Source organism: Hyalella azteca, unplaced genomic scaffold, assembly GCF_000764305.2.
Source record: "Hyalella azteca isolate HAZT.00-mixed unplaced genomic scaffold, Hazt_2.0.2 contig6341, whole genome shotgun sequence".
Taxonomy (NCBI): Eukaryota; Metazoa; Arthropoda; class Malacostraca; order Amphipoda; family Hyalellidae; genus Hyalella; species Hyalella azteca.
This window is the reverse complement of record NW_025936504.1, coordinates 82501-154589: the sequence shown is the minus strand read 5'-3', so window position 1 is coordinate 154589 and position 72089 is coordinate 82501. Positions and strand designations below refer to the sequence as shown.

The window sequence follows — 72089 nt, the reverse complement described above, 5'->3', positions numbered from 1 at the left end:
AGTTTAAAGAGGTCACTTTTGCGTATGGAAAAAATACACGGACTTTATCAAACTGATTCAGTAATTAGTATATTGTTAAAAATTCTCTTATCTATGCAATAAGTCCGCTAATAAGATCGCTTAGCAAAATTTCTTGACAAAATTTTACTTGTTCTTTATTTACGGCTACAACTGTTCCTACTAACTTATTTCGAATCCTGCACTGGATTCATGTTGAGAAAATTTGGAACTCTTTTTACACCGCAAGATATCTCACACAGAGCAGGGATTACAGAAATAGACAATGATTGGATTAATAACACATGAACTAGCAACAACTTTACCACCTACAAAAACACCCACCTGCAGCTACAAGTTCCCTAAATTGAAACGCTTTAGCATCAACATGAAAGCTTTACGGCACGCAGTGTTTCCCGTTAAATGGCCAGGAAATATTCGAGAGAACTTGTTTTACTTCTGCTCCAAGTAGTCCGTTACGGGAATATTTGAACACAAATGAAGCAATCTTGGCAGCAAAAAAAGTTCATTAAAGTAAGGGTTTCTCCCGCTGGCGCAGTCAACTTTACTGTGAGAGCTGCAGTTTTTGTGAATGTTAGCGCGGCGCATGGAGAACCTAGCAGAAAATACATCACAGAATAAATGTTGCATAGTTTGCTTCTTGGCTGTCATGACTGAAGCACAAACGTAAGCTCCTGAAAATCTGTAAATATGTATTGGGCGTGTTGATTACGTGTAACTGTCTTTCGTGTCTCACAACACAGACTCAGTATCAAGAACTAAATTAGTATCACAACATTCTTAAAAAGTGAGCAACATCTATCGATAAAATTTATAATAATTTTGATGCAATAAAAAATTTTAATAAAATTTAATAATTTACAACAATAATAAATAATAACTATAACAATTTCAGTATCTATACTTAAATTTGTTGTTAATATTTGATTTATGAAAAAAAGTAATTCGTTTCAGCTTTATTTAGAGTTTGTAGAGGAGTCAAGATTCACTTCGTATCGATGAATTTAAAGTGTAGCACTAGTACAACCCATAAATGATGGCATTAAAAAATGGCGGTTTTTTGTTGCGAATTTGGGAAATCAAAATCGTTATTTATCTTAAATAAAAATAATGATTAAACGCTATTTATCTTAAAGAACGATAAAACTTAAATATAATTAAAGGTGAATATCGCAAAAAATTTAAAGTAAACTTGAAAAAAACCTTAACATTTATCATACTCCAGAAGATAAATTACTTCCTCAGCTCAATTAAACAACGATATACCGTGGAAAATTATCAGTTAAAGCTTAATTGCCAATGTAAAATCCACTCTAGTTAATTACACGAACAAAGCCTTAAGTCACGAGCATCGCTCGACAGAATAACCATCTTCATCGTACATCGTCCGCCCGGACGTCGGAGTGACTACGAGCGCAATGATTGTATGCCTACTATAAATTAGCACGCGTGACGAGGTCTTTGATCCTGCCGCACATAACTTCCTCCACTTCGCTAGACCGAGCGAAGTGGAGGTTTACTTCCATGAATCACACTCCGAAATATGATAGGTTGTATTGTCCAAGTAGTGACACATTTTCTGCACGTATAAATGATACACCCGTTAGCCAGGGGCATTTTGGGTAGGGGTGACCCACTCGAGATGGAAAGTGCGTCGTTATTCGGACCAAGTCGCGTTCATTTCACCGGGACCTGTGAGATCTGCGGATAGTAAGCACGGCTATTAAAACATCGCAGCAACATTTCCGGTGGACATTCTAATAAAGGTGGATAAAATTTTATTATAAATAAGATGTGTAATCCTAATGTTTTAAATGCGTAATCCTAATACTGATGTCTTGATAATCAGAAAATATGACAAAAGGAGTATTTATTAGACGCACACTACTAAGGAAAAACTTCTCCTTTATTTTTCGAATATAAATAAAAGTATTAAGTTGATAAGTTTTATAATTGACCAGGATCGTCAGTGATTAACATGGATTCAAGGGATTGGCTCTGAGCTCCGCAGTTTAGTTCCAATGACAGTAAATAATCAATTAGTGTTTTAACGCTTTGTTATAATGCTTGGCCGGTATTACAATGGATTGAAACCATTTTATAGTTCATCCTAAAAGACAATGTTATGAGGAGCTAAATTTTTTATTCATTTAATAATGATTTAAGAGGTTCTGATTCGGTAACGATGAATCAACGAATCAGTGAAATTATTCATTAAACTTGCTGAGCTATAGGACGTTGAATAATATTATGCAAAAAACTTTGAAGTTGAAATTAGAAGTGAAAGTAAAATGAAATTGAATTCACTCAAATATACAGTACCTAGATAATTCCAGCCCCCATAGGATTATCACTCATCTTGTTAACAACTGCGCGCCAAATATGGATGAAATCAAGACGCAAATGTTAGGGACGATGCATGTAGCCTCATTCGCGCTGTGAAAATAGCAGATATTTGTCTTCGTGCAAAACATGGAGCTACTTAAAAGACAAAATAAATTTATCTGAATCTTGATATTTAACACCACGCTCAGTTATTGAAGCATACAATCTGCTCGTAATTCGCTACGATAATTTTTTTTTATTTAAAAGCGGCTGCGGAGGAAGATTCGTTCAGTTCCACGAACATTACAACAACGGCTTTAAGAAAAATTTAGCTTAAAAATTTAGACTTATTGAATAATGCAGAAACTGACATACCAGTACAGATAATAGTTCAACTATACCTTATATCTTCAATAATATTGCCACATCAGTAATATTGCGGTTGCAAACAGGAGGTAGTGGAACGATTGGAGCTTACTTCTCTGCATGCCTCATCAGAGCGTGCGCTTCTAAACCGAATTATCCAAAAGAATCAGAGCCTCCATTTACGAGCTCCCGTTGCATGCCCTCTGCGTCCGAGAAAAACAAGGAACCTTAATCGCGTCCGACCGATTAACCGGAAAATGTCTACCACTTTCACGGTCCGGAATGGCAAGTTGGTCCCGAGGTTTTTACGAACACCTCGTGGGGCATGAGAATAGCGAGGATAAGGAGGGGAACTTTACGAGGGTGCATTTGGTAGACTTGTTCGGTTCAGAGGATCTTTCAACTTTATTGAAATGTTTGAAATTACCATGGCTTCTATATGTAGTGTTTTCTTGTTAAAACAAATGCTGCACAGATTTAATGAACTTGTCTTTAGTGAATCAGCTTCATGACATGTTTTCTTACGGTTGAAAGCATTTCGAGTCGAGCCGCGTGATTAATCTAATGTACATGGTGCATAACTTTTATGCCATGCCATTAAATAATTCTCTTTTTAAATTATGTTCATGATAATTTGAGCGTCATGAGTTAAATAGTTCTTAATTGTCACGCAACTTATTGCTCACGCCCGCATTTTAAGCTTTCCATGAAATCCTCGGAAACGCATCCAAACTGCCAGGCAGCATAGCGACAGGAACTGTTTGCCCATGAACCGAATTATGCGTGAAAATTTCTTAGTTAACTTAGAATTTTTAATTCCATTGCGAACGACGACAGTTTCTAACAAAATGGCCCGTTTTTGACTAGAAATGAATAGTTAAATAATATCAATGCAGATGTATCCATATCCGTGCAGAAAAATAAATTAATTCAAATTCTTAAATAAACTAAGAATATTTCACATAGCATAGTATAGATACAAAAACATATAAACTACTTTCGTTAAAATAACTATGTAGCTATAAAGTATTAAAACTATAAAGATAAAATCGAAAATTTTTCAATTATAATATCAATGCAGATGTATCCATATCAGTCCAGATAAATAAATTAATTCAAATTCTTAAATAAACTAGGAATATTTCATATATGATATAGCATAGTATAGATACAAAAACATATAAACTACTTTCGCTAAAATAACTATGTAGCTATAAAATATCAAAACTAAAAAGGTAAAATCGAAAAATTTTCAATTAAACCACTCCCAAAAATATGCCAGCCGGCTAGAGAAAAAAATCTGCTAAACTCCGAAATCAAATTTGAAACTTTGATTCCTCCAATGTCATTGCAAAAACTTCTTGTCATCAGCGTTGCTTCAACTCGAGTGCCTTTTCTTTAGTTAGATTTAGTCTCTTGAACCAGACTTGGTCGAGTGGTGCCTTTCGCGGCTCTAGCGACGCAATATTTCGGAATCGGAATCAGGAAGCGGACCTCAAAGTCCCAACAGGATTTTGTGTCCAGGCATGCCGCGCTTGCTGCTCCAGAGTCGTCTTAGATGCAAATGACGTAATATGTTTGGCATGCGTGAAATTTCACTGTTGGGATTTACGTCTGGCACGTCAAATGGACCTGGAATAGAATAGCGTTGGGACCAGAGCCAGCTCAGCTTCCCTGAGAGCGTAATGACTCGAGATGCGCTATGGACTTCAACTGACATCTTCTGGGGACTTTCTGCAGCTCACAGGCTTGCATCTAAATTGCTCCAGTACAACTCAAGACCAAATGCTTGCGGCGAAAACATGAAAATATTATGGACGGGAGCTAGGGACATCTTGTATTGATAATAGCCAAGCACGGGAATCGAGGGCTCTTGAGCCATATAAATCGAAGCGCGTGCAAATAATTTTAATACACATTCGCCCCCCTAAAATTATTTCTTACACAAATTCAGTAGGTATACAAATATGCGCGATAAAATTTAATGCCAATTTAACAATGGAATTAGGATTTTAAATGTTGCGTTATACAAACTATGTATTTATTTTCAACATTCTATCCGTACTGTATAGGGGAAGATTGCCTATATTCTCTAATCATGACAATTATATTCTTGGTTCTTTATTTTCCAAAAGAAATCCTGCATGAAATCGAATTTGAAAAGTGACAAATTTCCGGAACCTGCTCTAAGCCTCAATATTTTCTTTCTAAGCTCCTGCTTGATCCTCATTTCAAGCCTTGGATCACACGAACTCGTATCCTCCTGGTCAGCGGAGGATGCTTTTAAGCTTAATAGTTCTGAAAGCTCCTCGCGTGGTCCACTTTGGTGACTCCAAGAGGCCTTCAAAAACATCAAAACAAGGCACCCAAGTGCATCTTTAACTAAGCGCCTTAACCCCGCATGAAAGTTGGGGGACCTACAAAGAATCTTCAACCTAATGGGAAAAAAGCTTCTAAGTTTGTCACTTAAGCCGGAGATAAATTGGCTGCTGTTTTGCCTTCTAAATAACTTCAATTTTGTGTCGCCAAAACGCAATGTCGATATATTTTCACGCGCATTAAGAAGCCTAAGTTTTATACTTATGTTAGAAAGACTTTATACGCTAAAAAAAGCAATACTCACTTTATATGAGTATCGTTATGGTAAATCAGGCACTGAACAGAAATTATATGACACCATAGTGAATGATTCAATATTAAAAACATGAAAAACGGAGTGATTTTTCATTGCATTAAAAAGATACGTGCATTAATTTGAAATTTAAAATTAATTACTGAGAGAATGACGCTAAATACTTTAACTGTCGGAACAAATCTCATTTTGAGCAAAGAAATTTTCACAAATGCTGAAGTATTCACTACTCGTTCACGCTACAATTCCCATTTTCCTAATCACAAAATACCAAATGCTAAAAGCACCTTTACGAGTGAATATATGAGCTCTGCACCCTGTCCCTTAGGAAAGCTTTATTAGCTCTGTGTTATTGTGCACTAGCAAACATCTACCTTAGAAAATAGCACCTTAATTAAAGTGATACCACACAAACCTCAATGTTCCCTATATAGACACGGTGAAAGCTGGCCGTTAAGCAGAATTGTATCGCTCATTGTACTTAATTTCACCAAGTTGAAAGCGGTTTCGTGATGGAAACTTTCCCTAAATTATAATTAATGTGCGTCGTCTCGCCCGCGAAGAAGTTTTTGCGACTCATCCTAGCAGCAAAAGTGCTCGTCACGCAACGTAACTAAATGGCGCCGTCAATTTCAAGTCGAAAGTCTTATCCTGGCCAGGCCTAATGTTTCTTGAGACAATTTTATCTTTTGTTTGGCCACATTTTTCAAGCTGGTGCTCAGCGATGAATATCTTCATAAAGTTCAAACTTTTGCTAATAAAAAAAGTTACAATGAAGGAACTTTGAAGCTATCAGTCGCGCAGTTTTTTCGTCTTGTCCAGACTCCTATGCTGCCGTTTTTTCAGCTTTGAGGAAAAAAAACTGTAAAGCACTTTGAAAAGCCGTTCAGGGATAAATGCATTCATGCATCTGGTGACTTACAGGCATCAGCTCGCAGCATTTTTGCATCATTTACTGCCAGAAATTCATCGGTTAACGACACAAAGCCCGCACACCATACACGTAAGGAAGCATAATAGGTTTCAAATATGATTACGAGGAGAATACACGCTGTTTTTCCGATTGACCGCAGCGTTAAAAAGAATTTTCCTGAACATATAAAATTCAATTCTATTTTCTAAACCTTCTTGGGACATGTAGTTAGCTTTTGAGCAGGAGTCATTTTTCAAGTGACCCTTGCCACCGGGACCACTTTGAGGTTTTCCAACACCATTTCTTGGGTCTCCCACCAAATACTTGCCGCGCTCTCAAGTCTCTGACACATTCCCCTCGTTTCAACACAGGCCAAATTCTCAAATAAAGGAAGCTGGATAGCGAGCCACGAACATTTATTTCTTGAACGTTACGATATTGACATTCCGTCCGCTCGAGAGACTGGACTGAACGCTTTGTATTCGCCAGAGACAGACGCGGCTGCAAAACACGGCGCCTCGGCAAAACACTCACCACTTCCGACATGACAGGCTAGCTCCTTACCCGACCAAAACGCCGAATGCCTCCACCGTCGAGGAACGAAAAAACATCACGATTTAATTCCTGGCGATTTTCTGGATGGTGTGGCTGCAAATGTGCAGTATGAAAGCTGGAAGAGTTAGAACTTTGCCTGGAGCTTGGGTTGTAATTTAGCTGATGATTCATTGCAGGATGGTTCTAGAAGGAGTTGCTGAGGGGCTGCAAAATTTTGAAATCCTTAAATTTGAAATAATCATAACGTTTATTGATTGATTTGTAATGCTATCGAATTAATACAAAGGTTCCAAAAGTTTAGCAATGTTCATACTGCAATGAGTTCAACTATAAGTCGCAGTATTAGTAAAACTTTCGGTGGATTTGTATAATATACAATTTTTTCCTCTATTTTCATGACTCGTTTACATTGCGTTTCAAAAGAATTTTACGTATCGTGAGTAGCCATTAGCAAGTTTTGTAAGCATTTTGATAAATACTTCTCACCATTTGTTATTATTTCTATTTAGTAAACTAAATTAGATTAATGAGAATTAATTATCACTGAAACATCACAATATTCAGATTTTGTTATTCTATGCCATGCACGTTATCGCTCCGGGTGCTTCCAGTAACTAATTATTTATTCACTTAATCAATTATTTCGGAGACAACTTTAATGTCTCCGTGTAGTGTAGCAGCATTTTTAATGTCAGCAGCATTTTTGAAGAATGAATTGGTAAAATACTCACGTAAAATTTTAAAAGCATATCAAATAGAATTTATTTCCCCAAAATTAGTCTTTTGATTCGACAAATGACATTCAAAAACATTCAAAATAATTTAGTTCTAGCAGTTAACAAGGACATTTGTTCATTAGCGATACTTTTCACGATATAACAAATAAAATTCTTATCGCCAAGTATGGTTAATGTGCAAAGTAAATTCGGTTAAATGATGAAAATATTATAAATAATCCCATTTTATGCTAGTTAGCTAATTATTTCACACATAATTGGATTTTGCTACCCCTTTTATTGATGGTTTATTGATAATACTTCCTAATGAGGGTACCGTTACCTGATCCATCATTAATTAAGTAAAGGACGTCCAATATTCAAAATAAAATTAACATTTCAGCCAATTTCGAGACTGTTAAATGAATAAACCTCGAATGTTTCTGTGAAGAGTCGGAGTGTAACAGAAAATCGTGAATTGTTTATTCATTTTTGCAGCGGCGCTCGAATAAAGGTAAAATATTTTTTGTAGATGATGGAAAAAAATTTTCAAACGTTATTTATTTATGATACAAAAGTTATCAATTTTTGAAAATTTCAATGTCGCTTCTAGTCTTTGCAGCCAAACTTATGCAGCGTTGAAGCACGTAATTTAATTTATATTCAATATGCCGCCAACAAAAAATTAATTGTTGATCTCATTCTAGAACGACTTCCATTGAATCATTTCTAATTTCACTTTCAGGAAAAAATAAACTCTTAGCTCCTACCGTCCCATTGTATGCCATTTCTAATATCTTTCGACCCATAAATTGAACAATGGGGCCTGTTTAGAATGTCATAGTCCATGTAATTTCGGCCTCTCTTAAGAACAAAAACGAAGTCTAGCTATGCAGCTTCATTCGGAGCTGCCTCCATCACCAATTCAGCTTCACATGGACAAAGAAGGAAAGTTTCGGTCATGCAGCCAAGTTCCGACGAGCTGACGCATCATCGGTCATAAGGCGTAATACAGCGAGCCTCGCAGCGAGCGGACATGAATAATATTATGTATGATATAACGCAATAAGGTTAAAGACAGGAAATATTCAGGCGCAAACAGTAAATAAATTGCAAAATAATTTATTACTACGGTGCGTCATGAATAATATTATTAAAGAAATTAAAGACATGAATAATATTATGTATAATATAACGCAATAAGGTAAAGACAGGAAATATTCAGGCACAAACAGTGAATAAATTGCAAAATAATTTATTACTAAGGCGTGTCTAATTAAAAGTTAAAAGCGCATAGAGGTCGATTATATATATTTAAAAAAATAGTAAGTTAAAATAGACACATATTCAAGCGGAGTAAAAATATCAGATATGAAATATTTACAGGAAAATTCATAATCTAGGTTTATTTTAGTAAATATCATCATTTAATTCAATAGTCGCCGTACCGAGTTACTTCAGAATAATAATTTTGTGCATATTTATATTGCATTATGCGATTGACGATATATAGATGAGCGCATGTTAGATAACATATTTCTACAACTTTACCACAAGGTGTCAATAAACTCGATCGACAAGCTCATATTAGTTGTTAAAATAATGATTACAATTAATTATTCTTATGCAACAATTTTTCATAAAACTTTGTATTAAACGTGTTCCGCTTCTGAATAATTTTGCAAGCAATTTCTATTAGATTTGCTCGAACTAAGACTTTCGCAAGCAATCATGTACTCATTCATTTGAGTTTTTAATACGAGATCCAGATGGCAGGACGGACAAATCATAAAATTAATTTGCATGGGCGGATATTAATTCTATAAATAAAACACCTGCAAATTCTCAAACAACATCCCTCATTTTATTCGTTTAAAACATTTTTATCATAATTTTTGTAAAGGTTACACTTGGACCGCAGCAGTGCAGATGTATAAGATTATTCGCATTGCTACAGCCCAGCAGCGCCAGTGCTATTTTTGGTCATTGTCAAGGGGAATCTTCAATTTCAGTGTAACGGCAAGAATTTACTCACCTCTAAACGTAGGTGTCATGACAGACGTACGACTGCAGTTACGCAGTTGCATCGCCAGTGTCCTATAATACCTCAGGTAAAGGCACGTATGTTCCCGCTTCAACCTGAAGTACGACTGTAGTGTCGCAGTATCGTCGTAAGTGTCCTATAATGCCGCATGTAAGGGCACGTGTGTTCTCGCTTCGAAACCAAGTAGCGGGCATGTGATTTATTGCCATAATAACCAAGTATTTGATCGACTCCGGGCCTAGCGACCGAGAGCTCGAAGCAGGTACGGAGCGACGGCTAGCTCGTTTTGCCCTAAATCTGTCGTAACACGGGTTATTTTACCCTAAATCTGGGCGATAGGAACACAGAGCGGCGATTTATGCTGTGGACGTCGACGCAGTGTAAAGACCCTCCAAATTGCCTCACGACAGACTTACGACTTTTATTTACACCCAAACGAGGCTTGTGAACGAAGGCTTTCTCGGGAGAATTCTTCAAAAACTATGCAGTTTCGCCCACCTCGATCAGCTTTATTTAGTGTTCAAACAAATTACATCTTCATCGTATTTTAAAAAAAATGTTAAGCCTTTGCATGGCTTATGAACTATAGAATAGATTTCCATAAATATTCAATCACCCTCACTAAAATTATGAATTTACGGGATATGTTTTCATATTTAATGCTGATCAATTTAATAAAATCGAATATGGAGCATGCAATCCTGATTGTACTAAAATATACAGAAATTCATTGCATCTTGCTCATCGAGTTCTTACTCTTCAATGATGATCTAAGCGTTTGATAGCATTATATTTCATAATATTTCCACCATAAATGGATTAAAACTCTGAAGAAAACAAAGCCTCGATATCAAAAGATTTCTCAGCGTTCTAGTTCCTCCAGCTCTGCGATAAACTTTTATATAAAGTAACACTTTAACTGAAATTTTTATACAAATTCTGAGAAATCTGTGGTATATGTATTGTGTAAAATCAGGGATATCAGAAACTAACACAATAACTTTTTAGCTGGAAATCCTTTAGTCTTTCCACTCAGCCGTTGTCCCACAGTGTCGCCGAAGTTAAATTAAGACAATGAAGTTTGGGCTTGTCGAACTGAGCTCAAACTTAGAGCTCAGATTCACACTAAAAAACGATGCTCACTTTCAATTAAAATGCATTTTACGTTGCCCAACCTTTACCTTAATACAAGCAAATATATAAATGACAGGCAAGTAATTGATAGACTAATACCGAAGGATGTCATGGTATAAAATTTCATTTAATATAATTATTTTATTACTTAGGCGTTCATTTCATATTGAAACTGGAGGTGTGTAATCCGGGTTGATCTTTGATAGCTCGATGAAATAAGAATATATACATATATCTTATTTATAACATATATAAGAAGCTTGTGTACATGTTGACTGAGTCTTCTAATCTCATATTATTTACTCGTGTGCTCTTTCCCTGACGGCAGCCATAGTTCATGTTCGACCTAAATCAACTGGATTACTGCTGGCTATTTACTCTATTTACTATGTACTTATCCGGAGCCGACTTAGCCGACTTTACTTAGTCATTATATTGACAGTGTAGTCGAGAAATTATTTATGACCATAACAATCCCGTGTAAAGTTTGACCTCTTCTAAAAGTGAAAATAACTCCTTTAATAAAAAATCAGCAGATGAGGTATGACATTAAGTTAAATTCAATTAACTTTTATTCTCGAAAATAAAAAGGAAAAAAACAATTCTGAATGTAATGATACTGAGAATAAGCAAATGAGCCAGCAAATATCACATGGTACTTAAACAATTTTGTGATATTGCATGACATTTCCCTGAACAATCAACCTTCTACAGAATTAATTGTTATCGCTCAGCCGACCCGAACGGCAGAAAAGAAAATCAAACGTTCTAATCTAACGGAATACTCGTGATCCACCGTCGTGAATGCCGTAGCACGGCCGCAAATCCTGCATACTGACGTCAACAGCGTTTCTTACACGCATAAATTGTCTCTGTGTGTTCCAACCGGAGTTCCATTAGACTCAATCCCGAGAGCGCACGTCTTTAATATACAGTAAAATAATGAAGCTTATGACATTCTTGACGCACGACGCCTGGTGGCTGCTTCATGACAACAAATTTAATCAATTCAGATCTCTAGATTAACTTGCATAATGAAGAGCTTAGACGCTGCATAACCAACAGCCGCTTCGTTTAATTATTTGAGGCCAGGGGATACCGTTCAATTTGAATCACATTGTGATAGAACAATATATTTGTTCGGTATTGTTCGACAACAACGCCAATATTAATTGTTTGATATGTTGCATGGGGCCGATACACGCAGCCATTTCTCATTGCTGACTTGACCTGAAACGACAACAAATGAAGTGGCAATATTTGGATTGAAAAAAATCCAACTCCTGAATCCTAAAACAAATGAAGGTCTTAGTTGTCAATTAATAATTGACAGGCATGGACTGCCATAAAAATCATAAAGGTCGCCGAGCTGATGAGATTGAGATTTAAATGGAAAAGTTACAGAATTAAAATCGAAAAGATACAGAAGTGAATGATGAAAGTATTGGGAAAATAATCAGTCAGCAATAAAATGAGAATGGTTCAGAGTTATTGCTTCAATATTTAATAAGTAAAAAAGAGACCACAGGCTGACTTAGGAGAAGCTAAGTTTAAAGCGATTCGACATTAATCGATCTCCGATTTAGCACTGAATACAAAAATTCTCGGTTGTTGCGAAAAAGTTTTTTTAATTGTGGAGCGCTGATTATTCAGTATTGACCAAAGAAAAATCTTTTGGATTCTCTTTAAAGAAGACATGTACAACAATGAATGAGATTCAGAATTCTACAAGGAAAGACTCAGCAGTAAATATATAGAAGTTCACGATTGACGTTAAAATTGTTTGCAAAATATAACTCAGTATTAAATACTAAAGCTTCGGTACTGAATTAAAAGATTTAGAGCTTAAGCTTACATTTTTTTGAATTAAGTTGGTATAAATAAGAGCGCAATAAATTTCCATTAGAATGCTCATGATGATTATTATAAATCGATGACAAGAAAACACGGATGCTAAAAGAAAAACTTGTTCCCAAATTTTTACAAAGTTGTTGCTAAAGTCTGACAAACTTGATAACGAATTTAGACAAAGTTTATGTTGAAGTCGCACAACTTTGAGGCCAAATTTGATGATACAAATAAAGCAACCATATAACCCTGAAACCCCGTTTAATATTTTACAAACGTAATATTTAACGTTAATAAATGAAAATTCGTATAAGCTGGGTCAGCTCAAGGTTCAGTGAAAAAACGTTCGGGCTATATTTCGGCAATGCTTTTAAATATATACTACACTATATATACTATAGCAGCTATATGACAATTTAAGCTCAAATCTAAATAACCCCCTTTTTAAATAATGTTATTCTTATCGTCGCAATGGAAATGCATTTTAGCTTTAAGGAAAATATTCGGCATCAATGCGTGAAAGTATATAATTCTTATCCCTACGTTTTTTTATATGTTTCTTGGAGAGTTCAACACGGAGTGAACAACACTCCACATGTCAGGATCCCTATATCCAAGAGCGCTCCTATTAATAATATTTTCATCATCATTTCATCATAATGGGAACGTCTAGATTCTTAATTTCATCTCACAATTACCCATTACGCGTCCTCAACTGGCCCTCATCACCAGTAAGCCACCTTATCATCTCTCCATCAGCACATTTTCATCATTACCCTCACTATCTCTCACTGACAGGGTCCGAAAACTCAGGCTTCTTGCAACCCTGATTTACCAGGGAGGTAAAAACAACGCAATTTTGTTCATCAGAAAAGCTACCGCGGTCATTAATTCACGCGCCATAAAACGAACACTTTATGAATGCCCGCTTCTGCACCAGTAACGCTGTTTTTCTAGAATTGAATCCTAGCCAGAACGACTCAGCTCCAAGGAACAGCAGTAACGAACATCATTAATGGCCATCCTCTGGCAGTAACACATTTAAGGAAGAAACAAGTAATCAAGCGAAATTCTGTATACATTCATGCAGTTGTATTCTTCATGACAAAGTTCTGTTTAACTTCGTAGAAGCTGGCATTATAATCTGTAATATTTATTATTGTCTGAATATCTGCATTTTCTCTGGCTGGCTTGATTCATCTTGCTTTTTCATTCAAGCAGTAATTCGACTAATTTTGCAATGTTCACAGAAATCAATATGTTCGACAAGTTTGCACCGCTCTTTATCGATTTCGTTTCCCATTCGGCAGCGGCTGTTGACATCATCGAAGTTCAATAATGTCTCCGGGCATATTAGAACCAATATACAAAGCCAATAATACCTAAATAACAAATTAACTGGGTCTCCAAGGGAAGTCAGACGACCATTCATTAAGATAATTTACACATGAAATCTAATTCAGGTCCTGGCTTAATTTCCAATCGTGAGAGGCCATTCTAATTCAGCCGGTACGTTCGTATCAGGCAACGCTGAGATAGAAAATGTCCTCGCTGGGAAAAATGTTCTCCGGAAAAGCAGCAATGTCGTGTTAGCAATAACAGCAGCAGTCTCGTGTTGGCAATAACAGCAGCAGTGTCGTGTTGGCAATAACAGCAGCAGTGTCGTATTAGCAATAACAGCAGCAGTGTCGTGTTACCAATAACAGCAGCAGTATTAACAATAACAGCAGCAGTGCCGTATTAGCAATAACAGCAGCAGTGCCGTATTAGCAATAACAGCAGCAGTGCCGTATTAACAATAACAGCAGCAGTGTCGTATTAACAATAACAGCAGCAGTGCCGTATTAACAATAACAGCAGCAGTATTAGCAATAACAGCAGCAGTGTCGTGATATGGACTCATTTTAGCGTAGCACTTGAAGTGACTCTCACGCTGCTAGAGCGCCGCGGTTATGGTCGGCATAATGAACAGGAATATTAGGCGTCGTTTGCACGTACTCTTCCAGTGCGGCATGCAGCCCCCGTCCCGTAACGGGCACAACGCCCCCCTTGAAGCACCAGCAATTCATGCTTGAATAGCATGCACTTTGTGGAGGTTACCCGCTGGTATTAGAGCTTTATTTACCTCGCCTGCCATGACTGAACTTTCGTGTGCTGAGTTCAGTGCCCACTTGGATGTCATGTAGAATGGATAGAGTATGAAACCAGCATTTAAGTAAATTTATTGATAGCAAGGCTATTGTTTAATTGCGGTAAAAGCTAAAAGATGATGTATAATTTGAAGTCAATCAAATTGTTGATCACCCGTAATTAGAAGATTATTCTTTATTGTCGCTATCATTCATATTTGGTATATATTGCAATTCGACTTAAAATCGGTTTAACGATATTTCCTTTGTTGATATGCCACTGACGCATGGCTAAACTTTACTATCCAGAGCCAACGAGAGTTCTAAAACTATGAGGGAAGTTTTAAGAACCTCACTGGGTTGAATGCGTTCCATCACGGCCTGCTTGGTCGATCTTGGTTCCTGCCTTTTTAGCGCATTTTCTCATTTATGAAAAAAATGCACTATTGTGCTCGCCATGTCCGTCTGTCCGTCTGTCTGTCTGTCTGTCCGTCCATAACTTCATCTTTTCGTCGACGAGAAAATGCGCTCTCTGTCACTCACTGCAGTGAGTATTCAGTTATATTTTTAAAGGTTTTTGCTATAACATTACCATTGTCTATTGTCACTTCAATATTGCTCCTTTGTTGATATTGGTAATACTAAATTCTCATTTCAACTAAATACTTCTACCTTGTAATTGCAAGTACAAAATTATGCTGCATAAAAGCTTACATTTTTGGCGCATTTTCTCATTTATGGAAAAATGCCCTACTGTGCTCGTCATGTCCGTCCGTCCATCTGTCTGTCCGTCCGTGACTTCACGTTTTCGTTGACGAGCAAATGCGCTCTCTGTCACTCACTACAGTGAGTACTGAGTTACATTTTTTCTTTATATCTACAGGCTTTGTATGTAACATTACCTGTGCCATTAGCCTGTGCAATATTGCCTCTATGGTGAGGTTGTGATATCAAATTATATTTTCCATCGAATACTACTACCTCGTAATTTTATATCAAGAAACTTGCAATTTTGATGCATAAATTGCTATTTCTTGTGTACATGCTATAATTCGTGACCCACTAACTTACAATTCGAGCAGTGTAGACACAGTAAAACAATTTACATTTGAAACCTCTGTTAGAGCGACACAAATTTTCCAGTTTGTACACATTCATCCGAACCGTCATCTTCCTTCAAGTTTTCGTTGGCATCTTCCTTCTGATCGTTGTCACAAGTTTACGAAGATTTACCTCGAAAATAGCAGGTCAGTTGACGCTTGTGAGGTTTTAATTTTCATCTGAAGATCGAGCCAAGTACACAACTTCCAAGAGCAAGAACTTCATAATTCGACGATGCAACTTAGGATCCTGGGACCATACTTACAAAAACTAGATAAGCGAACGTAAGTACTTATACGCTCTATTTTCTTGTCTATGATTGGTGGATTTTGCATGAAAGGCCGTCAATGATTGGCTGATGAACTTACGATCTCTTAACTTTTTTTAAAGTATAGGACTATAGGTCCTACTGCAATCTAATCATGCATAGGAAACACGCTCATGGCCACGACAAACCAGACTTTGTTGACGGGATCAACGGGCGTGGCGGCAGAAGACACCGAGCGATGCGACGCTGATCTTAAAATGCTGTTTGCATCCGGCACGGCAGTTCCAGCAAATCGAATAGAAATTGAATTTAGCAGCGAAATGACGTAGTTCCGTCGCATGCATCTGCTGGAGCATCCATGGCCGAGGGTTGGCGCTTCTCTTGTCAGCGCGGCGCATGAGTCTCTTTATGTTGAGAAGGTAAGAGGGTAAGGGTGTGAGGGTAAGAGAGTAAGAGTGAGAGGGTAAACGTGAGAGGGTATGGGTGAGAAGGTAAGGGTAAGAGGGTATAAGTGAGAGGATAAAGGTGAGAGGGGAAGGGTGAGAGGATATAAGTGACTGAGTAAGGGTGATAGAGGGTGAGAGAGTAAGGGTGAGAGGGTAAGGGCAAAAGAGTAAATGTTAGAGGATAAGGGCAAGAGGGTTAGGGTAAGAGGATGAGGTTAAGAGGGTAATGATAGGAGGGTAAGGGCAAGAAGGAAAATGTGAAAGGGTAAGGATAAGGGTGATAGGGTAAAAGGGTAAGGAAGAGATGGTAAGGGTAAGAGGGTAACGCAATACATGTCACTCGCAATAATGCGCGCGTGTCATTATAGAAGAGTATCTATTACGCGGTGTTATTCATGCATCTTAAAAATATAGCACGTAACTTGATACCTGTTATCAACTCGCACTCATTTTGAAAAAATATAACTCAGTAGTACTCACTGCAGTGAGTGACAGAGAGCGCATTTTCTCGTCGATGAAAACGTGAAGTCACGGACGGACAGACAGACAGACGGACGGACGTACTTGACGAGCACAATAGCACATTTTTTCCATAAATGAGAAAATGCGCTAAAAACAGGAGTCTGCTAGTAGAAATTATTAATTCTTTGACTAAATTAGCCGCACACAATAGTGTGAGTGAGCTCCACTACGTATCTTCCCATGCTTTTTTCAATCACAGATCGTAAATTTCAAAACTTGCTAACCTGTTACATAAAAAATATAACTCAGTACTCACTGCAGTGAGTGACAGAGAGCGCACTTTCTCGTCGACGAAAACTTGAGGTCACGGACAGACGGATGGACAGACAGACAGACAGACGGACGGACGGACATGACGAGCACAATAGTGCATTTTTTCCATAAATGAGAAAATGCGCTAAAAATAATGTACTAAAAACTGCAATACTAAAACTCACCAACCTGCAGCAAAATTAAACTATCAGAAACTTTAAAACTCACAAATCTGTTGCTTAAATAACTATTTGTCATAAGCGGTAAAACTCATCAAGCAAATACTTAAATAACTTCCTGTCCTAAACTGCAAAACCCAACAATCTGTTACTCAAAAAACTGCCGATCATAAACTTCAAAGCTCACAAATCTATCTGTTATTTTCACAGTCCGGGATCTCCCAGTAAACACTTACCGATCGATTCCGAGCAATCAAAGCGAGAAGTCAACAGGAATTCAGCGCCATTGAAATATGCTTTAGCAAACAAAATTTAGAGCGAGTTTGTCCGGCATTGGAAGTCGAAACTTCGCTACACTCAGGAATGATGAATCAGTACTTTTCAGTCTTATTATAACACTTCTCTTTAACTTCACTTCTTGTTGTTTGTCTGCTACAAATCTTATAACTGATATTTAACACATTTCTATTTAACACATTCCATCTACCTGTCCAATTGATTAGAAATTTTGCACACTTGCGCAAAGTCGGAGATAATGCTTGAATCAATTGACAGAATAATTAATTTTATAAATGTAAAACATAATTTTATTATTAACAAATTTTTTTTAAATATATTTTTTTAATATTTAAAATAAAATAAGAAATTCATTGTAAGTGTGTAACATCGGAGACACTAGCCTCTTTAGAAGTATTGTCTTTAAAAAGTTATTTTTAAACGCATATTATTTTACAATCACTATGAAAAAAATCACGCAGCGAGTTACGTCATGAGAAACGTTTCGTTTGACTAATTTTTTTTAGCGTCCACAAATCGTAAGACAATTTTCTGTTTACAGTATAAGCTAGAACTTCTGTTTGCATTTCACGAAAAATCTTTTTATTCTTGCTGGACCTTCAGAGCTACGGAAACATAGAGATCTTCGAGAAATCTCGAGGAAAGCTAACACTTTAAATTCATGAAACATCAAATCCCACTAGAAACTTGGGTCGATCCCTGCTATGGCCAACCTAAGCTTGTTATAACAAACGCTCGATGCACTCACAAAGTAACTTTGTGTACAAACATGAACTTTGTACGCCTCAACAACTAAAACCTTGGTCTGCTCTGGCAATGTGGAGGGAGGGGTTCGGTGAACCGAGGATAGCTTTATCTTCATGCAGAAGCTAACGTGGCAGGGAGCTGCCACTGCCATAGATAAAACCTGCTGAAGTGCTCGATGTCTATCATATTACGAACACGTGGGTGAAGAAAGTTTATACTTGGATGGACAAAAAAAATTCTTTACAGAAGTTTTATCGAACGGAGATCGTCCTTGGGCGTCAAAGAAACTATATTGATGTTTTTTAGCACCGACGAATATATTGCAGTAAAAGACAAATTATAAATTTCAGAAGTATTATAATTAAATCATTTCTCGGTCCAGTATTTGGACAATTGATAAAACTAGTACGCGTTTATTTGGTCCGTATTTTCACAGCTTATACAGTGTACAGCACCCAAACGCTTCTTCACGGATTGTATTAATTTTGGCAAAATTGTAGAATGATTCAATTTCATTTTCTTGTGAAAACTGTGCTTATGCACGATTTAAAGTTACCATATTTGGAAAATTAGATATGTTAAAACCTGCTTAGTTTTCCAAAGCATGTCAACTCAACAATGCTAGTGAATTGCGCTAGAATTTTTTGGATTGCATTAGAATGTTGTAATGGGTTACGGTCACGTTGAAATACCATTCATTAATTAATAACTTTTTCTGAACCATCTAAACTCTTTATTAAAATCATTCTTCTAGAATAATAATTTTCAAGTGTTAAAAAAACAATTGGGGATGTACTCTATATTGAAAATAAATTTTCGTCATATGTTTCAATATATATTGCACAAATATAAGCAAACAAAATAATTCTGTACCTCTGATTATAATCTGTAATATGCATAAACCAATTATTGCGTGTAATATGCCATGTTCATTTCATGTGCACTTTTGCAATACTGAGAAAACTAATTGTGGCTCAATCCACATACTATTGTTCAATAAGCAATATACACGTTTTAATTTGAACCTACCTTTTTTCATGGTGTACGGTTGCTTATGAATAGCCAATTTCCCTAAAAAATATTTTTAATACTGAAGCAATTTTCGAGAGTTGAACCATATTTCTTGTGTATTTTCGTGACTCCAAACAAGTTGAATTATTTCCATTAAAGAATGCATGACATCTCTCGTTCCGCATTTTTGCTTCTCGTGTAATATTTGATGAGACAAGGCGGCGATCCATCGGGCCTGGGACTGCTACGTCCTAAACATATACTAAGGATACTCAGCATATGAAGGATACTAAAGACACTAAGGATAGTAAGGATACTAAGGATACTAAGGATACTAAGGATACTAAGGATACTAAGGATACTAAGGATACTAAGGATACTAAGGATACTAAGGATACTAAGGATACTAAGGGTACTAAGGATACTAAGGAGACGAAAGATACTAAAGACACTAAGGATAGTAAGTACATTATTGTATTTTGGACGCGGTAGTCTGCAAGTCGCGCCTGTCAGTCACATGTCGCGACAGATGCCAATGCAGTTAATTTCACGGTCAATACAATATATTTATTGCCGCATCCCTTATCAGTTATGACGTGCAGCTCGGCTTATCAAGAGTACCTGATAAATAAACTGTATGGAAAAAGAATCTATTAAATACGAAGCGACCGCAACTGCATGTGAGTTAAATCTTGAAGCCAACTCTGCATACGTATAAATACGAACAAATTGAAACATGGATGTTGAACTTACAAGTTATAATAAAGACGTTCTCAAAGTAAAGTTTTAGGATTTTCGCTCGCGTATGTTACCGATTTTAGATAATTCATTCATATTTAATTTATTAAATTCATAAGAACCAGTTTACCGCAATTAAGATTCGGACACCAACCTTCAAATCGTTAAGGAAATAAGTCAACTCTGACCTCCTGCTAGCTAATAAGCAAAGAAAATAAGTCAACTGTGATTGCCTGCTGTCTAGCGAGTCATAAAAATAAGCCAACTCTGATCTCCTGCTAGCTAATAGGTCAAGAAAACAGGTCAACTCCGATAGTCTGCTGTCTAATAAGTCAAGAAATAAAATCAACTTTCGTCGTATGATGTCTATTATGTCAATAAAATAAGGCAACTTAGATCGCCTAGCTGCTGTCTAATAAGTCAAGAAATAAAGTCAACTTTCGTCGTATGATGTCTATTATGTCAATAAAATAAGTCAACTTTGATCGCCTAGCTGCTGTCTAATAAGTCAAGAAAATAAGTCTACTCTCCACCAGAGTTGACTGACCGCAGTGTTGTTGACAGGCCGGGTTGATGAGCGAGTATTGCGGATGCATAATGGATCAAAACATGCGACAGGCTCAAGTTTAAGGGCTCCTGAATAGGTAATTCAGGGAAGTTGCTGATGACAGGTCACGTCTGGGACGAACCGCGAGTCTTGGCTGCGTTCAGGGCTGAAACTTGCTCAACTTCTATCAAAGTTTGACAGCTCGCGCTGGTCAAATTTGAATCGATGTTAGATTGAGCTTGTGTCATACTGCTTGCAGTGTATTCAGTAGTGAACCGGCACTTTGCTTCAGTGAATAACACCTTCATACAAAACTTCTTTCTAACAAGTCAGTAAAAAATTTTCACGATATTCATTGTTGAAAGCATTCACACTGATGAATGTTTTTGAGATAGTTTCAGTCATCAAATTAGAATTAGAACCTTGTTATAATATTAGAAAAGTTCTTCGCACAAACAAGTTACGAAAGATAACGGAAATCTAGACTGTAATTAATATCCAAACAGGATATATGAGCTATGCATGCAAAACTGATCGTCGATGTATGTAGAATTACAAAAAAAAAACCTTCAAAGTGGCTTTGCACCGATACTTCTTGGGTATCGGAATTCGAATACACAGCAAGCAATTGAGCTTTTGGACATGCTGGTTTCTTTCCCAACAACATTCAGTGTGGAGAGTCATGCATTTTTCATTTATAAATTGCAAGGTCTACGACCAAAAGGAAAACTTGGGAAGCGGCACACGGCCTTACCCTTCTGACTAAACCGTTTACTAACTTACCGTTTGAAATAGTTTACCAACTTTCCGTTTACGCAAGTTTACCAACTTACCGTCAGGAAAGTTTGTGCCGAGTGTCACTCGATTTGGATCCAGTTTTTCTTACTGAATCCATCGATCGAGGAACGGACCAGTTTATTGTAAATTTAGGCAACAGCACACAATCTACAGGAATTAATAAATTTTAGTTACATTCTATGCATTGCACGCCAGTTGTGCATTCAAACAATTTCGCTTCTGTAGCTGAGCTGCACGAGATTATCTGTGAAAAAAATTCTATACATTAGATAATAATTTAATTATAACTCAAAACTTGCCAGTTCCACCAACTTCAAAAATAATGTGAAATCTGCCAAAGATGAAATGGATTTTCTTTTGCGTTTGCAAGCAAAAAACATGTTGGTGCTATCTTGTCAGCACTTTTTTAAAACCTTCAAAATCGCTCGTGAGGCGCTATTTCATTTATTTCCAATTCAATTTCCAAAATTTGCAACTGAAATATATCACATCAAAACATATGTTTCCACGAAAACATGAGCAGTTTATTCGGTGGAATGGTTGACATTAATTTTCGTGCATTTCATGCATTTTTATCATCCACATTCCGTTTTGCTGCGCCAGAGTTGACGAACATTATATGCGTGCGCTACTGACATATCACTGATGACGGGTTGATAAAATATATCGCTATTAGCCAGAATTTCTACCTTTAATTGGTGCATTCCTTGCTAGTTTTGAAAACAGGAAGTTAATATATAAATAAACCAAATCGCACTCATTTCCTTGCTGAAATTGAGCAATTTATTACATTTTAATTGTAAACCATCAAATAATTCGCGAAATATATGCTTTTATACTGGTTAATTTTACTGCAAAAAATGGAATAGGATTTTCCGCGGAATAAAAACTTGCTCTGAAGATGGCCAAGTGGAACGTGACGGAGTCGTGTCGTAGCTTCCAAGCCCTCGTTCATTTTCTGTAGCAGAGTAAAAGTCGTAAAAATCGTCGTAAGGTCGTGAAACGGCTTCAAGAGACCAAACTTGATACACAAGATCCATGGCATTTCGTTACCCAGCCAATTCGGGGGCCTTAGAAGGAATTGCAGCTTTTCTTCTTTTATGGCATTTTGAGAGGAAGTTTTGCAGGGAACTTAGCGAATATTGCATTGCAAATATTCCACAGTAGTTGAAATGACTTTGCGGCAATACAAACCACGGCAGTTTTCCCACAACTATGCACCTGCTACGCACTGAAAAGCTCCAAGACTTTACGTATGAGATTAAATTCGCTTCGTGAATAAAAATGTCGTAGATACTCGTGAGTATTAAGCTATGTACTTTTGAACTAGTATAACATGGGTTCTCAATACACTACGGGAACGTCAGTTCCACATTACGATGCTGAAATGGGTTTGAGCGACCCCATTATCACTCGAAAAGTATTTTTATCGCTTTCTAATATTCGTTAAAATAAGTTCGCGTTGGTCAGACCAAAAAGGCTGACCGTTCATTCTTACCTTTTAGTCGATGAACATAGCGCTCATAATTCCGTACCTCCGACAACGATATAATTAATATACTTATGAAATCATTGTATTCTTATTTGGCACGGTGTGCGTATTAACTTATACATTTAAGAAATCCTAGCAATTTTATAAGGCTTCTTAAGAGTTTTAACTTATATGCTCAAAAAATTATATCAGTTTTATTAGGCTCGAAGTGCGTCATGACATGGTTTTATGTAGACATTACTGGGAGACTACGTCTCTCTCTGACTAGAGTTCTCCAAATCACTTGTGCAGGTTCAGTTCATAGAGACGCCGTGTATTTTTACAAAAAAATTTACAAAAATTTGCGTTTTGCCGTGCAGTAGTCCTTACCGGCAAATCTCTAAAACATGAATAACTAAAATCACGAAAGTAAACAAAACCTAAATTGCAGAACGGAAAATTCTAAATAAAAGTAAAATAATTGTTGCTTAGAAAAATGAATAAATTGAAACTATTACCTAAAAACATAACAATTTGCCAGGTACATGAACTAATACAACGATGAATTTATATATGCGTGGCTCGGTATGCTTGTCGTGGCCATGTAATCAGAAAGTGAACGCCACGACCGCATACAAGCTTTGTTGAACACTGACAATTGAGGTTTGCTGAAAAAAACACATGGTTCTGTTCCTGCCAATACGATTATTCGTCGACGAGATTTTTAGAAAAACAAATTTGTGGGCCTATTTCAACTTTGTAAATTTATTACATTTTTTCCTAATTTGGAGCTATAAAATTAGGTAATGCTGAGTTTCCTGTTTTTTTCCTGAATTCCTGTTTTTTAATTAGAATTGGTGCATTAATCACTAATTAACGGACTGTTAATTAAGCACTCTAACAAGAAGTTAGAAAAATGACTCATTTAGACAATTGTGTTTTATTCCACAATCTAACAAATGAAATAAATATTTATTAAACTAACTTGTATTAAATATCACAAACTAATCAGATCAATTTAACTTTCAGATCTCGGAAAACAAGTAGAAACCCGGTCGAAATTAAACATTTTTAAACCATCAACGCAAAAAAAATGAGCTCTAAATGTTGAGGTTTCGTATATGTTGAGTCGAACGTTATTAAAGAAAATTACTCAAATCAATGATCATTACAATTCAGACTTAGCTAAGTGAAACTAATCGTCCTGCCCCGTATCAATCTGCGGATAATTTTGAATTTATGCTGCATTTTTAGATGTTGCCCGCGTAGTTTATGAACAGAGCACCAGGATCGGAGAAGTGAGCCTCGGGTTCAATCCCAGCTAGCTGTAAATATCTATCGCCGAGCCTGAAGTTCTTGAATCGGCGGCAGACCATGCAGGTATGGCCAAACCATCGCCGACACCAATATTACAATTACTCATACTATTACTATTACTATTACTCTCACTATTACTGTTACTATTAATGTTACTATTACTGTTACTATTGCCATTACTATTACTATTACTATTACTATTACTATTACTATTACTATTACTATTACTATTACTATTACTCTTACTATTACTACTACTGTTACTATTAATGTTACTATTACTATTACTATTACTATTACTATTACTATTACTATTACTATTACTATTACTATTACTATTACTATTACTATTACTTTTGCTGTGTCAAGTGGCTGCATATAAAATGTAACCAAAATCAGAGCATTACCATTACCTTGCCCTTCACTATGAATGGCAAGCGTCAAAGTCACAACATCGATAAAACAACGCTCGTTTTCATGTAAAATTTACATCTCTATCAAACGTAGGAAGAAAATATCACTCCTGAACTTTATTCGAGATGATATGGAACAAAGAACGTCTAAATTCTCTCACAGAAAACACTTTAGGGTTGCTATCGATTCTCGGTCAAGACGACAATTTTCTCAGGTATTCGCGTATTTATTTATTTTAAAGGAGCAAAAACCTCGTTCAGTCCCATGGCGAGAATTTGCCGACACGATGTGACTTATGGTATCCTTCAAGGACTGATTTATATAGAATTTATAATATTTAATTTTTTAATATTTTTGAAAAGTTTGCCTGGGTTCAGCTTCATTTTCATATTTTGTCTCATCGGGAGTAATCGCGAAATTGTTCTTCATAACAACGTTATTTCTGAATTACATATATTAAATTTTATTTCATTTGCAGTAAAAGAAAATCCCGCAAGATTATAGCGCCATAGAATAGTGGATCGACAAATGCAAATGAAATTCACGTATAATATTAACATCCACTCTAAAGTCCATAGAATAAGAATGCTCTATAAATGTAAATGTACTCGATCCTGCCGAGTTGTACGAAAAAAGTACTAGAAGACCATAACCACTTAGCTTGAAATATTTCATAGCTTTTAGCTCCGGCATTTTAAGAGTTTATTTTTATGGATGCAGCCGTGCAGCCTCCCACGTCACAGAAGTTCTGAGTCTGAATTATTTTAATGGCAGTGCGACAGTTTTTAGCGCAGACTCGCTTCTAAGCATTAAACTGCTCTGCTCAGCATTACCCTGCTCAGTACCCTGCTGAGTAATGTTCAGCATTACCCTGCTCAGTACGATACTGAGTAGAATGCTCAGTATTACTCTGCTCAGTATTCTACTCAGTACCCTTCTGAGCAATGCTCAGCATTAATTTGCTCAGTAACCTGCTGAGTACGCTGGTGAGTAATACTCAGCATTAATCTGATGAGTACTACTCAGCATTACCCTGCTCTACTTACTCTGCTGAGTACTGCTCAGCATTACCCTGCTCGCGCTGATACATTTTCATGCGGCGGAACAGTATATATGTTTAACAGATGCCCGGCCACTGCATAGTCCCTGACTGGCCTTATGGACATGAATCAGTGACAGCTTTATAATATGATGGTTCATATATCATATAGGATCAATATAAATGGTCCATTGCTAATATATACAGTGAGCGATGCCACGGTGCGCCAGATTCCTTAATGTAAAAGTTTAAATATATATAAATAGTTGAATTATGATAAAAAATAAGAATTACATATAATTTCCTATAAAATATGATGATATAAATATTACCAGCAAATCAGAGGCCTGTCGTCAATATCTCCTGGCCTTTACTCTCTAATTCAGGGTTCACTAAGCTGCTGTTCTAATTAATCAGCAACGACAACAAAATAAACTTTTATAGTTTATATGCATTCTTCTCAGGTATTTTTGGACATTAGCGAAGGAAAATTAGTATTTATATTTATTCAATGATTTTATCATATGATAATTTTTTTACTAATATTTTTTCCTCTCGGAAAAGCGAACGTTCGTACAGACAACCGTAAGAAAAATTTGCAGAAAACAACGTACGACATATTCTTAGATTCAACGGTTGTTCGTATTTGCGTAATGAATGCGTCTTGGAGGCAGCATGCAAAGCTCTACTTTTTCAGCGTAATCAACTCTGTGACTTGCAAATGTCCAGCCTGCGGAGTTAAAGCGCCCGTTGCAAAGAACACGCATTCGTCCTGAGAACGTAACTCGACTTACAGTACAACTGCACCGGAGCTGCCTCTGGTAATTCATTGCTACGAGATCTACGTGCAACTCGGCAGTTTATTCCAATTAACTGTGGTCGTCTTAGCTCACTTCTTGTGGCTTTGTACTCGCACTTCAGGGCGACCTGAATAATTCTTCCATTCAATTACAAGGTACTGGAATACGTATGAAGCCTAAATTCCATTCATTCCTATCACTAAAAATTCTGGAATGTCGTCTTGAATGACGTGAGTTGAGTCATTGATCGTCTCACTTATGATCTCACGGCAGCCACGGCGTTTAGGTACACACGGTCACGGTAATGTTAGTCATATACCATAAATAATGACATGCTGCATTGTTTAAATTATAATAAATATCACAATCTCTTCCTACAATATTTTCATTCGGACTAATTTTTTTATTCAGATATTTTCAGAAGTCTTTGACGGGAATTAGAGAGGTTTATCATTAGAATCAATCATATTTTTTCATTATTGCTAAATAAGGAAGATCATTTGATTGATCCAAAAGACCTCAGCCTCCCCAAATCATGCAAATCTTATCAGTTGCCAGCGGCTGGCCGGTGATAAGCCGTTTTTTATCTCCAATCAGAGGACCGCAGTACGACCCTTGCTGCGCGTCTTCCATTAGACGGCTGGCACAAGGTTAAGGCTGCCGCCAGTCGAAGGCTGCCGCCAGTCGATGGCTGCCGCCAGTCGAAGGCTGCCGCCAGTCGATGGCTGCCGCCAGTCGTAGGCTGCCGCCAGTCGAAGGCTGCCACCAGCCAAAGGCTGCCACCAGTCGATGGCTGCCGCCAGTCGAAGGCTGCCACCAGCCAAAGGCTGCCACCAGTCGATGACTGCCGCCAGTCGAAGGCTGCCGCCAGTCGAAGGCTACCGCCAGTCGAAGGCTGCCGCCGGTCGAAGGCTGCCGCCAGTCGAAGGCTACCACCAGTCGATGGCTGCCGCCAGTCGAAGGCTGCCACCAGCCAAAGGCTGCCACCAGTCGATGGCTGCTGCCAGTCGAAGGCTGCCACCAGCCAAAGGCTGCCACCAGCCAAAGGCTGCCACCAGTCGATGGCTGCGGCCAGTCGAAGGCTGCCACCAGCCAAAGGCTGCCACCAGTCGATGACTGCCACCAGTCGAAGGCTATTTGCCAGTCGAAGGCTGCCGCCAGTCGAAGGCTACCGCCAGTCGAAGGCTATCGCCAGTCGAAGGCTTCCGCCAGTCGAAGGCTGCCGCCAGTCGGAGGCTGCCGCCAGTCGAAGGCTGCCTCCAAGAGGCAAGGCGCTGCCGCCCATAATAAACCTGATGCTGAATTTTAGCGCAGATTCTGAAGGCATTGATCGGTGTTGATGGATGGCCGCCTCCACTAGGGCTTCTTATCCATCACGGCCACGCACGGCGCGGCTTGTGGGGCTTTTGCTTCCGATAGCCCAAGGAATTAATGCTCAATTTTCACTCGTATATTTCGCTTGCGTGAGGAAAAGAATTTTAAATATTTTCAACGTCAAGATACATGAGTTATAGTCCCCGGTGCATGGGAGGTAGGGGTATTTCGACAACATTATCGAAGTCAAGAAAATTTTTAAAATTTGGCATGATTTTAAAAACATACCATGCTCAAGTGGCTTTTTAATTTCAACGGCACTTACCGTGCCTGACATCTGATGGCGCAGTTTCAGTTAATTAAGGGAAGGGTTTACCCTATAACAAAAAAAACTTTCTTATAAACTGACCGATCTTCCGAAGCGCCAGACATTAATGCAAGCACATTTTCTACATATGAATTTTTCGAGAAAATTTGGGAAAACGTGAAATGTAAAGAAATCTGGGAAAAAAGAGGGACGAATCGAATGTTGTCTCTCGATGTCGTAGCTCGTGAATCAAAAGACGAGATAACGTAAAATGGAAATTTCAATTATTCACGAGAGGTAAATAAATGAAAAGAAAGTCAATAAAGAAGTGAAATAAATAAATAAATAAAGTCAATAAAGAGGTAAAAGATAAAAAAATTGGTACTTTAACTCTGGTTTTTCTATCGCCTATTACTCACTCGTATTGAAGGTGCCAACACGCCCAGCACGACTTATTATTGTCCAGTTTAACGCCAATAATAATGTATAAATACAATTTTTTCGAAGAAATCTTTGTACAGATTGTGAGGAAATGTCATTTTTTACAAGTTAGAAATCGTCTCAGGGCAAACAGAAACACACATACATAAGTTTTGCTGCGTTATTCACGTCTTTTTCACATCTAAAAAATGAAATCAGAAAACAAAAGAACAAGTTTTTCATTTTTTGTGTAGGCCCCACCAGCTTAATTTCTAAATTTGTTACAAGTTTATTGACCAAATTCAAGCAGGAAAAGTTTATAGACCAATTTCAATTTATACGAGTTGAAAAAAGGCATCTAGCTGACATTATGTTTCTCAGAAAGGCTGTGGAACTAAAGTGCAGCATTATCATCAGAGTTTCTGTCCGTTGTTGTCTTTAATACTGCAAACCCTTCGTCATTTCACTCTTAAATTCAGGGTAGCGCTTGCTGTCCGACGTCCACTTCCACTTTTCCCTTCACGACATGTCACAACAAAAGTTAATAATAAGACAAGACGCTGGAACAGAACATGCATTATTGTCCTTTAGACTACGAGCTTCTAAGCACTTTGATATCTCGGAGGACATAACACGTAGTAGGAGACGTGAACTTGAGAACTCGGGGCGGTCTTATTTCAATTTAATGCCTCAGTTGGTTTAGGTAACGAGAATCCATACCATTGTGAGGCTGAGAAAATAACTGTTGTTACTTACTGGACACATTATGTCAGACTTAATTTGATATTAGGCTCAGTTCTTACGAGCTATACGACACACTAACTTGAAAATTCCTGGCTGAGAAGACCGATCTAAACATTATGAGTGTTGGCAACATGACAGTTGACGTTGGAGCCGACAGTTAATAAGCATGCAAGATAAATGAGTTGGCAAACTGCGCTCATAATGTACAAATAATAATATACTTAACTCCGAAAACACTTGCGTCACTTATTCTAAATTGAAGCTAGAATTATTAATTATTCCTAACACGGTCAAAATTAGCATCATGACAGCCTTTATTTTAATTGCATAAATTAGAATGTTATGAAAATTTTTTGCCTTTGTACGTAAAACCGGCGCAAAATTATTTCAAAATACTCACAACTAGAATTCACAAGCGAGTACAATATTTTATTCATAATAATCTTGTGAACGAAAAATGGAGCACATGTACCTCGGTGATATGTTTAGATGACAGTTGCTTTATTCTAGCAACTAAAGCCCCCTGCTCTATAATTCAATGCACAGGACATTGAAACGGAAGGCTTGTGTCCGACAAGAATAAGTGAACGTATGCAGCTCCGGTAAATTAATCTTCATTGCAAATAAGAAGTTCACGCAAGTCCTCACTAGGAACCCGCTGAGTAAATTGCTGAGGTCAACGACAATTGTTATTTCGATTGGAAAATTAACTAAGCTGAAATTGTAACTGCGTACGAAGAATATATATGTCGGTAAGATGGAGAGGTGGACATTCCATTAACTGAAATAATTCATCGTTGCTGAAGTGAAGGCATTGCATCATTTATCATTATTTAGTACAGCTAAAACGCTGAACCTTGTTCCGCTGCTAATCATCTTGTGGTGGATTGCAATGGTAAAAATGAGCCTAAAATCAGTACAATTATAACATCGCAAAATTGTGCAGTCTTACAAGAGTTAAAAGGCTCAATGAGAGCTGATGCAATGGTTTAGTTAACCATATTTAATAAGATTATTCATTACGAGCAGTTCGGTTGAAATCTTGCAGAGACTAATAGGACTTTCCTAGGCGCACATAACGAACTGAGGTAGCACCCCAGTCGGTCGCAAAAAAAGTCATCTTTGGTGCCAAACTAGAGTGGCCGACTATGAAGCCTGCTACTGAATGATACTCACCTTCTCCTAGAAGCTGCAGCCTCAAGTAAAGTTCTCTAACTGAGGGCTCTTTAGGAGACCAGTGCTCCCGAGTTTTGCTGCCGACTGCCCCAGAAATCGTTTCAAGCCGCTCACAAGCCTTCCAATTACAGCAAAGTAAAATGAAAACTCGCGAAAGGAAAGATTAGTCTGGGACCAGACGACACTACTCGCTCGCCTTCACTCTTCCGTCGGAGGAAGGCTGTTTCCTTGCTCCGGGCTATATCAAAATTGAAAATTATTTTCCTAGAACCTTTTGGAAGAGACAACTAAGACTCGGTCGCCAAGATTGACGCAACTTTCGCTGCCAACTCATCTACGATTACATTGGAGCTCTCGACAGTTAACGTGTGAATTTTTTTGGGCCTTAATACCATTTATCATGATTTGAAATATTTAATTAATTCATGCACGATAGCTCCCGAGTTTAGACGAGTTGACTTTCTTGGCCTCGATCTAATTTTTCCTAAATTCAAAGAATAAATTGATTGCATGGGATCTCTCGACAGAAGGCGAGTTTTTTGGACCTGAGATTAATTTCTCTTGAATTGAGATGCCATATTGACTGCAGTCCCATTAGGCTTGCTAAATAAGCGGTGAAGTTGGTTGTAGTATAGAAAAAGCTTGAATGAATAAGTAGAGGAGCGAAGCTTTTCAGTTTAAAAGGAAACTCCTAGTAGTTTTACTTGTGCGTCCACTTGCAAAGCGGAAATTTTTTACGTCACAAAATATCTTTTTTTATTAGCAAAAGGTAATCTGCAACGATTCACAACTGCTGCTACTCGTCATCTCCTGGCCCAGCACTTATATATCTCCCCCAACTCAATAAATTCAAACAGTGAACTGAATTTTGAGTAGTAGCAGTATTTGATTGAATAATTACTGAGTCAAGTAAAATAAAATGATATTTATGCTAAGGATTATGAGCTAATATCTAGTATTAGTGGTAAGCGGTGTCTGTACAAAACCTTTCGGTGGTACTCGATCACAACATTTTTGGGATACACACAAGTTGAAAAATAATACCAATTTGCAGTAGATTAACTCCTCCACTTTTTGCTTCACCCTGTCAGAACTTTCCTAAACTTACGCAGTCAAGACCATTCACTCCAATAGACCATTCGAAAGTTCACTTCCCTGAACTTGGGCGCAAAGTTAGGTGTCCCAGCGGGAGTCACTGAACTCAACCTGCGCACCTAATCGTCGTCTGCATATGGCGTCTGTGCCGTCCAAAATATGGCTGCGACAAGACCTGTAGTTCAAGAATCACTCAGCTTCTTAACACGAAACTCCACGCGCCAGTAGACAAGGAGGTCTTAAATACTTAATGTTTTGGAATGGGTGTTGAAAGGCCTATAATTATGTGTATTCTTGAGAACGAAAGTGATAGAAAACTCGTGTTTCGAGGAGGAGGGTTTAAAATTATGCCGTACGGAGCCTGGTGTTTCAAGCTCAATGTGCACTCGTCTTCAGCAGTATCAAGTCCAAACGCCTACATTGTCTTTGGTAAGGCCTTTGCAAGTAATTAAGGTAGCTTTGCGCTTAGCAATCACCTTAGTTCGTAGGCACAAGTCTCATATTCAAGAATTTTCACGACATTTTTCGCATCTTCTCTGCTTGAACTCTAATTAATAAATGGCCTAAGCTGGTAAGTCTGTTTGTGCTGCACTCTACGTTAGAGCTAAGGATGCTCCAGAAACTTCTATGGCGACAGTTAAATTATTTTTAATCTGGGATTTGTACGGTTGTACCTATGGACAATAGTATTGAAGAGCCTTGGCACAAAAATGCGACAGATTTGCTGCTAATTTTTAAGCGTTTTTCCAACAAATGACATGAATAACATTACTTGCACCATGTGGCACTATAAATGCAAGCTGAATTCTCAGCAAACATTTATAAAATTAAACCTGCACGGTTCTTAAATTTAAAGCAAACTTACGCTTATATCAGGTCTCTAAAAAATTTGCTTAACTGTTCTGAGAGAAATTAAGTGCTCATTCCAATTATCGCCTGTAGTGGAGTTCTTACATTTAGTGAGAGTGAAACAGACTTTATAATACACAGATGAATTTAAATAGTTCTGAATGATCCTGCAGGGCGCCCGCTGCTCTGCGTGTCTACGCAGCAGAACAATTAAGGGAGTTCGATAAGAAAACTTACTTTCAAAGCTAACTTACCTAAATATGCAATTTTCGCAGGACTAATGCCAAATTTTTTGTTCAACGAGTCCTACAAATCGTAATCACTGTTTATTGCAGTTAAGACTGACAGATTACGAAGAATAGATATTCTGTAACACCATGGAATGGTTGCTGACATATACATAGTTAGTAAATAATACTCACAAGCTTATATAATTGTTATGCATTGGGAAATTGTTTACCTTTCGTCTCGTCAAGTGTAGAAGCAAGCTCTGAGATCCGCGTTTTGGACAGCAATAAGGAACAATGAACGTCGATCATCGTGTATGTCGAACCTCCAATACAGTAGATTATTAAAACTCCGTCTTGTTTATCAGGAACCATCATTATTCCTCACCACCGCATGTATAGAAAATCGTAAACTATTTTTTGCAGCGCAAAGCCTATAATATGAAATCGATCGCGTGACAGTTTTATAATTGACTGGTGGTCCACCTGTATATTTTCACTCGGTATCGTCAAGGGATATGACGTGAAAAATCAATATGCAGGTGAAGAAACAATTTTAATCACTATTCTAAATATGCTAAATTTTACAAAACATGCGTGGATATTGTTCTGATTACAAGACTATGGAATGGGCGGAGAGACAGGATGTTTCACTTTAAAAAAGTTTTGTGCGGAAAGTGAGGCGGAATGTCCGCAAGCACAGGTCCCGCAGATCAGGTTCGGTGTAAATAACCCTTGAAAACCAAGGAACAGGCGACTTCGACCAGCCTACCCAATATCGAAGGACTTCGATGGGCCACTACGGAGAATGCCCCTTCGAAATATCGCCCATAGATGCATCGTTCTATCGCACCAGCCTTGATGAGAATACCACCGGGTTCTCAAATAAATGTTAGTTTCGTCACTTTTAAATTTAACGGAGTTTTAAGGCTTTCAACAGAGGGCTCAATGCTCAAACTTTTGCGAACTAAACCGTTCCCGGTCATTTTAGTTTGTAGCAGAAAATTTGATATCATCATTTGTTCAGCGAACGAAAAAAAGTTTGAGATCGTTCAGAACGATCACAATATGGGCAGTTTACCGACTTCTACTGACACTTCAGCCACGAAGGTAAAGCTCGACACATTTTGACTAGGATTTATGTATATTCGTTTATAACTATGTATTGAATTATTCAATTACTAGAGAATAATTTAATTATTAAATATAAACTCATGTGTATTGAATTATTAAATATTAAGACCGAAGTACTGAGGTATTTTCACGTTCATAGTTTGCATGCTGTGACACGTGGAAAAATTTTTTTACCAACACACTGGACGGTGTCTAATTTATCCAAGCGCATGAGAATTTATCAAAAAAACGTGCAGAAACCCTTTCAGCTGCTTGAAAAGTGAAGGCTTCTCGCACTTGAAATGATTTTTTTTTTACCTAAAAATTTTTTTTTTTTCTCGCCCGGCTATTGCTGAAGATCTTAGGACTTTTTTTTTAACCCAAGAAGAGTTTCTTTGCCAGCGCTAAGTCGCCCTTGCAAAAATCATAAGAATGTGGCAAGTTCAGACGCTCGGTTGTTCCACAAGCTACGTGTAATTTCATTTCCATAGGAATTCTGTGACTCAAGGATAAACTTGAGGCGAAGTTTTAATCGCCCAGATGGTCAGTTGGACACATCCGCTTAGCCTGACGTTATTGCTCAAGTAAGGTTTTGCTGTTCAGAAACATGCAGACAATGAGATTACTTACCAATAAAGATCATAAGTACTTATATCATTAGATTCAAGTTCACCAATAATTTAGAAGCTACCAATAAGCCAAATAAATTCACCGTGTCGTCATTGAAAACGTTTAGGAAAAACGTCAAGTGCACGCTGACCTTCTGAACGTTTTCAGTGACAACAGGTGAATTTACTTGGCAATTTCTTGGCTTTTAAATTATTGGCTCACAATTTTTCTTGGTTTGACTTCGAAATAATAATTGCATAAACTGCTAGCTAGAAAAACTATAATCCCAAGACTGGTAAGATGTAAACCAATTTGAGGCGGGACTGGTGCAGGAGCTTCATTTTATATTGCCAGTGTAATTTAAAAGGGCTCTAATGGTTGTTGCTGGGATATACTAATTTATTTTCCTATGTGATATCATTGCTGACCTTCTCTCCAGATTTTTATTATTAATTATAATTCACTTGATACTTTTATATAATTTAAAAAACTATAAAGTTTTAAATTATTTCTTATGCGAATTTCGAAACCGCAGCTTCTGTTATGGTAAAAAAAAGAGGCACTCCTTTTGTTTGTGAAGACAGCTTCTGTTTAAAAAACATTTAATAAGGCTCTGACGTTAAGAAACAATAATTTCCAAAAATGTCCTCGAAATATTATTATCTATTTTATTTTGCAGGACATCGATGGACATACACAATTATTAAGAGAAAGTGTCGAGTTGTAGAAAGTAAACAAGTTCGACCGAACATAGCGATTTGTCTAAAATGGCCTGCTGTTAGCAAAGGAAAAATGTTAAAATGTCTCTTCGAATACTCTTGACCGATGACAACGCAATGGCCGTAGGTGAACATGTTTAAATTTTCCACGCAGAGTAAGCGGTGCAAATTGTAACCTGGACACAAGAAGCATGTCTCGTAAATACATATTGATTCTTGCTGACACAAAGGGATCGTTCATCATTTAGCAAAGTCATAAATCTGAGTGTGTTCGACACAGCGTCAAGTGCGGTACCCAGGCTGGGGCCTGCGAAGCTGCCTGTGCCGTGGTAAACACGTCAGACCGAACACGCCGGAACGACAAGTGTCCGACAAATTCACAGATTTAGTTTGTCACACTTCGTATCGAACTCGCTCGGACGCTTATCCAGGCGACCATCATACATGGTTTTTACCCCTTTATGGTATCAGTTAATAATTTTTCTAGTTAATCGCATATCACCCCACTCATACCGACCTAGTTTCCGGAATTGTCCAATGAAAATATTTCTGTGTTAGATTTGAAATGCTGTCCAAAATTGTTGTGGGTTAAAAAATGAGCTCTAAAAGGCAAACTCATAATTGATTAATCCTCAATTTAATTAATTTACGCGTCTTGTTCATTTGAACCAAAAAAACTCATCATCGACGATCGTTAAAAAATCGAAAAAAGGGCCTAATTCAACTTCAAAATTAAAGGGAGTAAATTACTCGCAAAGGTCATTAAATTCGTTCCACCGCTTTTCCAAAACCATGTACGTAATTTTCCAGTCCTAAATGGTGCCAGAGCAACAAACGATCTTTTGTAATCCGTTTGGATCCTCGAGATGAATTTATTGCTCGACCTCCAGATTTATGAGGAGCTGTGCAGGGCTGTGGACTACAATTTGCTCACTTGCCTAACTCGCTCACGATGAGTCGTACAGAGTTGAACATTTGATTGAATAGTTGTTCCTGGGAAAAATTCCGACAATAACGGGAATATTCTTGTGAAAAAATGTATACATTGTCTTTGTTATAGTTCGTATAAGATTAAACAAACATTGCAGAATATCGAAGTGGTGATTGTATTCAGACGCATTTTTTTCCTAAAGAAGTCTGAATTTGTGTATTATCAGGCTGCAACAATCAACTGCTTGTAGGTAATGTTGAATAATTTCAAGAAAGCATAAGGATATGCCTAATTGAAGGGAAAAAAGCCTCAATAAAGGCAACGATTCAAAGTCCAGCTAGACAATTTTATAGTTTTCTAAAGTTCTAAAACACGAGTACAATCAGTAGCACAAATTCAACTCGCATTGTTAATTAACATAATTGAAACCTGAATTCACTAATAATAGATTTTGCAGCGGGAAATTATCACAAGCAAACGAATCAGGACTTCTGTTTAAAAATATACAAGGGCTCTATGTTTAGAGGTGGGAAACACCGCAGGAGGAAACTAAAATTTCAAATTATTTATTGTGAATTTAAATTTCTTAGTGAATTTTCGATTCAAGCTACCGAGTGATTTTGATACTCAATATGCAATCTGATATTTAATGAATTATTGTACTTTAGTTACTACGATGACCGTTATCAGACTCCAGTCAAAACATTGTGTATAATAAAGTTTACCTTTTTAGCAAGAGTCATTAGTGTGAATGCAAGGAGTCGTTAGCAAGACAAGGGACCGGACGTGGGTTTTTAGTGGCTCGTAAGCTAAGGAGGTTTCTACGAAGACCTCGCCGACTGCGGCGACCTTCCAAGCCTTCAAGCTTCAGCAAGTTTACAGTTTGTCTGCCTGGCAGTTCTGTTCCCTTTGGGAAATCCTCCTAATGATGCCATTTGAAGCATAGAGAATGAGTTCAAGAAACTTTTAGAATAGGTTGCCTAGGCGGCGACACTGCAGATCCTTTTGTATACAGAGTTCGGGACATACGGGCGAGGAAAACACCTCTTCAACAGAAACCTCTCGTAGTCTATTTACAGTCGAGTTCTTACAGCAATTCTCTCGTGCGGACGATGGTGGCTGACGAAAGTTAAACAACGGGTTTAGAGAAGCTCCGGGTTTCGGATGGGACTGTCCACACACTGAGCACAGAATGTGCCATTCCAAATTCCACGTTCTCTTTCATGGTCGAATGAAGCCAGCAGCCTGCATTGCGTTCAGAACAATCGTCAGTACAGTTCAGTAGTTGATAACAATGAGGGGGCGATAGGTTGCGTATAGCACGCACTACTTGATTCGGGGGCACAACTCATATTTAAAATTTGATTCTATAATTTATTGTAATTTTTCCTGGAATCGCAATCGCAAATTTTTCTTAAATTTTCTTAAGATTGTATGCAGTTATACCCGTACAATACAAATGCGTGTAAACAAATATGTTTATTTTTACCTACATTATGCCATGAAGCGATGACCACGCGTGAAAAATATTCAGGACAGTAGGTACAGGTCTATTTTACAGCACTTCTCTTTAACTTCACTTCTTGTTTGTTTGTTTGTCTGTCTGCTATAAATCTTATAATCTATATTTGACACACTTCTACCTGTCCAATCGATCTGAAATTTTGCACACTTGCGTAAAGTTGGAGACAATGCATGAATCAATTGACAGAATAAATAATGTTGAAAATTTAAAAAATTTTATATATAAAAAATGAGAAAATTTCAATATATGAAAATAAAATTAGAAATTCATTGTACATGTGTAATATCGTAGGCACTGGATTCTTTGGAAGTGTTATCTTTAAAAAGAAATTTTTAAGCGCATATTATTTCATATGCGTTCTGTGCCTTTCAAATATTTGCCTTCATTGCTCACTATTTAATCTTTCCTGAATTAAGAGTGCTCCATAACAACGTCTTAGTCATTTTAGGCTTCTTTTATGCATAGTATTTAGGCTCTACGCATTTGAAAACTCTACCACCCATTATATTATTATTTGTTCTTTTCAAAGCGACAACTAAAATGTAAGAATTTCATCATTTAACAATTTTTCAGCGATGTTTTCGGGAACGCTACTCTGAGTTTTCTTAATGCATCACAAACGAGGAGTTTCCAGTCACAATTTTCAGTAACGCTTCGTAGAGGCAACGAAAATATAATTCTTTTGGCAATACGAGGGCTGCGGCCGCCCGTAAACGACGCCATTCTCTTTCTTTGATGAGACAAGAATTCGACGCCGCAATTGAAGTTTCTAGGAACGTCTGATGGATCTTAAGATCGCAATACGGGTTCACGTTTTGTAATCGCCTATAGGTTTTGAGAAGCACCATCAAGAAGAAGGTTATCACCTACATTACTATGGGTCTTTCTTCGAGTCTCCCAAGTGACTGGGTGATAGCGCTCTAAAGGGTGCAATACAAGTCTAGGTATCTATGATTCCTCCAAAGCTTTTATGAAAGAAATTCTCAGCAGGTGGTTATAAATACTGTAGTATTTGCTATTTTCGTCGCCCTTGAAGTGAATAGCCTTCAAACTTTTTTATCTTCAGTTTAAGCTTAATGCGCACGCAGTTATCGTTCTGAAATTTGTTGTTAAAGCCCATGCCGAGCTCACAATGCCAACAAAAGACCAGGGGCTCGAGTTATATAGGCCTGCAGCATCAATGTGATCTGTGTACGCTATTAAATTCAAACCGAAAAAGAAATCATAAAACTGCTGTTGTTTTAGCTGTGCTCTCTACGGTTTTTCTGGCGGGGATTATAGACTGAGTATAGATCAAAAAGAATTGTTATCCGAACAAAGGTCTCTCTCTGTGTACTTTCCATTTAAGACGGGATGAACGTTCACTCGAAATTCGCTGAAATGCTTGGTTGAAAAATGAAAGCGTTGCGAATATCATCAATTTGTGTCGCTTTAAAACCGTGTTTTCTGTCTCTGATCACAAGCCAAAATCCATGGCGATCCATGCCCTTGCTTAATTGAACGTTAACATCGATGAAGAGCTTGTAAGCGTATATGTAGTTCACATTTCAATACCTGAAATATTGCATTGCACCGTGTATTTCACATTTCACCGTTTATATGATAAGCGAACGAATTTAAGTACTGTTTGATGGATCGGTCAATTTAAATTAAGTTGTAGTTCCCAAATGGCAGCGCTTATTTGTGTATGATAGTTTAAAGCAAATTATGAGCATTTTCCTCATTACATATTAATCCAGAGCTGCCCAAGCATCGAATTTTGTATCTATCGCCCAGGCGATGGGAAGCATTTCAAGTGAGAAGGACCCCCAAAGGAATTTCACCGGAGGTAGCAGGCCGCAATTCATGATGATAGAGGAAATTTCACTGAAAGCATCTGGCAAGATTTCTTCGCGATCTTAGAAATTTCAACCGGGTAACAGGGCAGAATTCATCACGATGGTCGAAATTTCACCGGGAGCAAAACGCCAGAATTCGTCGTGTTATGGGAATTTCACCGGAAGCAGCACGCTAGAATTCATCGCGCTGGCAAGAATTCACGGGGAACAGAAAGCGGGAAATTCATCGCGTTTTTGTGAATTTCACACGGAGCATCATGCCAGAATTCGCCGCAATAGAAGGAATTTAATTGGGAGTTGCAGGCCAGAATTCATAGCTTTGTGGGAATTTCAGAGAAAAGTGTAGAACAGAATTTATCATCTTGGTAAGAATTCACCAGGAGCAGCACGTCAGAATTCATCGCGGTCGTAAAAATGTTACCGGAAGCCATAGGCCAGAATTCGTCACGGTCGAAGGAATTTTACCGGAAACAGCATGCTATAATTCAAAGCGATGTTACGAATTTCATCGGAAGCAGCAGGCCAGAATTCATTGCGGTGAAAGGAATTTAACACAGAGCCACTAACCTGAATTCATCGCGGTAGAAGAAATTTCATCGGAAGCCGCAGGCCAGAATTAGTGGCGGTGGCTTGATGCTGGATCTTAGAGTTTCCTAACGTCATGCATGGACGCATATCAGCATCGTTATAAGGCGCAACTTCTATAGTTGCGTGGGTGAGAGCTACGAGGGTTAATAATACAAATTACAATACAGTAACACAAAGAGACTATAAACCATTTCTGATCGTCTTGTAATATGACATGAGCGCAAAAGAAATGTTTCATTGTCTTCTGAGCCAAGCACCTATCATTCAACAAATTTTTTCATCCATATAATGGCCTAAAACTAACGAGTCTCATGCACTGTTACGCACTCATGTTACGGCATTCATCATAGTGCTCGGCATTCAACTGCATTCATGCTTGACTCCATCCAGGACGGAAGAGGCTAAATTTATGTTACTAATTCACAGCCCTGCTCTGGCTTTTTGGTGGCGCCTGGCAGACGAGGTGCTGGAGCACCGAGAACTTCTTTCCCTCTACGATACTCAAGGCGAGCAAGACAAATTGTGCCCAAGGCTGCAACACTCATACATTTGCAGGCGATGTATTGCCATGAGCCTCGGCCGAGGCAGTCTCGAGCACTGACTGCACCATGACTGTGATGTGCTGCACTGTGAGGTGTCGTATGACTCGGCTGAGGCAGTCTCTAGCACTGACTGCACCAAGCCTGTTATGTACTGCACTGAGATGTAGTGTCATGTGTTTCAATTATAAACAGCAACTGCAAAATGCTTAAGTTATTAAGCAATAGGACGAATTGTTGCAGCTGCGCTTTAAACAGACTTGTTTTCTCACGAAATAAGGAATAGTAAACGTGCTGTGATAAATATATTCCACAAAATGGCGGCATGAACTTATCCAGTAAATTCATTGTCCCAGAAAGCAGAGAATTTAATTTTGATAAATTGTTCATTCATGTTAAAAATTCTCATTCACTAAGAAGTTACATAATAATAGACCGAATCTGTAGTCTAAGAACATTAAGAATGTTTTCGTTTTTGTACCTACCAATAAATAATAAATAATATCGTACAACGAAGCGACGAGAGTATAACATTTATCATATAACCTAACATAACAAATCATAACATGTAATATAACATAACATTTGTCTCATGTGACACTGCAGTTCTGGGAACCCCAACCCTGGTTCAAGCTGAGCTTTGGCAATCAAAGGCTTGACAAGCACGCAAGTTCTCGAACAATATTGCAACTTTGATGTTGTGCATATGAAAATACTTTGAATTATAATTGTTTAATAAAATTGTTACACTTCACTATGATTTAATTTTACTCGCAAAATAGCAATAAAACAAATTTATCGATGAATGGCTGTAAAATTAATGAAGTACGTAATTAATAAACAATTCCCTACCATTTATCTCATTCCCCCTTTTCACAGAACCGAGGTCAAAAATTATATTAACAATATAGCTAAATAAAGAGACAGGCAAATATCCAATAACTTTTCATGGCTATAAATACGTCAAGGACGAGCGGCAATGACTCTTGCAGAGACCAGACCATTTAATGCGTGGGTGAGGACGATACCCGCTGAACATTACACCTATTATTCAACAAATTCTTTCTTCTACATCGCTAAAAATAAACAACGGTGCGCTAGCTCAGCAGACTTCTCCCCTTTGAGTAGGAGGCTGACGTTCGTCACTAATTAAAAGGCATTAAAGCACATGGACAAGGAGATATCAGAAGACTAAAAGCACGCGCTCGAACAAACATTACTGACGACTATTGTGATAGTTTGCGAGCCGCGAGGCTTGCTTTAAAAGAGAAGTCGTATTATATAGGCTGGCCTGACCTGTACTCACTGGAGAGATTTTTATGTGGCAAGAAAAGGGCAAAGATGTTATGCGGCCAACGACCACTGAGAAGCGAACATAACAGACTATTTTGTATCAGTTAATGATATGATATCCACTGGAGCGCACACGCGGTTGCTTGTTAGTGCAAATAGGCTTGTTAATTATGGTCACCGAGACGATAATATGTAAGCTTCGGATTTAGTAGTCGGATGTATTGAATATCGTTCGAATAAGACTTGTATTTATCAAATTATTCGGTCTCCAGTAGCCTCATACACGTAATTCATTATCTGTTTTATTGTTTAATCAGTCATTCTTTTGATACCGGAAATATTGATTGTCGTCAACGTTTTTCTTTTCTTTTTCCCAAAGGCCCGCTACCAAGAGTTACCTTCACTAAAATGTGGATATATGGAAACCAAGAATTATGAACCTGTTTGCGTGAGCCAAGTTCGCGCTTTTTCCCGGCAATTATTTAGAAATTAAAATATTAATTTCGGTAGATCTACGTCTCGTTGTTCCTTAATTTGGCGGTTTATACTAATTTTTTCACGTACCGAGGACAATTAGATCGCAGGCCGAATATTTAAACTTGGATTCGGATTTAATAACTGTCAAATACATATATGAATAGAAATTAAATATGCTTTCCACATTATTATTTTCCAAGTAGCAACATGTTTGAGTGACCGGGAGAGTGTCAAAAAGTATTAACGGCTATAGAAAAATAATACTATCTGGACAATTCCCACTACACTGATGGTCCACTACATAATATACTCATACCGGAGCCACTGCGTGCTAATGGTTGGAGTAAAACATTCATAAACCAACCACAACTTCAATTCTGCAAAAAAAGTATCGTAAGTTATCGCAGGAAACTTGGAATCATACAAGCGCTGATTTTTAATAGCAAGTTTAATAACCTTATTCGCAAGGAAATCATCCGATGACAAAAAAAATGGTTGAACAAATCCTCTACCGACAATCAAATCGTCGCAAGCTCCCTTCCAATGTCATATTTAAAATCGGATGCTAATAAAAATATAGGCCTCCTGAAAAACCTCGTCGATACAGTTCTTGCACTTCATTTTAATTCTTTTCTTTTTTTGTTACGAAAGCCTCGCTTCCAATAATATTTTTCCTGTTCTGGTGTTTTTTTTTTCATGCTGGCACGTAATTTATGTTGCCTAATAATCATCCTCCCTACTCTGCAAACATTTATGAAGGACTTTTTTTTAAGTTGTCGCCTGGGTTCTGAGTTCATTAGTGTTGCATCAATATAATCTTCTTTGATGCTGACGCATTTTTCACACACTTATATACCTTATCACAAATTACGACACAGGCGAGGAAAACGCATTAAGTTATCTCGTTCATCAACAAGAAATTCCCGACTTAATTTAGTGCAGCAGAGCGACAAAAGAGTCTAGGCCGACTCATCTAGACGGAAATGAAGTGAATTGCAAGAGACGTGCCAGCGTGTCGAGACCGAGCGAATAAATTGCGCGACGGCACTCGAGAACTCGGTCTCAGGCTTGCTTTTGTTCCATTTTGAATTGCGACAGCAGCAATTGCAGAGTTATTAAGATGAATTTGGTAGTTAAAGAACTGTTCAGACAACTGAAACAGTTCGAGAGATATTAAGGTAATTATTTAAGCAGTGCTGACACTTGCAGAAGTGGAAGATAACTGAGACTGAAATAAATTTATCATTTAAATAGCAGTTCAAACATCTGGAGCTTTTGAAAATTTATTGTGATATTACTAATAGTTATGATATTGAGATATCAATGCTAATTTACAGCAGCAGTAAATGAGTTTGAGATCACTAAAGGGTATTTCAAAGGAATAAAGTCGCTAACCTTGGGATCACTTTCCACTTTAATATGCAACAACAGTAAACGAGTTAATTGTTTGTTAGGTTGCTGGGAGCCTTACGGCATTAAAACGTATATTTTCTTGTTTTGAGACCGTAATTGGTGTCAGTTGCAGCTATTTGCAGCAAACAACAAGCAGCTAAGCCGCACTCGTACCGTATTATATTTAAAAAAGTATTAAAATCATTTGTTATTTTGTTTGCTTAAATCGCAAGTTAACCTGGAATTTAAAACCAAAAACAATACCACAAAATATAATAATAATGAGCATAGTTATAAGCCATTTAATGTGAGATATGAGGCGCAAAACGCAATGTAAAAACATGCAAATAGATTGTAACATAACAAACCGGCAAAATTGAATGGCCAAAATATATATATAAAAATAATAAGAATAAACAATGATCGAGAAGTTGTCCAACATTTTTCGAGCTGATGTCTTCCGCGAGCTGTGCTGGATTCGTACGAGGTTAAACTTCAAAAGTTTGCTGAGCCAAATTCTCTAATTAAGCCGTTTCTGAAATTCGTATTTGTGGCACCAAATCACAAATGAATATCTTCCACTTAATTCTCTTAATTCCTCTTAATTCGGATGCAGACACTGACCAGACTACAGGCGTGAGTGGGCGTCGTTCATTATGAGCAGTCTTTGTCTGTAGTTTAATTCTGTTCAAACAATCTTGAAGACCGTTCATTGAACTGCTAATATTAATTCAATACCGAATATTACTCACATTCAGGATATACATATTATGAATATTTCATAAATTTGTCACTTATTACTAAGAAGGCTATGTTCGAAAACGCCTCACTAAGTCTCGCCAGTTTGTCCGAATCGTATCCAAATATTTCGCAAATCGTATTATTGTGCAAAGTTTTTAACTATTCAGGAGGTAATTACGTTTTGGCATTAATGTAAGTCAACGAAAATGAAAAAATCTCGTGAACTCATAAATATCTGTCTCATGCATCCTTTACACGCGTGGCCTACAGGTGTGATCTACACGCGCCGTTCACACACATATTGTCCACACATAGCGTTTAATGAAACATGTTTGTACACGCAACTACAGCTTACACGTTACAGGTCGCTTCCACTCATTTTTGTCACACTTTTTATTTTTGTCACACTTTATTTGTCGCCTAACCAGTGACTTCTTGTGAAAGAACTTCTTGATTTGACTTCTTGTGAAAGAACAATCCATCATTTCTACACCTGCTATAGTTTATTTGACGGAGAACGAAAACTTTACTTCGAAATTTGAATTTAATAAGGTCAATACAATTGATGCTAGGAATCAATATCCATCGTTTCTTCAAGCACTGAGTTAATAATCTGTGCGGCACTAATGAACGCAAGTCAGGCTGAAAATATTTCCGAACCGTGAAAAAATTGAACATACTCCACGAAATAAAAAGAAAACAGATTTCATAAATTAAATTGACGTCGTAATTGGATGAAAGCTGCAACCGCAGCAAAATATTTTCAGACACAGCAAATTTTGATGAAGAAAATAAAACACATTTTTTGGGCAACCTAGAGCGCGTCAGAGACAGCATTTCGCTGCCTGCTTAAGGTGGAGGTATACCCTAAAATTTTCAGATTTGGCATTTTTGGGTTTTAATCTCATCTTAAAGCTGAAATTCTGCTCTTTCCAATGGTACCACTGCCATCTCTGCACGTAAATATTTACGTTCGTGACGTCTCTTTAAAGGGAAGCGGGTGGGCGAGTTCTTTAACTAATTAGATATAAAGTAATTAGCTGCTGAAATCTTTGAATATAGTTTCTACTTGAGTTGTGCTGCAGTTACATGCTTAGTCTCATCTTAAAGCTGACATTCTGAGCTTTTCAACGATACTATTGCAATAGCTGTGAGTGAATTTTAACGCACACAGCTGGGCTCTAAATGGGGGCGGGGGTGGATTTCCTTCAGAAAATAGATAGGACTTAATTCACTCGCTTAAGACTAAAAATATTGGTGTATCAGGCATCAAGCTGCAGTCACCCTCTTTGCTTTGTGCAGAGTGGTGTTCTGCAAGTCGCTCCTAGCATCCTTGAGTGGAATTAGGCTACAGAAGCCTGTATTTTGGTAGCTATGCTACATTTAGTGACTATTTCAAGGCGCGCGGAACTTTGTCGCGCCGTCCTGAAAAGTTCAACTTTTTGTCACGGAAAACCTATCTCCTCCTAGAGTTTTGGAGCTACAGCAATGAGACATATACCATTCTATTCGTAAAGACCATACCTATGCAGTAACGCGGCCCTTTTTTAGATTTGGGCCTAGTTTGGATTCAAAATGGGGGGGAAGGGGGGGGGGGAAATGAGAAAAAATTGAAAAATGCTTGTAAAACAAAAATTTAAGCAAAAATCAAAAATCGGGCCGTGTTACTGCATTGATATGGTCTTTACGAATAGAATGGTATATGTCTCATCGCTGTAGCTTTAAAACCCTAGGAGGAGATAGATTTCTACAGTACCCCATTATTTGTCCGTTTTTTATGAATTTCACGTTTTCTATCAATTTTTTCGAAAAAGACACACGAACAAAAATGTCTTAGAATTCTGTTTTACATAAGTGTACCAAGTTTCAGAGTAATCCGTCCATAAACAAAAAAGTTTTTCTGGAGGGTATACCTCCCCCTTAAGGGATTCCCGCTAAAGAAGTGAACGAATTTTTGTAAGATATCTGAGCGCCGGCATCAGAAAGTGAAAATGTGTGCCTAGTTTTGAGTTTATTCAAGATCTTGAGAACATATTCAACCAGAATTTCATCAGTTAAATAATCTTGAATTTCTCGGGATGAAAACACTGGATCGAGCTAATAACCAGTATAGATGACACGACGTTTACTATAAGTAGCCGGGAATAATTCACACTGAAAGCTGTTAATTTCCCCATCACTTGCAAGGTATAGTCTTGACCGCTTCAATATAGTTCAGTTTAAAAATTAATAAACACCAACAAGTGAAAAAGAATAACTTGACTCCACTGATCGACACCCGCAGCCGGATACCACGGGCTACGTTGGGCGACACATACAGAAGACGAGATGGGCGTGTAGAACTGGGCTGTAAATAAGAGTTGATCGAGTCCGAAATGCCATTAATAACAAAAATTAATCTCGAACGTGTCGAATTTTTGTCTCAGCAGTCATATTTAATAACACTTGTAGCAACCGCTGCCGCTTTCGAATAACTTTCGAAAATTATTCCGTGTTCTTGAACAACTCCGGCACATTCTCAAAACTGAAATGTTAGATTTACACTTCCGTTCAAGAAACTCGAATGACGCAGGCGAACCACCTCAATCACAAAGTTTACTGTATAAATTAGCTTTTGTACCACGTGCATCGACTCATCTCGTTTCGAAGTGCTCGTGTTCTTACAATATGAAGTCGTTGCATCAATAAATAATTATTAATGAACTAATGATAACCAAAAGGATTCGTCGATATTTGTTAGTTAAGGAATGAAGAAAATACGAAAATACTTTCAGCATATTTTATTTGTCCTTAGAAAACAGAAAACAAAATATGACCCAAGAACAACGAAGGTAACTACAGGCATTGCCCCTCAATATAATGGAGCCTGTACTGTACAGTATGTATAATGTGTACATTGCAATAGTAAAATGAACAAAAATAGCGTTCACAGGAATACAGCAATGTCTCCAGAACACGGGCAAGCTGTGCAGGATGTACGTATGCTACGGGTATCTAAACAACCGCAACAAACCACATCAGGCATAACTATTTTTACAGGAATTACAAGGACGTTTATAAGAACAATTAAAGGCCATTGCAGTGTCAATAAGCCCCTTACGTACGCACCTTAGGTTCTCCTAACACACCACAATTAAATCGTGGTGTGAAATGACACGACAGTGAAATTTTTACGCATCAATACTCGATATTCAAAGTTTCCAGTTATCAAATCTTGGTCAAGTATTATTATAATTTGTTGTGAGGTTGACTCAATGAAATGAATATGTAAATAATCTATAAAGACGACTCCTGTCATTTCTTTTTCGTCACTCACCTAAAGCGCAACAGGTACCTAAAAATTTTAATAATATGCTGCGTATTCCCGAGTAACTAAACACACATGGGGTTCGAGAAATTAGTGTCGCATTCTAAGAAAGAATCTATGCAGTTATACATTCGTTAGTGAACAGTACAATGATAGTTACGACTCATCAAACGTCGGACAACACGTCGTCTGATGAGTTTTAACTATCGAAATTTTAACATGATGAGCATTACTTTCAGCCGAACTTGCATTTTTGATCACAGCGAATTACCACGAACATTACAGGAAACAAAACTTTAGCCCAGAAGTGCACACAATTAATTTTCTACTTTCATAAAATTGGCCATTCATTTAAACGTCCTTTACATATCGTCTCTATTCTAATTCATCGACAGAATACAATCTCTCAGACTTGCGAACTGTCTCCACTGTCTGGTGCACACCTCAGATATTCAACAACCGAGGCCATCAACTAGCTACACTCTAACAAAATCATACGACCAGCACCACTTATATTCTAAGATCTTTCACTACGCCATTAAATATTTAATGTGCACGCACACTCATTGCTCCCCAACTCACACCTCATGATCTTACAAGTGATAAATGAGTTACGATTCAACTCGTAGACTTTCATGTCTGTTGTAAGATGAACTTTAGATAAATTGACTGCGAGCAAGCCATTTTAAGGACAGTGTATAATATATGCCTCACTCCAACATTCAAGTTTCCCAGCATTTTTCTTCAAGGTTTACGGATGCAAATTTGATAAGGAGTATAATAAGATCATTTTGACAAAGATTCATGACTCAAATATGCACAGCCATAAGAATTTTTGTCTGATTAATTTCGTGCCAAGCGTAGAACAATATATCGCAGGTAAATATTTATTGGAGCAAGAACTACCTCTAACCTAAATATTATTCAATCAATTGGGCAAGAAACTCAGGTAGTAGTTTGCCGGCAAACCAAACGTACCTGTTAACAGCCGAGATCAAAGCCCGCGAAGTGCAAAACTTGTCGGCTCGACTACGAGATTGTAACAAGATCTACACGTTTTATGAATGTTAAACACATGAGAAACACTGCCGCAACATGTGAGGAGTTCACTGCATCCAAGGCAGACTTCAATCAAAGCGGGAATTACTCTTACGAATAATATTATTTGTACTGGAGTCACAATTTTCCTGCAAATTATCTACACGCCAAACACATGTAGTTTTTACAAAACTTCAAAGCACTTATTCGAGAAGTTCTAAATCCGCTAGCACTAAAATAGAATAAATTACCACCTACAAGTCAAATACCTACATTTGAGTAGACAATGTCTACAGTTTTTTGCCAGTTTTCAGCCGAGCAATAGACCTTAGTTTACAAAGACTGAAGATTTTAAATCATTCAATAAATGACAATTGCAATCATCAAGCAATCACCACATCGAAACTCCAATTCCCAAAATTTCCAGGAAAATGACTGGATTACGGTATATCTCTTGGCCAAGGAAATCGAATATCGTATCAACTTGTAGTCTTTGGCCGTCACGAGTCACGCGGCACAAATTAACTTGAAGAGGCTTTATAATGGAGAAATCTACCAGTGGGATCACTAAGCCCAGAAAAGTAACCGTCACCTCAGGTATCACAGATACACTCGGGGACAGCAACATACCCTCAAAACAAGCATAAAAAAGGTTCGGGTAGCTTCAAACAATGAATGAAATACCAAGCCTAGTGTAGCGCGATGCGAGAACAGTTTTTGTTGCAGATTGTACGGTAAGGTTAACAAGCAAGTTCCACAAGTACTATGGAAAAGAATTTATAATGTTCACATCTTTGGATGTGTATTTGCATTGCTTCATTATCTCAATTGAAAGATTATTCGCTCAATAATACAGAGAGAGAGAGTAATTACAGAGAGAGTGAGAGTTAAAAATTTGAAATAAGAAACCGAAGTATTATGGAGAAAACTAGGAAATTTTGACAAGCTCACCAGTGCAAGGCAGAAGCGGATGTGATTACACTTCACGATAAATCATTTAGTGCATATCAGAGCAAACTATTTATAAAGACTTAGTTTCTTCCACAAATAATTTATGTTAATTTAATTGAAAAAAAAAATATTATAACTGAACAATATGAATGGAAGTATTATTGAATGCATTTGATCAATCTAAGCCGCAGATTATAATCTATAAATAAACACTGATGCAAGTCTGTTCCGGTTACAACATCCAAATTTTTTCTCAAGTTCATCTCATAGAGGAAATTTGACATTGAGGAAACACATTAACATTATTAATGAATATCTTCAACGTCATAAAGATTACACAACTTTTAAAACTGATAACACGCCAGATATTCACGCTAAGCAATCGAAGAACATATCAGTACTGACTACAGTACTTAAATATTCATACATTAGTTTCCTTCGTATTAATTTATTTACAATATTAAGAGTAGTTTGTTTTTTAATAACAATTTATTCACAACTTAAACACATACCAACTAGTTGTTCTGAGTTAATAACTGAAGCAAAGATATTTCTCACTCGATGTTAATTGAATAAACTTCCTCACAGTCAATTTACGCACAACAATTCACAATAAGTTTGCATCATCAGCACATCTTCTCATGAAGTTGAGCCAAATGTAGGCTCCTCTTGATATAAAAACAGTGTAATCATTCGAGTTCTAAGTTAGAAAGAGAGAGAGTGACCGCAAGTGCTCTCACTCATTATCGCTGGCACTGGATGAGTCACCACTTGACGAGGAAGAGCTCGAACTTGATGATGACGATGAACTTGACGAACTGTTGCTTGATGAGGAGCTGGACGAGTGAGTGCGCTGCTTGGGAGGCCGATCGCCGGACCCAGGCAGGCCCAGGGTTGGAGGCTTGGAAGAAGTTCCCCAAAAAGCCGAGCTACTGCCGGTCGAGCTGGGCTCAGCATCACTGTTTAAGTTTGCATAATATTCATAGAGATCAGAGTTAACAGTGCGTTTGGGTTCAGGCTGCAGAGCTTTGGCTCCTTGCTTTTTCTTTTCCTTAAGCGAGTTGGTGCAGTCGCTGCAATACCAATTGCCTTCTGGGGCAGCCATTATGCTGACGCACTCAAAATGAAACCACTGGTACTTGCAATCTGGGTTGTCACAGCCAATCATGTCGGAGACTTCATCATACGGACACTGGCAAATGCAGTACAGCGTTTCAGGCTCTCCTGACCATCCGTGGTTCTTGCTGATTCCCTCGACTTCATCAACAGCAGAGGCTCTCTTTCTCCTCTTTTTTGCAGGTTGAGTCGCCGGTGTCTTGCCTTGATTAGCAGCTGGTTTTCTTTTCTGAGAAGCTGGTGTTTTTGCATTTCGTTTGTTAGGAAGAGGAGCAGGTGTTGGCTGTTGCTGCACTACAGCAGCAGCAGCCGTAGTTGCAGCCGGCGCAGCAGTAGATTCAGTGTGATTGTCAACTGTTTCTGCAGCAGGTTTACTACGACTGCCATGGAAATTATCCAGATGATACTGTAAAGCTTCTAGCGAGTGCCACGGCGAAGAAGTTTCACAGTATGGGCAGTCATAGCTCAAATTTTGACTCTTGGTTGCGTTGTGTACCATGAAGAAATGCAAACTTAAAACTGTCCATGAATCAAAGCTCTTATAGCAAAAGTTGCAAACAAAAGATTGTTCCATACGCACATGATCAAACATTGCGTGTCTGTCACTGAGATGGACTACAAGATCAACTATTTTGTTCAGCTTGGGTTGAGAGTCGCAAACGCGGCAAATAATTTCCGCTTTCCTAACCAAAGCTTTTTGAGCTTTATGAGCATAATATAGATGAAAATAAAAGGCACCGTCTTCTCTGAAGCGGAGACCACAAAGACACTTGAACATGCCGTCAGGTAGTTGATGTCTTTGATGTTTTTGGAGGTGATGTTCAGTGACATCTTCTGCGTTGGAGAAAATATACGAGCAAAATCCGCACTGGTAAAGACCTTGACTGATTACGATGGCTGGATGGAACAGGTACAAATGTAAGAGTTTACCACCAGGTCCCGTAAATACTTTGCCGCAAGGTTTACATCTGCTTGACCCGATACTCGACTCCACAGTAGAAACCATGTCACTTCTCAGCACAGGCTCCAGCACTGGGATGGTGTCTTGCCGAACTTGGCGCTGCTCCTCTACTGAGGCGATCAGTGACTGTTGTTGGTTACTGTTACTGGCAATGGTACTTGAAGAACCGCTTTTCCCGTCAGGAGAGGGATTGGCTTTAGAGGACTGAGGCATCTGTTCTCTCTTGGTCGGTGATGGATCTGAAGCTCTAGTAGCCAAATTTCTTTTAGAATTCAAAGTAACTGTTCTTTTTGGAGTTGAAGCATTATTTTCGGATCCGTTTCTAGAGCGCTTGACTGATTTTGGTGGGCTGACAGAGGGCTCATCTGATTCACTCAGCGAAGTTTCAAGATCCGAGGCCGTTAATTTACTGCTGTCGAGTACGGCATCACTGGCGCGTTTTCTGGGGCTACTTCCAGACTCTTCATCAGAAGAACTTGAATCAGAGGACTCAGAACTTGAATTTGAATCAGAGCCCTTACCCTCAGCAGCCAATTCCGACGAGTTCTGCTTTTTAGATTTGTGTGTAATGCCTGCTGGAGAAACGGTCTTAGAAGAGTGTCGGCTGGCAACATGTTTTTCATAGAGATTCCTTGAGATGAAAGAGCGCTCACAGAGAGTACACTTGTATGGCTTCTCGCCGGTGTGAATGCGACTATGAACTTTCATGTGAGCTTTGGTTTCAAACACAGATGAGCAAAACTGACATTTGAAACTGACTGCTTTCTTGTGTATATGCAAAACATGCTGGTTTAGTGAAGCTTGCGAAGTGAACGTCTTTGAACAGTAGGGACAATTTTGATGGTTGTGCTTCCATTCCTTATGTTTGGCCAAATGAAAATCGCGGACGAATTTTTCGCCACACTGGTCGCATTCAAACTTTTTTTCAAGCTTACAAAGGTTGTAGTGAAGTTGACGAGATTTTTCTTGTTTGAATGTTTTGCCGCACTTGAAGCATGGGAAAAAGCTCGAGCCACCTATGCGACGCTCAAACACCAATACACCAACGGCTTCATCACTATTCGCTGCAACGAGTGTCAGAGGGCGGGCATCATTTGGCAAGTGTGACATGTGGAAAGAGTGAACAAGAACTGTTGTGATGTCACTGGAGAAGCCGCAATGGCATTTAATGTCGCATAAGGAGTGAGCCTCGTTCAAATGCTGCTTAAGCAGCTTCAACAAGACACTTACACCGCACTCAATGCACTCACAACGATATTTTTCATCAAGATCCTTCAAGATATTCTCACTCACTCTGTCTGCATCGATAAAGGCATTTGCTCCAAGGCCCTGATATGCTTTTTCTGATTTCTTATTGACAACCATTTTCTTTCGATTTAGCATCAGTGGGGGAACTGAACGAGTCTTGGGGCTTTCAATTATGCCAGGATATTGCGAGGGTGATGATAACCCAGACCGAGGTGTGCCTAGATTAGCATTACTGAAGTTCTTACCCCTTGAGAACAAGGCATCGTGGCTGACAGAAGAATGGGCAGGAGACACAGCAGTAGAATCGATCTTAAGGCCAGGCTCACTACTGCCGTCTTCGTCCGAAGAATCGGCAGGGCCAGAAGCAGCCAAGAGAGGAGGCACAGCATCTAAACTTTCCGTTGAGGGAGGAACTTTTATGTGAACGGTTTCAGGTTTCAAGTCGAGGCCTGGTGGTGGTGTAGAGATGGTCTTATGGGGCGACATTGATACTGAACAATAGGAGCCAAACCATGGAGTGGAAGTTTCACTCTGACTTTCATGGAACACGTCATCAGGCATCGGGGAACTTTCTCTGGCACTTACAGTGTTGTCTTTGTCGCTTGATGCAGCTGCTGATGGATCTGTGTCAATTTTGACAGCAAGTAGAGGGTCCCACTGAGCCATCAAACCACCAGAACTCATCCAAACTTTGACCACACCTTGAACTTCTTCATTTTCGAGGCTACGCAAACCAGGCGCCACGCCGTAGCGAGCCTTCAAGCTTGACCAAAGCTCAGTCCAGGAGTTGACTCCATGAGATTGCTGCCGATGCTGTCGAGCGTCAGCCAGAGACTGGAAGGAAGAATTACAGTCGAAGCAAGGCACACTGTGTCGCAAAAATTTGTGACAAAGTACACGCATTGGGATGTCCAAATAGTCGTAATTGCAGCTTGAACAACGAGCCTCAACGTCACCAATTGTGTGTCCATGAGCGCCGACCATGTGCCGGTACAGGTGTTTATTGGCCGACACGTGCGCAGTACATCCCGCGACAGGACACGGCCAAGGCGGGTCGCCGTTTTCACATTGGAAGAGACCGAGCTCACACTGATCACAGAGTTGCACCATTACAAGCTCCTGAGGAAATAGAGTCAAAGGCACAGTGCGCCGGCATAACAAGCACTGACGGTGTACTTTCACCACAGGAACCAAACCAAGTTGGGTAACGTGGTTGTGCAACTGAAAATGGTAGCCTGTAAGTGAATACCAGATGCTATCAAGAACACGTCCTGTTCCTGAAGTCACAACCATGATGTTGTACTGATTGCAGTTTCGAATAAGGTTGTTTATATGCTCGATCTCCAAGCCAGCCCAGTCAGGAAAATGGTGTCCGAGCATGTGAGTGATGAGAGCTCTCATGGTTGAGAGTGGAGGTTGAGCCGTGACTCGGGACCCATCTTCCGCAATGACAACTGAAGAGCATGAGGGCAGAGGGCAAGGGTAACTGTGCTTGTTGATGGAGTGAAGGACGGACGTCAACGGGTTCATACGGAGATTCTTGTAATGACAAAATTTGCAGAAATTTATCAACTGGTGGTGACTCAGGCAGTGGGCAAGCAAGTTTGGAGCCCAACTGCCACACTTTGGACACCAGCCTTGCACAGCCTTTTCAGGGTGGCAGCTGATCATGTGATTCATGGTATCGAAGGCATTCTCGTGATGTTTGCGGCAGTACCAGCAAGTCTTGTTAAGGTCTTTGATCTTTTGGCATTCAGAACAAAGGCCAACTGGCATGTGGAGACGCGATCTCGAGACGATTCCGAGCGGTGCGGAACAAATGCGGCACAATGCGTAGCTAGAATTTGGGTGCAGACCAAGAGAGAGCATGCACGCCATGGTACGCCGACTCTTTGCAGGCAGCGAAGTGAGTAAGCGCAATATGAGACCCCAACATGAAAGCATAGGAGTATTGCAATTGTGGACAGCCTGTCGGTGTTGTGACAGTGTGATAGCGAGAGCATGAGGTTGGCAGGAGAGGAAGGGTCTGTTTCTACACAACAGGCAGCACCAAGCAATACTCTGACCAGTCCACCAGAGTCCTAACTGTTGGTCTAACGTCACATAGCTTGGCTTTGAGGCCGAGTAAGAAGACGAGGTGTCAGTGCGAGCCAACATGGAGGGAGGAGGCAAGAGGCCGTGGATGATGAGCTCATGAAGGCTGCGCTCGGGTTGACCCAGGACGAGCAGGCAGCATGTACAAGCTTCAAGGCACTGCTCATTGAGCCCAGTGCCATCGCCAGGAGCAGGCCAGCGAGAAAGTCTGTTCTTGGCGACATCACTGAGCAGGTCACCCTCGATGGCCATGAGTATGTGGCCGTGGGATGCACGCAGGTGAGTGTGCAGAGTGAATGCGCCTCGTAAAACGCCGCACTGACCTTCATCAAATGGGCACTGATAGCGGCGTCTGTGGCCAACATTCCAGTGCTTGATCAAGCTCCAGCCAGTGTCCAAACGAACGCGACACACTTTACAGACTCCTCTTACTTGCTCCATACCAGTGAAACCTTCAAAATTGCAGTTAGAATCTTCCATGTCAAATAGTTCACTAAAATCTACAGGGTCAAGGACGATAGATTTGTTTTCACCTACTTCTGCTCTATCCAAAATCTCAAATATTTTTCGAGTTGCTGCTTTTTCTAAATCAATAGGCACCTCAATGTGCTCAATATTCTCAGTCTCTTCATTTTCCTCCACATCAGCAGGTATTTTGTGAAGATCATCAGTCACAGATGTTGCAGAGTGACTTGCTTCAGTATCAATAGCAGTTCTATTACATGCCTTTTCTTCTCTGATAGAAATTGCATCAATGGATACAGGCTCAATATCAGTATTTTTACTATTTTTTTCATCGTTGTCAATGGGTAGAGGAGCAGACATGGAAACTTGTTCTAGCTCTCCATTGAGAGTTTGTGAAGAGGGAGCTAGAACCATTCCATCAGGCAAGTTAGTCCCCACATTGCTTTCTTCGTCAGACACAGGAGTTCTAGAGCTGTCTAAGGACTTGGAAGGAGAGGGAGTAAGAGCTCCATTGGCTTTAAGATTGTCAATTTCAGCAGTTTCTGACAATTCATGAATCCATTTTGATGAGCCACTTCTTGTTCGACCAATACTGGCTGGAATCTTGCTATTTTTGGAGGTGGGAGAAATATGAGTTATTGTTGATGAGAGACATTTAGAGGGAGAGCCAGTAACAGATTTGGAAGTTGGGGATGTGAAGGATTTGGAAGGTGGGGAAGCTATAGATTTGGATGGTGATGAAGTTGAAGATTTATAAGTTGGACAAGTGAGTGATTTAGAGGGAGGAGATGTAGTGTTATTTTCACTAGAAGGTGAATCTATTGCATAAGCAATTTTACTACAAGAATCAAAATTAGAATCTGAATCAAGCATTTTGTTTGTTAATTTTCCTCTGGACTTTGAAGCAGAGTTGCTCACTTTCGCTTTGGCAACTGAGCCCTCACTCTTTTCCTTTCTCAGTGGAGTTGATGCTTTATCTCTGACATTTTTAGATACAACTGCAGCATTTACTTTAGGTTTTTTAGCACTTGATGGAAGGAGAGCATCTTTTTGATCTTTAGAAGACATAGAAGTTTCTTTGCCAACTGATACTGGGACTTCATCCTTCTTCTGTTTGAGACTCTTGACAATTATTTCCCAGTCACTCATAATGTCCCGCAACCCTGTGGCCTCCTCCGACTGGTTGCGACCACTCACATGTCGTGACTTGCGCTGCACTGCGCCATCCATCTTGGCAGAAAGAAGCCCACCTGCAACATATCTATGGTTACAAACCAATCACAGGAAAGCCGCCCACTGACTGTGTTGATGGAAAATATTTTTTGATGGACATGTGTACACTTATCAAGATATTTATTCTGAACCACTTATATAATGCATGTCTTCTCCATAAACACATTTTAAAATTTTTAAACTACAAAAAAATAAGATGGAGTCGCAAAGACAATCTAACCTGAAGCCACAAAAAAAAACTGATGTCTGATTTATTCATTTAATTAGAGCTGCTCCAGAATGTAATTTAATTAAGGCTGCACCACCAAATAAAGAATGTAGATGCAAAATCAGATGGCAAAAAATTAATAAAGTTTAAATTGAGAGGATTGAATTGAATCAACTTTTTAAAATCCCACAATATAAATGTATTAAAATTAAGAAATGCAGAATTCAACAAAAGGTTAAAAGTTGTAAATAAATATCTAGGAAGGTATACATAAGTTGAATTATTGAATAATTTATCAACATGACTTGAAGTGAGTTGAACACCTTTGGGAGGAGTGATGCTGAATCCGTTCTCACTGTGGTCTTTACTTGACTCGGAGATGCTTCGTCTCCGGCCACTCATTCTGAAACATGCAAGAAATAAGAAATGTGAGAAAGCAAACTTGTCAGTTATGATTGAACCTCTAGATAACTTGAAAATAACTAAATAACTGTGGTTTTGCTAATTTTATTCCATAAAAGCTATGCATTATGATAATAACTGCTAATAATTTTCAGACCAACATAGTGTGAGATCTTGCTATTTTTATACATAATTGCTCATTTTGACTCTCAACCAAGTGAACTAACTGCAAGCCATTTGAGTGGTATTTGAATTATTTAAAAAAACTTGGCAGAAGATTAAGGAATTAGCCAAAAATACCTTTGTTAGAGGCAATTTGACATGCCTCTGTGTATTAAGTGCACATAACAGATTGGCAATGTACTCAATTTTAAAAATCAGAACTGCAAAGTAGCGAGAAATAACTATAGCCAAAATAAGAATTACTGCAGTCATAAACAAGTCCAAACTATATTTTACCATTTGTACAACTTGGAAATTTGTTTAACCTAAATGAAACTACCAGTACCTGTATTTTTACCCTGTTATGTAATAAAAAGCCTAAGTCAGCCCAGCAATGGTTGCAAAAATTACCTTGCACCATTATGATTAGTATCAGAGGTTGGTATGAATGGGACATGAGGGGAAAATTCCTACTTATTACTAAAATCTTGTAACCCCAAAATGGCATTTTAATAGGCTTCAAAATCTTGGGGCTTGATCATACACTGGGTGAAGTTTTTAAAATAGGTGGTTTACAGGTGTGTCATATATCTACTTGCAAGTTGTGACAAAAGATTGCCTACCATTTTGAAGCTACTATTCCTGCTAGATAAATTATTTTTATTAAAAATTGCACAATCAAGCCACAAGATTTCAAAATTTTTGAAAATGTGTCATTTTTAATTTAAACAATAAGATTACTAAAATAATAAAAAATTTCCACTCTTGGTTGTTGATAGGTATATAATATTCAAGATTAGAATTCACACTAATCTTTGTTACACAATCAGTTCCAAAATATCATCTGAATTTAAAAAGAAAATGTAGTTTATACTTTTCAATTTGACACAATATCTACATTCATTTAGATTCATTCGTGTATTACTCTTACTGATTCTTAGATTTCTATTTGATTACACACTTGAAGCAACAATTAAATAGAATAAAATCCATCACATGCAAGTCTGAAAAACATCTACCTTTAGAGCCAAGACTAGAGCTTTGCTGGCATTTCCAGAAATGCAAGATTTCCACCAGATGAATTACCTCCTATCTAATTGTTAACAAAAGTGCACAATTGGGCCACAAGATTCCAAATGTATTAAAAATTTGTCACATTGGAGCCACAAGATTTCAGAAACAAGTAGGGTAAATGCACCATATTCCAACATCGTGGATAATTCCAACACTTCTCAACTTTTTCCTTTATATTAAGCTTTGTCTTAGTTCCACGCATGCGTAGATGGTTGAAATAGTGACGTTGTTGTTGTTGTAATTGCCCATCCTGATAGTGATGTACTACTATTGCGCACAATATTTCTGCAAAACTCTAGGTCTAGCGGGAAAATGTTAAGATCCTCAGAGCAAAAGTCCACGTCACCCAGTGAGAACATCTAAACACGTGTCAAAGTTGATAGTTGACCTTGCTCTACCAAATAGTGATAAACTGTTTGTGTAGAAAGAATATTATGGTTTGGGACTTTTAAATAAATCTGTGAATATATTAGGAATCCTCTAAGTATACTTGTATTTACTAATTTTAAATGGTAAATAAATTAATAGATGATTAAGTTAAGAGATGGTTTTAGACACATAAAAACTAATTCCAACACAGCTTGGAATTAGACACACACAGCTTGTTCTGAGCTGTGTTGTATTCCAATACAGCTCACACAGGGCATCAGAATTTCAACACAGGGCGTTGGAATTACGAATTACGGTTTTGAAGCGCTGTCAGAATTAGTCTCACAATATGCCAAATTTAGTCACACACAGCGTCGGAATTCAGCGATTTTGTAGATTTGAATTCCAAAGGCTTTTAAATAAATATGGCAACACTTTGTGACGAATTCAGTGACGTATCATTGCTGGCGCATAGTGTGGTGTTTTGAGAGTGACATAAAGCAATCAGAACTCAAGTTGCACATGCGGCAATCTTTTTATAACCATTCATTTCTTGCCAGTTGCTATGTCCTCAAAGTGTTGGAATATGGTGTGTTTACCCTAGGAAAATTCAAATCCTGATCTTGCATCCCTGATGTGTGATGTCTAAACCAAACTAAAAAATAAGGCAGAAGCCACTCACGATTTGTGAATTGGACAAAAATGACAGTAATTCTGGGCTCTGGCCAATTCTAACCGTTCCTGAGGCCTATTGCGGGTTGTTTTTACATGCAAATGATGCAATATTAGCAAAGTTCTGCCTGATTTTCCAGATTGGCAGCCTCTAAAATTGGCAAAAAACTCTAATTGTGGCTCTAATAGTAATAATAGATATATTTTACACTTTACAGTCCAGTCTCCAGTGAGTCCAAACCTGGCAGTGAAATAACATTTAAAAGCATTCACACTGATATTTTTTTTTATTCAAGTCATTAACCAACAACAAACAATTGAAAAAAATATATATATAGATATTGAAAATGAAATATTAACATGGATGATAGATATAAATTTATTTTATATCATTGTATGACTTAGCAATTCAACTCAACAAATTTTCATCAAAGTAGGTAATTTTTGCCATATAAGCAAGTCTGCAAAGTGCAAGGGCAGCAAGGCATCTATTTAGTTGACTGATTACTGATACATACCATAGAGTGCATAGACTGTAATGGTAGGTTTCCACTCAAAATAGTCATTTTACTAGAAAAGTTGATTATTTAATTTATTATTATTCATAATGAAAACAATTCTTAACAAATATATTAAACAAACATTACATAAATGAGATATAATTTACCATGCTTAGATGTCATGATAAAACTGACTTCAAAATTAGACATTAATGCGCGCTCACGTGCTCACTACGAGCTCCGGCTGCCACGCCATTTTGGCTTAGCCCCTAAGTAAGATGAACGTCATCGCAGCACTATCGGAAAATTGTCGTTTCATAAACTCAGGGCAAATATAAATTTCATGAAATGCACGGAAAACTGCTTAAAATATCTCACTCACGTTTAACGTTTTAATTTTTTATAGTTATATCAATATTTTGCCTCACGATGTTGTAATTCACGCTCATGCATGTAAACTCAATCCACAGGCTACACTGTACGTAATTCGCCCGCCAAATCGTACAACACGCTACTACGCGTAACCATACTTCCAGACGTACAAAATCTCACATCAGTCACATGTATTTTGAATGAATGATTTAAGCACACGTTATTCAGATTTACAACTTTACTGTAATATTTCCAAATTAGTTTTCCATTTTCTGAAGGGAAGATTATCTTAAATTGAAACAATTTAAAAACGCCTCCAACTTATTGTATTGGGAAGTAATGTTGTGCATATATATGTTGCATTGATTGACGGTAACGACCGAACGGTATACCACATCGACACTTATGGGACGAATTTCTGGGAACAAATTTTAGGACGAATTTCCATAGCAGGTTTTCTACGCATAAGTTTGTCAAATCGAAACCGAACGGAACTAAATTAAAAAATGAGATATTTATTGACATTAATTAACTCATTAGCAGCCGCATAATTTTAGTCCACTATATAAATTTGTACGGTTCACTATTCCGTCTATTCTATTTGACGAACAATTCTATTTGAATATATTTTCTTACCTAAATTTTAATTCAGTTTCAATCACCATCTAGAGAAAATGGTCAGTGGGTCGGTGGTTTGGAGAGACTGCTGCAAGCAAAGGTTACTTATAAGCAGGCAAAGATGGTAAAAACTTTCACACTTGCTCAATTAAATTATTTTAAAAATAATTAAGAATAGAACTTTCAAACAAATTTGTAATTTTATTGTCGTATTTGCTCATGAAATCGGTCCATAGTCCTGGGTAAAACAGAAGTTTGCACATGATCATTTATATACAAATGCATAAATTTTATTTTGAGTCTTTTTGTCATTTTGTTCGGATACTGTGCCAAAGCTGGAACTTGATAATGTTAAGGACGCTTGAGTCGCAGATATCCTCAAATAATTAGCAAATAATTCAGATTAAAATATATTTAAATTAATTCACGCTACAAACTGGAATAAAATTGTGGAAAAACGAGAATTGTCGTATAACTCCGGATTTAAGCTTTAAAATAAATGAATTTTTTACTAAAGTATATCATTTTAACGGGAGAGTGCAGTTGCATTACTGTTGCTACTTTTCGGTCGTTGACGGTAGCACAATATTAATGCTTCATACTCAATCGACAATTCTACGGACCCGCCTGCGGACTGGCCTGCGGACTCGCGCAACTGGGCCACTCATAATTCCTTAAATACTTAACGGATCTGTATGAATTTTGGAATATGAGTATTAATAATCGATACACTGCCGCAGGAATTATTATAGATTTTTTACATGATTTATTATTTAATTAAAACCAATAAACGTATTTTTTAAGCAACTGGGCCACTCATAATTTCTTAAATACTTAACGGATCTAGATGAATTTTGGCATATGAGTATTAATAATCGATACGCTGCCGCAGGAATTATTACAGATTTTTACATAAATTGTTTTTTAATTAAAACCAATAAACGTATTTTTTAAGCAACTGGGCCGCTCATAATTCCTTCAATACTTAACGGATCTGTGTGAATTTTGGAATGTGAGTATTAATTATCGAGACGCTGCCGCAGGAATTATTACAGATTTTTGCATGAATTATTTCCTAACCTAACCTAACCTAACCTAACCCAACCTAACCTATCCCAACCTAACCTACCCCAACCTAACCTATCCCAACCTAACCTAACCTAACCTAATAATAAGTCATGTAAAAGTGGCCCAGTTGCGTGAGTCCGTAGGCGGGTCCGTAGAATTGTCGATTGAGTAATGCACTCATTCATTTCGAAATTATCTTCAAGTCTTTATGGTATTTCTGAAACGTCGGCAGGTTTTTTACCAATAATTTCTAATTATCGGTTCCTGGGTTTAACATTGTTATTTTTTTATTAACACGTTTTTCTTAACTTAGCTTCGCGTTTGTTTGTTTGTGGATTTGTTTGTTGTTAACATTGACAACGAAAATTAGCCCACTTCTGATTGCTCTAGAGGTCTGAAATTCGGCATGCAGGCTATTTTCGCCTAACAATTTCAGATACAATCATAAAAACTAGCAATTAGAGACCTAAATTAACTTAATTGAGTAAAATATATATATATAGTATATATATAGTATGACGTGCGGGTGCGGGCGCTGACGTTATAGACGAGCAGGCGCTGACGCTGCGTATCATCGATACGTACGTCAAGTCAAGTAAATTGGCTCGCAACAACGTTTTTCATGTGTAGCAACGGACTAAAAAGGAGAAAATAAAATATTTAAAAAAATAAAAATAAAACACGTTTTTCTTGTGGGCTAAAAAGTAGAAAATAAATTATGGCTCGCCCCAAAAAACGTGGGTCGGGCTGTACGTTCACCATCAAATTTACAAAATTCGTGTGTTGTGTGCTTTTCGCTTTAATCATAAATCTGCCCGACACACGTTTTTTGGGGCGAGCCATAATTTATTTTCTATTTTTTAGTCCAAAAGAAAAACGTGTTTTTTAAAGTTTTTTTAAGCATTTTATTGTGAGTGAGTACATTATTTATTTTTAAAATTTTGTCATTCATTTCGAAGTTAATTCAATAATTCATTTTGAACGTTTCCTTTCTCGATTACAATCAAGTGAATTTGATATAGATGAAAAAGGTGCAAATGTTCTGAAAAACTGTTTGAAATGTAATTTAATTAATTTTTTCCTGTTTCTAATGAATATATCGAGACCTATGAATGTGGGTGCAAAGAAAAGGCATAGAAAAAAATTCACTATTTTCTCAACAATCCTTCTCAATAAAAATAACATGAATTGTTTTTTGTAATACCATTGCTATTAAATTCTGAAGTAACTTACGAAGTATGTAATCATATGATGTAATCCTTACCTAAATATAAATAATAAACTTTAAAAATCCCGTAAAATGTTCTCAATTCTCATCTCTCTTACCATAGAGAGAAGAAATTGGAAGCCTCGCCCACCTCGACCGCATACAAGATCGGTTCCTAAAAAATGGTTTGGCAGAGAAAGCAGCCACGTGGGGCATCCCTTTCTTATTCGCTGAGGAGGTCCGTTAAAACTTATATGAATGAGAGTTTTCTTGGCATCGGAAGTCATTCACGGAAATACCGATACCGTCTTGCTATTTTCCTTTGCTTGCCGCCAGTCAGATGTGCTTCGTTCATTAAGTTTACTTCTCTTTTAAACATCTAACAATACAAAAATAGTTGTTTCACGAGTTTCTTTTTTGAAACATGTCACTAAGGAGTTCCCTCCTATCAGAATTTAGATCGACATGGCTATATTTTAATGTCTTAACGTTGTTAATATATTATGTAATTAATTTGTAGCCAATATATAATTTGCTATATAGAATGTAATTATTATTTATTTAAGTTGGCTTCAGATTCAGTAAGTGATGATAGTAAGTTTCTGTTTTGATTAATTTGCAATAAATCTCAGCCACGTGTTACAATTTAGTACAAAGCAATGCATGCTACAGTAGCTACGTCAACAACCATGAGTCCAAGACTACTTGTAACTTAAAAATTCATTGGCATATGTTATTCGTTCCGTGCTCGGTCTCAAAAGTGCAGTTCAAAATGATATTATTTTCGTTGAAGCTAAGGAAATTTGAAAAGGAATTAAAATGGAAACTAAAGACGTTTCGAAATTAAAGACACAAGAAAATTCATTATGTTTAGCAAATACAATTTCGTTTAACTGATTGACGGCGTATGATGTACAGGGACTACTAATCAATTCCTAATGTTATTATTAAAATAATTTGTTCGAACATATATCTAAACAACACAGTTGAACGATAAAGCAGTCTCTGCTAACACTGTCGTTGTTCCAACCATTCAGTAGGATTAGGATAAATATTAAAACACCGTGAACCACAAGGGCGGAGCCAGAAACGTACATAGTAACTCATTATTTACTATTCACTCCAGTCACTACTTGCTCCTCAGCAGCGGGCTCAGCACTCAGCTTAGTGTCAGTGCTGATTGGATCGTTGAGTCATGTGTATGTGTGCGGAGGCCGCTGAACGAAAGCTCTACGCTTCTGGTCGCTCAGAGTTTTCCTTTACCTAAGTCCGAATAAGAAACTATTCTCATTTTTTATTTAGAAATTCTACGAATCCGTTGCATGCTTTTTTTTGCTGGAATGCATCGCTTACGGAAAATGCAGTGCATGTACCCTCTGGCTCAACACGACAGTGCCATTATTTTCCAGAACCTAAGTGATCAAAATTCAATTTCTGCGTTTCAGAAACAAGCAACACTAGGTACTAGTTATTTTTCATTATCCTATTCTACCCTTGCAGTAGCTGTGCTTAGTGCTTTAGATCTCTGTATCAAAGACATATAGTGCAAATTATTGTGTATTTTGGTTCGTGTTTATGTGGAAGGAACTAAGGAAGTCGCACAAGGTCATGAGTCATAAGGTTCTTCACAAAATTCATTGCGTCTGACGGCGACAAGGGACATATCCATGAACGAATCCTAATTTATTTAACTGCTAAAATTGCTTTTAATTTCTATCTTTTGATAAACGCGCTGAATTTTAGTGATGTTACTGCTGCATTATTAACTGCATGAATCCATCACTAAAAGTGATCGGCGATCACTGCCTCACTGGTATGGTTTACGCAGGCTGGGAGGGTGAACCGTGGAAGTAGAAAGGCAAGTTATTATGAGTGGCATGCAGAGATGAAAATTTAAATGGCGTAAAAAGTATACACGTATCATAGAAAGTTGCAACTTTTATCCATAACATGGTAATTTAAGATAGGTAATTCTAAATTTAGTGCATTTTCAGCCTATTTAACTTCGCCTATGCGTCGAAACTTATATCAACTCTATCTTGTGTCAGTTGTGTGTTTGTATAACTACAAATAAATTATGACTTGTGGTGTGCAACCCGTTGCTCGTTCTTCCTTTACGCCATGTCAAAAGTGTGAAAAAGCCTTCAAACTCACTCGCAGTTAATCTCTGATAAGGTTGAACATGGTGTTGCTGGTACCTATCTATTATCTAATCTATATATATCGTCAGCCATGTAATTTTTCTCGTCAGTTACGTGTCATGTATAGTTATATTTGTTAACTCATATCACTACGATGATCGTTATTAACGTGGGCACTAGTCTGTAAATCTGCACCACAATTACGTTTGCTTCATGACAGGCTTTCTAATTTTGCTATCTCGCTGTATACCTTCCTTTCCTTACTGCGCTTTGGCACGAGCATTCATATCAGGCGCAGCATGTATGTGTTTGACTTCATTTAGGATTTTTCATACTTGATCTCCAGTATAATTATTGTAACCTCGATAATTATTTTTAGAATTTTCTCGCGCCTCTAAAGTTCCGAGTGAACGGAAATTTTATTTAATACATTCATTATAAAGTTATGGCTGCCATCAAAAATTTAGTACAATTATTCATTCATTTATCACCTTAATTTATATTATTCGTTCGCCCCTGAAAATTGTACTAGGTAAACCTTAGGTCGCGATGCTTGGACCCTATAAGCATCAACCATTTGATATGTAGTTGATTAAAAAAAATAACTTGTAATTTGTACACCTTTCTTTCTCGTCAGCTCAAATAGAAATTGCTTTCTATTCCGCATCATTACCGCGTTATTTCCATCGGGATTCTTGTGTATTTTAACCGCCAGTGCTAACTGCGGGTTGTGCAACGCTTAACAAGCTACGGGCGTCTTGCATCATCCATGCTTCATCGCTTGCTGTTCCGGCATGCCATCACATACAGTCGACTTTCTCCGGTATTGAAGCTTCATTTCAGAGTTTATACACTTGGATAGCGAGGCAGCGTTTTTTTTATTACCAGGGGTCTCTTTGTTTTATAATGTAACCCTATAAATTTTATTCGTTCGGTGTCCATACACTAAAACACATTCGTCTATAACTTTCGTAAGAAAATGTTATAGAGGAATACAAATTTTGCAGGTAGAACATAATTTGACTGCTCGAGCTTCACTTCTTGGCTTAACGGTAAATTCAGACTCCTGGGTCGGGCAGACACCTACGCATCTCCTGTATGCGGTCAAGAGACTTGCTGCTCTGGTTTAGTCTCTGTCACTGGTTAAGTTTACTCGCAGTTGCTATTTACGTTCATACGTAAGCCTTTGGTAATGAATGAATATTGACACGTGATCGTCTGGCTCCAGCACGTGCACAATCTTGAGCAGGCCAAAGTTCGAATGCTAATCATATACAAAACTCGTCATCAAATAATGTAGGTAGTATACAATTTGTGCATGCGTGATCACAGCGGTGGATATTTCTCTATGTAACGAAATTCTGCGACACCTTCATCGGTCACTGCTAGTGCCGATTAAAATCGACGTCCTCTATTTCTTCAGAAAATTAATTCATTAGTTACACAATCCACAAAATAATATTCTCACAAAAATTTTGGATCAAGGTAATTATCGCTCTTACTTTGAGATTAAAGCTTAGGACGATAACCAGAGCTTGTACTCCTACGCAATTATACTGTTGGGTGCTCATCAGAACCATTTCGTCTTCTCAATGGATTTATTATTGGCTCCTGCTTGCTGCGTGACACAAGTTCTTCGGCTCCTGTTTGCTTCTTGACACATGTCGGCTCCTGGCTTGTACCCTAAGGAGTAACAAGATGCAAGTGGGTCCATGGCCAGCAAGTTGAACCACTAGGCGCAATTGCTGCAGAAGTGGAGCACTTGCTTCAACTGTATCTGTCATAAGCTGACGTTTCATCGGTTTGTTTGTTCTGTGTCGTTAGGTACTTGATATGTGGTCACTTGTTATTGTAAATATAAAAGCTATTGTTTGTTTTAAAAAATTCTCTTTCATAAAGAAGGAAATTATTCTCCAAATGAAGTCTGATATAAGCATCATGCTTTCTTGAGGTGACCACAGTGCTTCGCATGGCCATCTATGAGGTCAGCCTAAAATGCTGCGCCGAGTTTAGAATCTTCGATGTAGAACTACGATTTGAGTCAAATATCTAGTGTGAACCACGTTTCTAATCAGCAATCAAGAAGCAAACACGTTTCAAATCAGCGATGAAGACAGAAACACGTTTTGAATCAGTGATCAAGAGTGGACTAGCGCCAAGCTTAAACTGGCTCATCGTGATTGAAAAAGTCCATTGGTTTTACTAGTTCCTCGTTCACTTTAATATGCGAACTGTAACTCCCTGTATAGGGAATTCGCTATCGATTGGCTCTGTTATATATATACTCATATGACCACGAACGCATTCTTGAGGCACGCAAAACATGTCACGTCCATGAACTAGTTTGCCGGTGATCCCGTTTCACGCGTGTCACTTGAAACTTTACTTAATCTCCTACACAATTACTCGTTGGAACTAAATATTTTGTCTATGTACATTTGCAACCTGCATTAATTGTGCACTGTTGGTATTGATGAGATTTTCATGCGTTACGCCGCTTAAAGTACGTTATTTCTGTGTGGTGTAAATAACTTTCCTAAGTGAATATTTCGTTATATTACGCGTTGCTTTAGTTAAAGTTGGTTTCGCGGCGCTGAGGTTAGGTAACCTCATGGTTGAAACTAGTAGTTCAACCATGGGTAACCTAACTACGTACAGAAGTTGGTGCAGCATCATGTGTTTCATGCCTGCTGAAGTCCAAAGCACCTCTCACCTAAATTGCAGAATTGACACTTTAATTAGTTTGGCTTTTGCCTGCCGTGGTTGCAGTCGTTCGCAGACAACAGTCACTCCTGTCTGCTTCACTAGCATTCTATAAAAATATGTAGAATATGTTTTATAATTTTACTACGAGGGCAAATTCCGAAGTATCTGTTGTTACAGTTTAAAAAGGCTTCATCCGATAATATTTACGAGAAAGTATATTCTGCTGATATCAAAGCAAATTAATTGAAACTTAGTACGTAAGTACTTTCTATCGTGAATCCACTAATAGCAGCAGTGGTCGTTAGATGGGTCTGCAGTGGTCAGCACTGGTGTGCAGTGGTCAGCTCTGGTNTGTGTTCTTACCCCCATGTGATGTGTTCTTGCCCCCACGTGCTGTGTTCTGCTCCCATGTTTTTGGATATTATGCACCCTGCACTTTCGAAGGAGGATTCACGACTGCCTCCTAAAATTCATACCCTTATCATAACTTGATGATTAAGTCAAAAGGCACATCGTATACGTCAGTGCAGATTGTATACATACATACAATCTATGTGTATGTATTATACACATAATATGCATTCATGTCACAGCAACGAGAACAAAGTCGAATTCGTTGATCGGGATGACTGTTTGATAGATCATGTGTAGTGTATCTGGTGCGCAAATTTGTGAACTTTCTTCATGCAATTTCCAGTAGTGGAGTTTTACCGGATTTTGTAACGAATTTACCGCTGATTTTATACTTCCACGTAATTATATTTTTCATGATTATCATGGCTTCTCTTCTTATGAGAAATTGAGAAGTTTATTTGAAACTCCTTTACTTCGATGTGCTTCATTGCTGGACTATTGGCAAAACCTGACTATTGATGCAAAGTGGTACAAAATTTTTGATAACGCAATTTAATTAAATTTTATAAACGCGCCTTTTTTCCCAATGTCCTAGTATGTTGTATTTATAATTGAATTTATCATATTTCCCTTCACTTGTGCGTGCTGCTAATGGTTTCTATACTGGTTTGCTTCCTGAACGCTTGCAGCAGAGCGTGAGCGCTGCGTTGCTCGCCAAGGCCAAGTTTGCTGGAGCAAATGCAAGCCTTCGGGGAAAAAACTTGCCCGTCCTTGCAGCAGCACCAGAGGTGTGAGCTCTCAAGAGTTGCTATCAGTCTCTGTATAGTCTATTTTAGCACCGGTCGCAAAGGTACTAAATCCTTCTTGCAGTAATGTTAACCGACATTCTGAACTGCAGTAATGTTAACCGACGTATTATGAACTGCAGTAATGCAGTAATGTTAACCGACGTATTATGATCTGCAGTAATGTTAACCGACGTATTATGATCTGCAGTAATGCAGTAATGTTAACCGACGTATTATGAACTGCAGTAATGCAGTAATGTTAACCGACGTATTAGAATGGCAAATTCTTTAGTTTTTTTTTACTTTACATAGCATTCAGTCAGATGTTTATACAAATTTTCTGGTTGTTTAACAACTGTTTTGAGATTTCCACAGATATTCTAATCAGAAATTTTTTCACTCTGAATTGTAAAATAATTGATTTACAGTATCGTCGAATTACTTATCCCTCACCAAATTACCAAATCATCAGATAATATTCTGAATGATTGTATAATAACCGAAAAGTAATATTATCGGTTCTATCACACTATTAATCAGCGCCTAAGTGCTTGTGGTTAGTTTTTTTCTGGCATTTACATATTAGCCTTGACGAGCCAGCTCTTTTTTTGCGTTACTCTCATGAATAAACATATAGCAGGACCAAGCTGTCGCTCAAGGCGCCGATCTTTACTTGAATTTTTAATAAGCTTCGCGGGACACGAGTGTACGGAGTTCACAGTATTACTTATGAATACCAATGATGTCTTGAGCTGAATACGAAGCATCCAGTCAATCATTCAGGAACCGTACTTTCAAAACTCGCTAAGTGAACGTAAGTACTTACGCTCTATTTTCTTATCTAGACTACGGTATGATTGGTGGATTTTGCTTGAAAGGCCGTCAATGATTGGCTGATGAACTGACGATCTCTTAACTTTTTTGAAAGTATAGGCCCTGGGTTTTAATTAAATGTGCAATATTGCATTCAGATGTCCTACTCCTGCGATTTGAACACCGCTGACAAATAATACAGCTTTCCTAGTATGTGATTGTGTTCTGTTACCGAGTCACTGTTAAAAGTTATGCATTGTATTCCATCGTCGAATAAATCGCCTCGATCAAATGTTTCACTACTTTGGATGAAATTAATTATTGGAATCCAATTCATGGTTTTGTTAATATCATGCAATAATATCTGAGGATTGGTGTGTTTTGCTTAAATGGCCTTCTGTAGCTAACGCGGAACTTTGTTGTTCAGCTCGCTGAGTTATCTTAATTAAGTCAGTGATGCATCTACCGTCATTTCAGTGATTATGACAGCAATAAATTACTTAAAATTACCTTATTAATCACTGCTGCCATAATGTCAATGCCGATACAGCATAACATGATGTTGTTCATACAGCCGCGTATGTCAGCACGAAGCGATTTTATGTCAACACCGCTTGAGGCAGCATTAGATGACCTTCCTTGATTTAATCACTGCCGTACACGTCTGCATGAACTGACATCCCTTCTCATATCAAGGCCGCTTGAGACAGCAAGAAGTAACTTTCTTTGTAACTTAGAGAATTCCAATAGATTTTTAATTTATCCTTGCAGTAGCAGGTTAACCTTACGTTGCCCGATATGGATATTCTCTGCAATTTGAAAATCCCGCTACCCACGGCATCCTGCATTAATTGTCACACTCGATCCTTCAGAATACCGTCATTGTCACACTAGATCCTTCAGAATACCGTCATTGTCACACTAGATCCTTCAGAATACCGTCATTGTCACACTAGATCCTTCCGAATACCGTCACAATTCTTACCGAATAGCGTCAGATCCGTCCGAATACCGTCAGAGTTCATAATTTCGAAACTAACGCACGTTTTCAAGGAATGCCTCGTTCCAACTAACATTTATCACGGAACTCTCATTCGATTCTCCAGTTTGAAACTCTAAGGAAAATTTAATGTTTATTGGTGAATAATATTCAAAGGTACCAAGTTAATGTTCACATTACAATTGCAAAATTCTCCCTTCCTCTCCCCATTTTGTCGTGCCTCCTGAAATTTGTGACAGGATTTGTAAACACAAATAGTCTGGCTTGAGATGTTTGTCATGTCATGTTAATTGTTGTTTGTGTGATGGCGTTCACGTGAATTTTATTTTCCAGGTGAAATGCTCCGAAAAATGGTTGTTTGAAACAAAATAATGTTGAGCTACTTTTGACATTGCGTGAAAACGCTTACGAGCAAATAAAAAAAAAGAAGAAAAAAACTAAATTTCAGTTTTTGTTGTAATTTTTTGGACGCCCAGTTAATTCGTACAAAAAAACTGTTGTGATTTTCATATATGATGTTCTGTGAGGTATTCATTATTGTGCAGTGAAATTTTTATTTCCTAAATAACACATCTACGATGACCATCAGTAAAGATATCCGCAATCTTCTCGAAGGTGAGTCGCAATTTCTTCCATGAATTTTTACTTTTGATTGTGTTCCATTTGAGGAATTGTGTTTTATTTAAGCTTTGTCTTTA

At 38.0% G+C, this 72089-nt stretch overlaps 2 protein-coding genes across 3 annotated transcripts in view; one reads left to right on the top strand and one right to left on the bottom strand.

The window, feature by feature from the left end:
* Window positions 1-47292: 47292 nt before the first annotated feature.
* On the bottom strand, window positions 47293-60812 carry LOC108668500. 2 transcript variants are annotated; one of them, XM_018155733.2, is made up of 3 exons: window positions 60707-60812; window positions 57469-57548; window positions 47293-56954 (listed from the first exon to the last, which is right to left on the bottom strand). In XM_018155733.2, the coding sequence occupies exons 2-3, from the start codon at window positions 57545-57547 to the stop codon at window positions 50557-50559; spliced, it is 6477 nt and encodes a 2158-aa protein (XP_018011222.1). In that variant the 5' UTR covers window position 57548; window positions 60707-60812; the 3' UTR covers window positions 47293-50556. The 2 variants fall into 2 exon arrangements, with proteins under 2 accessions (XP_018011222.1, XP_047736762.1); XM_047880806.1 differs by lacking the exon at window positions 60707-60812 and adding an exon at window positions 60492-60523.
* Window positions 60813-71722: 10910 nt separating this feature from the next.
* Window positions 71723-72089, top strand: part of LOC108668495 (flocculation protein FLO11) — a 14238-nt gene continuing 13871 nt past the window's right edge. The window contains exon 1 of the mRNA XM_018155725.2: window positions 71723-72006. Within this exon, the coding sequence (XP_018011214.1) occupies window positions 71970-72006 (37 nt within the window). The 5' untranslated portion in view covers window positions 71723-71969. The remainder of the gene's footprint in view (window positions 72007-72089) is intronic.

Coding starts and splice junctions, on each gene's coding strand:
- LOC108668500 (XM_018155733.2), bottom strand. CDS start 57,547: ATGAGTGGCCGGAGACGAAGCATCTCCGAGTCAAGTAAAGACCACAGT. Junction 56,955..57,468: donor CAGCATCACTCCTCCCAAAG/GTGTTCAACTCA, acceptor GATATGTTGCAG/GTGGGCTTCTTTCTGCCAAG.